This window comes from Pongo abelii, chromosome X (genome assembly GCF_028885655.2).
Source record: "Pongo abelii isolate AG06213 chromosome X, NHGRI_mPonAbe1-v2.0_pri, whole genome shotgun sequence".
Taxonomy (NCBI): Eukaryota; Metazoa; Chordata; class Mammalia; order Primates; family Hominidae; genus Pongo; species Pongo abelii.
In genome coordinates this window covers 99,238,124-99,310,212 of record NC_072008.2, presented here as the reverse complement: position 1 = coordinate 99,310,212, position 72,089 = coordinate 99,238,124, and positions in this window count along the sequence as shown.

The following is a 72,089-nucleotide window of genomic DNA, read 5'->3' as shown; positions in this document are numbered from 1 at the left end:
CTTTTTTTAAATTTTTGTGCATACATAATAGGTATATTAATATATGAGGTACATAAAATGTTTTGATACAGGCATACAGTGTGTAATAATCACATCAGAGTAAATGGGATGTTGATCACCTAAAGCATTTATTCTTTCTTTGTGTTACAAACAATCCAATTATACTCTTTAAATCGTTGTTGACTGCAGTCACCCTGTTGTGCTACCAAATGCTGGATCTTATCCATATTATCTAAACTATATTTTTGTACCCATTAACCATTCCCACTACCTGCCCCACCTCAAAACCCTTCCCTTTTGTTTTACTCTCCATCTCCATGAGTTCTATTGTTCTAATGTTTACCCCCCACAAGTAAGTGAGAACATGCAAAGCTTGTCTTTCTTTGCCTGGCTTATTTCACTTAACATAATGACCTCTAGTTCTCTCTAAGTTGTTGCAAATGACAGGATCTCATTCTTTTTATGGCTGAATAGTACTCCATTGTGCATATGTACCACATTTTCTTTATCCATTCTTCTGCTGATAGACATTTAGGTTGCTTCCAAATCTGGGCTATTGTAAATAGTGCTGTAATAAACGTGAGAGTGCAGATATCTTTTGGATATAGTGATTTCCTTCTTTTGCATACATACCTAGCAGTGGGATTGCCGGATAATATGTTAGCTCTATTTTTAGTTTTTTGAGCAAACTAAAACTATTCTCCATAGTTATTGTACTAAAGTACATTCCCACCAACAGTGTATTAGAGTTTCCTTTTTTCCACATCCTTGCCAGCATTTGTTATATCCTGCCTTTTGGATAATAGCCACATTAGCTGAGATGAGATAATATCTCATTGTAGTTTTGATTTGCATTTCTCTGATATTGAGCACCTTTTCATATATCTGTTTGCCATTTGTACATTCTATTAGTCCATTCTTGAACTGCTATAAAGAATCATCTGAGACTGGGTAATTTATGAAGAAAAGAGGTTTAATTGGCTCATGGTTTCACAAGATGTACAGGAAGCATGATGCTGATATCTGCTTGGCTTCTGGGGAGGCCTCAGGAATCTTACAATTGTGGCAGAAGGTGAAGATAGAGCACATACATCACATGGCCACAGTAGGAGCAAGTTGTGGGGAGGTGCTACACACTTTCAAACAACCAGATCTCATGAGAACTCTATCATGAGAACAACACCAAGGAAATGGTGCTAAGCCATTCATGAAAGATCCACCCCATGATTCAATCACCTGACCCAAGGCCCCACCTTCAATATTGGGGATTACATTTGGACATGAGATTAGGGTGGGGACACAGATCTAAACCTTATGATTTCTCCCATGGACCCTAAAATCTCATGTCCTTTTTAAATTGCAAAATATAATTATCCCTTCTTAATAATCCCCCAAAGTCTTAACTCATTTCAACATTAAATCAAAAGTACAAAGTCCAAAGTCTCATCTGAGACAAGACTAGTCCCTGCTGCCTATGAGCCTGGAAAATCAAAAATGTGTTGCAATGGGGGTACAAGCATTGGGTAATTATTCCCATTCCAAAAGGGAGAGATAAACCCCCCCCACCAAAAAAAGGAGCAACAAGTCCCATTCAAATCCAAAATCCAGCAGGGCAGTAATTAAATCTTAAAGCTTCCAAATAATCTTCTTTGACTCCATGTCTAACATCCTAGCCACAGTGGTTCAGCCCCTGAAGTGGCTCTCATGGGCTGGTGTTCAGTGGCTTCGGCTTTTCCAGGCACACATTGCAAGCCAGTGGATGTAACATTCTGGAGGCTGGAGGAGGGTGGCCCTCTTCCCACAGCTACACTAGGGAGTGCCCCAGTAAGGACTTAAGTAGGTGCTCAAACCCCACGTTTTTCCTTCATATTTCGCCTAGTAGAGTTTCCCCATGAGGGCCCCTTTCCTGAAGCAGGCTCCTGCCTAGACATACAGGATTTTCCTTACATCCTCTGAAATCTAGGCAAAGACATCCAAGCCTCAATTCTTTCACTCTGCACCCGCTGGCTTAACACCACATGGAAGCCACCAAGGCTTATGGCTTTCACTCTCTGAAGCAGCAGCCTGAGATGTACCTGGGCCCCTTTGAGCCATAGCTAGAGCTAGAGCAACTGGGATATGGGGAACAATGTCCCAAGGCTGCACGGGACAATGGTTCCCTGAGCCTGGCTCGTGAAACCATTCTTTCCTTTCAGGCCTCCTGGTCTCTGATGGGAGGGGCTGCTGCAAAGGTCTCTGAAATACCTTCCAGGCCTTTTCCCCATTGTCCTGGCTATTAGCCCTTGCCTCCTTTTTACTTATGCAAATCTCTGCAGCCTTCTTGAATTCCTCCCCTGAAAATTGGTTTTTCCTTTCTATTACATGGCCAGGTTTCAAATATTCTGAATTTTTATGCTCTGCTTCCTTTTTAAATATGTTTCAATTTCAGATCATTTATTTGCTCAAAAATATAGCATAGGCCACTAGAAGCAGCCAAGTTACTTCTTGTGCAGTTTGCGGCTTAGAAATTTCTTCTACCAGATACCCTATATTATCACTTAAAAGTTCAAAATTCCATGGGTCCTTAGAGCAGGGACACAATGCAGTGAATCTCTTTGCTAAGCATTACAAAAGTGACCATTGCTTGAATTCCCAATAGGTTCCTCTTTTCCATCTGAGACCTCCTCAGCCTGACCTTCACTGCACATATCACCATCACCATTTGGGTCGTAATCATTCAACCAGTCTCTAGGAAGTTTCAAACCTTCCCTCATCTTCCTGTCTTTTACTGAGGCCTCCAAACTGTTCTGCCGTCTGCCTGTTACCCACATTTACTGCTTCCACATTTTCCAGTATCTTTATATCAATGCCCCGTTAATTATCTATATTAGTCTGTTCTTCCACTGCTATACAGAAATACCTGAGACTGGGTAATTTATAAAGAAAATGTGTTTAATTGTCTCATGGTTCCACAGAAAGTATAATGCCAGCATCTGCTCAACTTCTGGGGAGGCCTCAGGAAACTTACCATTATGGCAGAAGGGGGAACACAGACATCATATGGCCAGGGTAGGATTAAGGGGGTGGGGGATGTGCTACACACTTTCAAACAGCCAGATCTCATGAGAACTCTATCATAAGAAGAGCACCAAGGAAATGGCGGTAAGCCATTCATGAAAGATCCACCCCCAAGATTCAGTCACCTCCCCTTAGGCCCCATCTCAAATATTGAGGATTACCAATTCACATGAGATTTTTTAGGGACACAGATGCAAACCATATCGTATGTCTTCTTTTGAGAAATGTCTTTTCAGATCTTTTGCCATTTTAAAAATTAGATTATTAGTTTTTTCTATAGTGTTGAATTCCTCATATATTCTTGATATTAATTCCTTGTCAGATGGATCATTTGCAGATATTTTCACCCATTCCCTTGGTTGTCTCTTCACTTTGTTGATTGTTTTCTTTGCTGTGCAGGAGCTTTTTAACTTTATATGATACCATTTGTCCATTTTTGCTTCAATTGCTTGCTTGTGCTGTATTACTCAAAAAATATTTGCCCATTCCAATGACCTGGAGAGTTTCCCAATGTTTTCTTTCAGTAGTTTCATATTTTGAGGCCTTGTATTTAAGTCTTTAGTTCATATTGGTTTGATTTTTGTGTATAGTGATAGGTAGGGGTCTAGTTTCATTTTTCTGCATATGAATATCCATTTTTTCCAGCACCATTTATTGAAGAAACTGGTTTTTTTTTTCCTCAATATATCTTCTTGGCATCTTTGTCAAAAATGAGTTCACTGCAGATGTGTGGTTTTGTTTTTGGGTTCTCTATTCTTTTGCATTGGTCTATGTGTCTGTTTTCATGCTGGCACCATACCGTTTTGGTTACTATAGCTCTGTAGTACAATTTGAAATAATGTAATGCAATTCCTCCAGTTTTTTTCTTTTATCAGGATAGCTATGACTATGACTATCCTGGGTCTTTTGTGGTTCTGTGTTAATTTTAGGTTTGTTTTTCTACTTTTGTGAAAAATGTCTTTGGTGTTTTGATAGAGATTGCGTTAAATTTGTAGATTCCTTTAGGTAGTATGAACATTTTAACAATATTGATTCTTCCAACCCATGAACTTGGAATATCTTTTCATTGTTTTGTGTCCTTCTCAATTTCTTGCATCAGTGTTTTACAGTTTTCTTTGTAGAGATATTTCACTTAATTGAATAATTTAATTCCTAGGTATGTTATTTCCCTTGTAGCTCTTGTATAAGGGATTACTTTCCTGATTTTTTTTAGATTATTTGCCGTTGACATATAGAAATGCAACTGATTTTTTATGTTGATCTTGTGTCCTGCAACTATCCTGAATTTATCAATTTTAAGAGCTTTTTTAATGGCTTTTTAAGACTTATCCAAATATAAGATCACATTGTCTGCAAATAAAAATAATTTCATTTTTTCTTTCCCATTTGGATGCTATTTATTTCTTTCTCTTTTCTCTAGGTAGAACTTCCAATACAATATTGAATAACAGTGGTGAAAGTGGGCATCCATGTTGTGTTGTGGATTTTAGTATGAAGGCTTTCAGTATTTTTTCCCATTCAGTATGATACTAGCTTTGGGTCTGTTGTATATGGCTTATATGATGTTGAGATATGTTCCTTCTATCTCCAGTTTTTTGAAGGATTTTATTACAAAGCGATGTTGAATTTTATCAAATGCTTATGCAACATCAAGCTGAATTCTACCAGAAATACAAAGAGGAGCTGATACATTTCCTTTGAAACTATTCCAAACAATTGAAAAGTAGGGATTTCTCCCTAACTCATTCTATGAGGCCAGCATCATCCTGATACCCAAACCTTGCAGAGATATAACAACAACAAAAAAAGAAAACTTAAGACCAATATCCCTGATGAACATCAGTGCAAAAATTCTCAATAAAATACTGGAAAACCAAATAGAGCAGCACATGAAAAAGCTTATCCACCACGATCAACTTGGCTTCATTCCCAGGATGCAAGGCTGGTTCAACATACACAAATCAATAAATGTAATTCATCACATAAACAGATCTAAAGACAAAAACCACGTAATTTTCTCAATATATGCACAAAAGGCCTTTGATAAAATTCAGCATCTCTTTTTATTAAAATCTCTTAATAAACTAGGTATTAAAGGTACATACATCAAAATAACAGGAGCCATTTATGACAAACCCACAGCCAAAGTCATACTGAATGGGCAAATGCTGTAAGCATTCACCTTGAAACCCAGCACAAGGATACCCTCTCTCACCACTCCTATTCAGCATAGTATTGGAAGTTCTGGCCAGGGCAATCAGGCAAGAGAAATTTAAAAAGGTATTCAAATAGGAAGAGAGGAAGTCAAATTGTCTTTGTTTGCAAATGACATGATCCTATATCTAGAAAACCCCATTATCTCAGCCCAAAAGATTCTTAAACTGATAAGCAACTTCAGCAAAGTCTCAGGATACAAAATCAATGAGCAGAAGTAACAAGCATTCCTATATACCAACAACAGGCAAGCAGAGAGCCAAACCATGAATGAAATTCCATTCACAATTGCTACAAAGAGAAAATACCTAGGAATACAGTTAACAAGGGAAGTAAAGGACCTTTTCAAGGAGTACTACAAACCACTGCTCAAGGGAAACAGAGAGGACACAAACAAATGGAAAAATGTTCAATGCTCATGGATAGGAAGAATCAATATTGTGAAAATGGCCATACTCCCTAAAGTAATTTATATATTCGATGCTATTCCCATTAAACTACCATGGTCATTCTTCACAAAATTAGAAAAAATATTTTAAAATTCATATGGAACCAAAAAAGAGCTCATATAGCCAAGATAATCCTAAGCAAAAAGAACAAACTGGAGGCATCATGCTACCAGACTTCGAACTATACTATAAGGCTACAATAACCAAAACAACATGGTACTGGTACCAGAACAGACACAAAGAGCAATAGAACAGAACAGAGAACTCAGAAATAAGACTGCATATCTGCAACCATCTGATCTTTGACAAACCTGACAAAAACAAGCAAGGGGGAAAGCATTCCCTATTTAACGAATGGTGCTGGGAAAACTGGCTAGCCATATGCAGAAAATTGAAACTGAACCCCTTCCTCACACCTTATGCAAAAATTAACTCAAGATGGATTAAAGATTTAAATGTAAAACCCCGAAGTATAAAAACCCTAGAAGAAAATCTAGGCAACACCGCTCAGGACATAGGCATGGGCAAAGATTTCATGATGAAATTGCCAAAAGCAATTGCCACAAAAGCAAAAATTGACAAATGGGATCTAATTAAACTAATGAACTTCTGCACAGCAAAATAAACTATCAGAGCAAACAGACAACTCACAGAGTAGGGGAAAATTTTTGCAATCTATCCATCTGACAAAGGCTAATATTCAGAATCCCCAAGGAACTGAAACAAATTTATAAGAACAAACAACCCTATTAAAGAGTGGGCAAAGGACATGAACAGACACTTTTCAAAAGAAGACATTCATCCTGCCAACAAACATATGAAAAAAGCTCAATATCACTGATCATTAAAGAAATGCAAGTCAAAAACCACAGTAAGATACCATCTCACACCAGTCAGAATGGCAATTATTAAAAAATCAAGAAACAACAGATGTTGGCGAGCTTGCAGAGAAATAGGAATGCTTTTACACTGTTGGTGAGAATGCAAATTAGCTCAACCATTGTGAAAGACAGTGTGGTGATTCCTCAAAGATCTAGACCCAGAAGTACTATTTGACCTAGCAATCCCATTACTGGGTATATACCCAAAGTAATGTAAATTATTCTATTACAAAGATACATGCATGTGTATGTTCATTGCAGCACTATACACAATAGCAAAGACATGGAATCAACCCAAATGCCGATCAACGATAGACTGGATAAAAAAAAATGTGGTACATATACACTATGAAATAATACGGAGCCATAAAAGGAGTGAGATCATGTCCTTTTTAGGGACATGAATGAATCTGGAAGCCATTATCCTCAGCAAGCTAATGCAGGAACAGAAAACCAAACACTGCATGTTCTCACTTATAAGTGAAAGCTGATCAGTGAGAACACATGGACTCAGGGAGGGGAACAATACACACTGAGCCCTGTTGGGGGTTGTGGTGAGAGGAGGGAGAACAATAAGAAAAATAGCTAATTCATGTTGGGCTTAATATCCAGGTCATGGGTTGATAGGTACAGCAAATCACCATTGTACACATTTATCTATGTAACAAACCTGCACATCCTGCACATGTTCCCCAGAACTAAACATAAAAATTAAAATAAAAAAAAGGAAAATTGAAAAACAAAAGCCAGCATTTCCTTCAGCAGAAACTTCACCCTTGCCACAGGGTATCTAGCCACGATGTTTCAGATGAAACAATTATACTACGTATTTGTCAGTCCGTCTTATTCAGATATACGTAGAGTAAGTGAATTTCCTTCTGTAAACCAAAAAAAGGATTTTGAAATACAGGGCCTAGACTATCTTTACAGCTGCCTCTTTTTATGTCTCTTCCCGTCTCCTTGTTTCAGTGTGTATCTCTCACTTTCTCTAGTGTTCTACTTTCTCCTTGTTTTGTCTACCATCACTCTTCTCTATCTTAATTTTTTTTCACGTTCTTTCTTGCTTTTGACTTTCTGGACAAATTGTGAAGTCAACTTTTGCTTGCTATTGCTTTTCTAGAGCATGTTTTGCAAAGTTAAGTATACTGTAATCTGTAAAATTTAATTGGAAGTCTCAGGCAAGGGGATTGTTTTTACTTCTAAATTGGATAAATTAAGTTTATTAATAAAATTAATCTGGTTTTTAAAATCCAAGCTGAGGAATTGATCATCCAAAAGAGACTGCTATGTCTTTTTAAAGATTCAAAATAAATTAGCAGCAGTACACTCACTACAACGCCCAAAACAATGCAAACATCCCAAGCATAGAAATCAAGGTAGAATAAATTTTGATGTTGAACATAGTTTATAACTTTTTATACATTCTTCACTCTAAGACATCAAGTTCTTTTGTCAGTAATTGGATATATTTTTTATACTTGGTAAATCCCTGAGACAAGGCTATGACTTTATATTTTAAATAATACTAAAGTAAAAGGAATCACCCTTCTCCTCTCTATTTCTCCCTTATTCCTTTCCACAATATCACATATAAAAAAAATCAAGAACTTCTCACCCTTCTCCAACCTCCAAAAGTAATTATTTAATTATTTTGCAATTTGATCCTTCTGAAAATGGTGACTTCTTTGAGAGATAATTAATAAACATTACAGTTTACTTTTAAGTATACGTTCAATGATTTTTAGTATATTTGCAGAGTGGTTCAATGATCACAATCAAAATTTTCATTACCCTATTTAGAAATCCTTTATCCATTAGCAGTCACATCCCATTTTCTCCAAATTCCTTCTCCTTGGCCCCAAACCCTAGACAACCACTTATCTACCTTCTGTTTCTATAGATTTGCCTATTCTGGACATTTCATAGAAATTGAGTCATATAACATATGACCTTTTGTGACTGGCTTCTTTCGTTTAGTATGTTTCCAAGGTTTATCTGTATCATAGCATGTATCAATACTTTACTCCTTTAAATGGCTAAATTATATTCCATTTCATTTATATACCATGACTTGTTTATCCATTCACCAACAAATGATATTTGGGTTGTTTCAATTTTTTGGGTCTTATGAATAATGCTATTATGAACATTCATTCAGACATATTTTTTTTTTCTTGAGTATGAATACACCCAGGAATGGGATTGCTGGGTCACATGATAACTCTATGTTTACCCTTTTGAGGAAGTGTCAGACTGTTTTCCAAAGCAGCTGCACCATTTTACATTTCCACTAGCAACTTATGAAGATTCTAATTTCATGACATTCTTAGTAACACTTGTTATTTTTTGTCTTTTTACAAAGTGTTATTTTATTTTTAATTGACACGTAAGTAATTGTACGTATTTTTGAGGTACAGGGTGATGTTTTGATACATGTATACAATATGTAATGAGTTAGAGAGGATTTTGAGTGTTCAAAGAACATTCATCTACCACTAGGAAATGATAAATGTTTGAGGTAATGGATACGCTAATTACAGTAATTTGACTATTTTCTGTCCTTTTTATTACCGTCATCCTAGTGAATGTAAAGTGGTATCTCATTGTGGTTTTGGTTTGTATGTCCCTGAGGACTAATAATATTAAGCATCTTTTCACATGCTTATAGATAATTTTAATATCTTTGATGAAATATCTATTCAGATTTTTTGCCAACTATTTATTTATTTGTCTTTTTACTGGTGAGTTGTAAGACTTTGTGTATTCTGCATATAAGTCCCTTTATTAGGTATATTATTTGCAAAAATTTTCTGTTTTGTTGGCTGTCTTTTTATTCTCTTTTTTTCCTAAATTTTATTTATTATTTATATACTTATCTTTCTTTTTAAATTTTTATTTATTTATTTTTTAATTTTTGTGGGTACAGAGTAGGGGTATGTATTTATGGGATAAATGAGGTGTTTTGATATGAGCATGTCATGTGAAATAAGCACACTATACGTAATGAGGTATCCATCCTCTCAAGCATTTATCCTTTGAGTTACAATCCAATTATACTTTTAAAGTTATTTTAAATTAAGTACGATTAAGTCACAATTGACTGTAATCATCTTACTATGCTATCAAATAGTAGGTTTTATTTATTCTTTCTATATTTTTGTACCCACTAACCATCCCCACCTCCCCTTGCAGCCCTCCACCACTAACCTTCAAAGCCTCTGATAACCATCCTTCTACTATCTATGTCCATGAGTTTAATTGTTTTGATTTTAAGATCTCACAAACAAGTGAGAACATCTGATGTTTGTTTTTCTGTGTCTTGGTTATTTCACTTAATATAATGATCTCCAATTTTCTGCATGTTGTTGCAAGTTACTGGGTCTCTCTTTTTTTTTATATATATCTGAATAGTACTACATTGAGTATACGTACCACATTTTCTTTATCTGTTCATCAGTTGATGGACATTTAGTTTGCTTCCAAATTTTGGCTATTGTAAATAGTACTGCAACAAACATAGGAGTGCAGATATCCCTTTAATATACTGATTTCCTTTCCTTTGGGTATATACCCAGCAGGAGGATTGTGGAATCATGTGGTAGCTCAATTTTTAGTTTTTTTTTTTTTTTTTTTAGAACCTCCGTTGTACTAACTTACATTCTCACCAACAGCATATATGGGTTTCTTTTTCTCCACATTCTCACCAGCATTTGTTATTCTCTGTCTTTTGGATATAAGTCATTTTAATTGGGGTGAGGTTATATCACATTGTAGTTTTGATTTGCATTTGTCTAATAATCAGTAATGTTGAGCACCTTTTTATATGCCTGTTGCCATTTGTATGTCTTTTTTTGAGAAATGTCCATTAAAACCTTTTGCCCATTTTTGATTGGATTATTAGACTGTTTTCTACAGAGTTGCTTGAGCTTCTTATTAATATATATTTTGGTTATTAATCTCTTGCCAGATGGGCAGTTTTCCATTTCTTTTTTTACTCTTGTTATCTCTTCATTTTGTTATTTACTCTTGTTATCTCTTCATTTTGTTGATTGTATTCTTTGCTGTGCAGAAGCTTTTTAACTTGATGTGATCCCATTTGTCTATTTTTATTATAGTTGCCTGCGCTTGTGGGGTAAAGCTCATGAAATTTCTGCCTAGACCAATGTTCTGGGAATTTTCCCTAATGTTTTTGTCTAGTAATTTTGTAGTTTGATGTCTTAGATTTAAGTTTTTAATCTACCTTTATTTTACTTTTGTATATGGTGATATGTGGGATCTAGTTTCTTTCTTCTGCATAGGGATACTCATTTTTCCCAGCATTATTTATTTAAGAGACCGTCTTATCCCCAGTGTATGTTCTTGGCATCTTTGTCAAAAATGAGTTTACTGTAGGTGTGTGGATTTATTTCTGGGTTTTCTATTCTGTTTCATTGGTCTTTGTGTCTGTTTTCATGTCAGTACCATGCTATTTTGATTACTACAGCTCTGTAATATAATTTGAAGTCAGGTAATGTAATTCCTCCACTTTTGTTCTTTGTGCATAGCATAGCTTTGGCTATTTATTTTGTAGTTCCATATAAGTTTTAGGATTTTTTTTTCTATTTCTGTGAAAACTGTTGGTATTTTCATAGGGATTGCTTTGAAACTGTAAATTGCTTTGGGTATTATTGACATTTTAACCATGTTGATACTTTCAATCCAGGAGCATTGTATATCTTTCCATTTTTTGTGTTATCTGCAATTTATTTTATAACTATTTTATGATTTTTGTTATGGAGACTTTTCACTTTTTTGGGTAAGGTAACCCCTTAGAATTTAATTTTATGTGTGACTACTGTAAATGGGATTTATTTCCTTTTCCAGATTGTTCACTGTCAGCATATAGAAATGATGCTGAGAGGTTCACTGTAGCCCAAACAGCAAAGATGGCATCCCGCTCCTCTCCCTGAGAGCTTTGCACCAGGGAGTACTGAAACCTCTGTCAGCTGGAGAACATGGGCTACAAAGAGCTACCCTTTGTAGATAACCTGGCCTTTCTCTCTAGTTGCCTTTAACATTTTTTTCTTTTATTTAGACTAGACTCTCAACTTCCTTCCATTGATTCATATGTCCTTCTTCATGCTAGTACCACACAGTTTTGATTACTGTAGCTTTGTAGTAAGTTTTGAAGTAATAACTTGGGAGTGCTCCAACTTTCATTCTTATGTTGGCTATTCTGGTTTTCTTTAATTTCACTGTGAATTTTAGGATCTGCATGTCAATTTCTGTAAAAAAAAAAAGCAAAAAGCAACATGGAAATTTGACAGGAATTTCATTGACTTTCCATATCAATATGGGGAGTATTGACATATTAACAATACTAATTTGTCTATTCCATAAACGTGGAATGCTTTTACATTTATCTAGGATTTCTATAATTTTTTAGGAATGTTTTGCAGTTCACCATACATGTATCATACTTCCTTGGTTAAATTTATTCCTAAGTATTTTATTCTTCTTGATAGTATTATAAATTGAATTATTTTCTAATTTTCATTTTCAGCTTGCAATTCTGTTTTAAAAATGAATTGTTTATTTACTTTATTGATGTTTTCGGTCTCTATAGACTTTTTCTCTTTGTATAAAGCTAATTAACTTTTAAAACTAATGGTTCCACTAAAACACTTACACTAAATTACTATTTATATAATGCTGGTTTTCCTTTGTGCATTGGTGTAGCACAGATAAAGATTTACTTGTTCAACCTTTTCCAACACACACACACACACACACACACATATGTATAATGTGAAAATGTATAATTCTGTGAATAAAGTATTCCTTCAATAAATAAATGGCAAGTTTGCTATTTCATTCTTACTCTCTTTTAATAGTTGAATTGCAAAATAATGATAAATGAATGGCTCTTGGTCATATGTTTAACTTAGAATTTGATTGCCTTTCACTTTTCTTGAACTCGATTTTTCTTTTTGTAAAATCTATATTAGTCTGTTTTTGCACTGCTATAAAGAAATACCTGAGACTGGGTAGTTTATTAAAAAAAAAAAAAAGGTTTCACTACCTCACATTTCCATAGGTTGTACAGGAAGCATGATGGCTTCTGGAGAGGCCTCAGGAAACTTTCAATCATGGTGGAATCCAAATGGGATGCAAGCAAATCTTACGTGGCCACAGCAAAAGGAAGAGAGAGAGGAGGGAGGTGCTATACACTTTTAAACAATCAGATCTTATGAGAAACGACTCACCATCACAAGAACAACACCCAAAAGAATGATGTTAAACCATTCATGAGAAACCACCACCATGATTCAATCAACTCCCACCAGGTCCCACCTCCAACAGTGGGGTTTACAATTCAACATGAGATTTGAGTGGGGACACAGAGCCAATCATTCTGTCCCTGGCCCCTTCCAAGCCTCACGTCCTTCTCACATTTCAAAATACAATTTTGCCTTCCCAACAGTTCCCCAAAGTCTAAAATCATTGCAGTATTAACTTAAAAGTGTGAAATCCAATGTTTCATCTGAGAAAAGTCTAGTCCCTTCTACCTATGAGCCTGTAAAATAAAAAATGAGTTAGTTACTTCCAAGATACAATAGAGGTACAGGGCATTGGGTAAATACTCCCATTCCAAAAGGGAGAAATCAGGCAAAAGAAAGGGGCTACAGGCCCTACACAAATCTAAAACCCAGCAGAGTAATCATTAAACCATAAAGCTGCCAAATAATCTCCTTTGACTCCATGTCCCAAATCTGGAACACATTGGTGCAAGAGGTGAGCTCCCAAAGTCTCGAGCAGCTCCTCCCCTGTGAATTTGCAGGGTTCAGCCCCCACAACTGCTTTCATGGGCTAGTGTGGAGTGCCTGCAGCTTTTCCAGGTGCACGGTGTAACTGCTGGTGGATCTACTATTCTGGGGTCTGGAGAATAGTGGCACTGTTCTCACTGCTCCACTAAACAGTGCCCCAGTGGGGACTGTGTGTAGGGGCCCCAACCCCACATATTTATTCTGCACTACCCTAGTAGAGGTTCTCCATGAGGGCTCTGCTCCTGCAACAGGCTTCTGCTTGGAAATCCAGGCTTTTCCTTGCATCCTCTGAAATCTAGGTAGAGGCTCCTAAGCCTCAGCACTCTGTTCACCTTCAGGCTTACCACCACATGGAAGCCACCAAGGCTTGCAGCTTGCACCCCCTGGGACAGCGGCCCAAGCTATGCCTGAGTCTGTTTGAGCCACAGCTCAAACTGGAGCAGCTGTGATGTGAGGAGCAGTGTCCCTCATCTGTGAAACCATTTTTCTTTCCTAGGCCTCTAGGTTTATAATGAGAAGGGCTACCATGATTGTCTCTGAAATGCCTTTGATGCCTTCCCATTGTCCTGGCTAATGACATTTGGCTCCCCTTTACTTATGCAAATTTCTGCAGCTGGCTTGAATTCCTCACCAGGAAATGGGTTTTTCTTTTCTACCACATTTCCAGCTGCAAATTTTCCAAACATTTATGCTCGGCTTCCCTTTTAAATATAATTTCCAGTTTCAGGTCATTTCTTTGCCCACGTATATGAGCATACATTGTTAGAAGCAGCCATGGCACATCTTGAATGCTTTGCTGCTTAGAAATTTCTCCTGCCAGATACCCTAAATCATCACTCTTAAGTTCAAAGTTTCACAGATTCCTATGGCAGGGGCATAATACAGCCAACCTCTTTGACAATGCATAACACAAGTGACCTCTGCTCCAATTGCCAATATGTTTCTCATTTCCATCTGAGACCTCCTCAGCCTGGTCTTCATTGTCCATATCACTATCAGCATTTTGATCACAACATTTTTTTTTTTTTTAGATAGAGTCTCGCTTTGTCACCCAGGTTAGAGTGTAGTGGCGCAGTGGTGCAATCTCGGCTCACTGCAACCTCCGCCTCCTGGGTTCAAGCGATTCTTATGCCTCAGCCTCCCGAGCAGTTGGGATTACAGGCATGCACCACTGCGCCTGGCTAACTTTTGTATTTTTAGCAGAGACCAGGTTTCACCATGTTGGCCAGGCTGGTCTTGAACTCCTGACCTAAAGTGATCCACCTGCCTCAGCCTCCCAAAGTGCTGGGATTACAGGTGTGAGCCACCACGCCTGGCTTGGTCACAACAATTTAACAAGTCTCTAGGAAGTTCCAAACCTTCCCTCATCTTCCTGTCTTCTTGTAAGCTCTCCACACTCTTCCAACCTCTGCTTGTTATCCAGTTCCAAAGCTGCTTCCACATTTTCAGGTATCTTTATAGCAAAGACCCTCTCCTTGGTACCAACTTTCTGCATTAGTTCGTTCTCACATTGCTATAAAGAACTACCTGAGACTGAGTAATTTATAAAGAAAAGGGGTTTAATTAGCTCATGGTTCTGCCAGCCTTACAGCAGCACGATGCTGGCCATCTGTTCAGCTTCTGAGGAAGCCTCAAGAAACTTACAATCATGATGGAAGGCAAAGGTTAAGCCAGAACTTCACATGGCCATAGCAGGAAGAAGAGGTTAGGGGAGGTGCTACACATTTTTAAACAACCAGGTCTTATGAGAACTCACTCACCTTCAGGAGAACAGTACCCAGTGTGATGGTGTTAAACCATTCATTAGAAACTGCACACATGATTCAATCATCTCCCACCAGGCTCCACCTCCAAAATTGGGGATTACAATTCAATGTGAGATTTGGTCAGGGACAGAGATCCAAAACATATCAAAGTCCTTATTTTATTCTATCTTTTGTTTTTTCCACTAATCTCCTATTATTATTAGCCTTTGTTCATTTTATCAGTCTTGTGTAAGGATCTGTGTTTCTTCCTAAAAAAAGGTATTATTTGCATTTTTACTTTATCTTAGAGACCACTAAACAGGAAATTGGGCTAAACATGTAACACTGTAGCTGGTAATACTTCTTTTAATGAGACTTCTCATTTCCTTATAGGCCTTTCCTTCAGAATCATCACAGAAATTTCTAACTTCTATGATATTTTAGGTAATTTTTTTTTCCTGTCAATTGCTTAAGTAGTACTAGGGTGAAGGAGATGGAGGTGGGAGAAAGGCTTTTTCCTGGAAGCAAAACTTAAAGAATATGCTACCTATACTACTCTAGTACACCTACTGCTCAGTTGTTATTATCCATAGCTCTGTTGCTGTAATTCTTTGGGGGAGATATTTAATGTCACAGCCTTAACATCGTGCCATGCTTGAGCCCATTATGTTGAAGTCTATCAGCAACTGTTTCAAATTTCCCACATAACTATGTCCTTCCTGAAACAGAGTGTTGTTTTAAGAGGATTATTTCTAAAAAACATCATTTTAATGAACTCTAATCAGTATAACCAGTGTGTTCATTAATTTTATGTGTCATCTTGACTGACCTATGGGGTGCCCAGACATTCATTCAAATATTACTTTGGGTTTGTCCGTGAGGGTGTTTGGAGGTGCAATTAACATTTGAATCAGTAGACTAAGTAAAGCTGATTGCCCTTCTTAATGTGGGTAGGACTGATTCAATCACCCTAACACCTGAATAGAACAAGAAGCTTGACCCTCCTTCTAATAAGAAGAAACTCTTCCTACCTGACTGCCTTCCAGCTGGAACATTGGGTTTTTTCTGCCTTCAGACTCAAACCCAGTCATTAGCTATTCTGGGATCTTGAGCCTGCCAGACTCAAATTACACTATGTGCTCTTCTAGGTCTCCAGCTTGCTGACTGCAGATCTTGGGACTTTTCAGCCTCCATAATCATGTGAGCCAATTCCTTATAATAAATCTCTCCCTCTTCCTTTCCCTCTCTAATATATCTCCAATGGGTTCTGTTTCTCTGGAGAACCCTGACAAACCAGTATCCTACCTTTTCTTCACAGTAACTCTTCCCACCACCCCATCCCCATCTTTAGAAATCATTTTCTCTCTCATAACTTTTATGCAGTCTGCCACCTACAACTACCCTTCTGAGAGGCTACCCTCAATGACTCTTGAAGGTCTAATATCCCCTACCCTTATAAAGATCTCTCTCTCTCTCTATATATATACATATATATACACACACACACATATATACACACATATGTATATGTATATATGTGTGTGTGTGTTTGTGTATGTGTGTGTGTGTTGAGGCTCTATTCTGTCTACCACTAGATAAGGAGTAGCCCTCTATTCACTGGTTATTTTGTATTTTCCAGGAATTTCCATTTCTTTATCAATATTTGTCCCATCCCCTGGCATCCTACTTGCAAATTAACTCTGACTTACCTGGCAATCTTGCTCACAAAAAAAAGATAAACAAATTGCATCATTGCTATGTTTTCTTCTCTGATAATGCCTCTGCTACACATATATATGAGAAAATTGGTTTAGGAGTCAGACAAACCTAAATTTAATGTCAAGGTATGCGGAGCAACTTAATTTATTTTCTGTAAAGTCAGATTCTTATCAGTAAACGGGAATAATAATGCCATCTGCTTCATAGAGCTGCATGGAATAACTGAGATAATGTACAAAATACTTAGCACTGGTTTTCTGCTATATAGTAAATGATTAATAAGCTGGTGTTATTACTAATATTAGTATTATTATTCAGTAGACTAAGGGGATTAATGAAATACTAGCTCTATTCTTTCCAGCTTGCTGCCTAGCCTCTAAAATATATTTTCTTAGTCCTATATATAAAGTGATTCTCTTGAAAATCTAGCTCATTTTGTTTACCTCTATCTACCGAGAATATACACACAGATCAGTAATATTTATGGTGGGTTTTCAGTAAAGAAGTTAACCTCTTACAGCCTGTGATGAATCTAGGTTGACATCAGGAAGAGTCATTTATGGTGATAGATGAAGCAATGAAATTAATTATTGTAAAGTGCATACCTAAGAGACTTTACATGAATATTCAAATATGAGAGAATTACAAATGTAACTTTCCAAAGTAAACAACTTTATCATTACCTACCATAAACAGTCCCTGTCCTTAAGTTTCTAAGCAAAGAGAAAGTTATTAATAATTTTATATTCCAGCTGCTCAAGTAGATAATAGCTTGTATTTTTTAGGAAAATCAAAATTCATGCATGAATAAGATTAATACTTTTTGCTATACATAAGCACAAGTATATTCTTAGCAAAATGTTAATAGAATTGAAGTATAGACGTTTAAGAATATTTATCCTATTTGAAAAATTTATCTTTGTTACCTTGTTTTATTTGATTTTGATTATTTTCAATTTTTCGTCTTCAAAAATGACAGGCTTAGGTATTCAAATACAGAGAGCACATTTCTCCCAGGAAAAGGAAGAATTCAAATGATCATTAGATTCTCAAGTTGTTCAGGGAGAAAAGTGAAACTATCAAGTTATATATTGGCAAAAGTGTGTGATAACCAGTCCATGCTCTGAATAAAGTAAACAAGGAAAAATACTTTATTTTTAATTATCAAAAAGGTTTAGAGCATTGATGTTGTGTTTTTCCCCCAAATTAATTTTGACTAAGGAAAGAAGTTCTATGTTCAATCCTTGGCCCATTAAAAATGTCCTTTTTTTCTCTCTCTCTCTTTTTTTTTTTTTTTTTGGCCTTTTCTTCTTAATCTCTGGAAGACAACTTGGTGTTCCAGGACGCCCATTGGCCTTGAAGTGACGACACCTAGATTCAAATACTGCTTCTCCAGTTATTAGTTATGGCATCTTGAGCAAGAGAATCACTTTTAAAACTAGGGTATACATAGAGTTAGGAGTCAGGACTCTGTGTCCATAATCTTTATACTATTAATTTTACTTTCGGAGTTAAATTCTGAATACATACATTGAGGAAAATAATTCATGTCATTAAACTGAGTTTAATGACAGTAGGACGCTTTTTAGAAGGCTGGGAATTTACATGTTAACAAAAAGAGCAGAGTATTAAGAATTAGTAGTTCGCATATTTCTAGACACATTTTGGTTCAAGTATATTTCCATTTTTTTAATTGTTTGACAAGCCTAAAACATTATTTTGATCACTTACATGAAAATACAGACATGCTGTGATAAGAGATCTTCCCTAGGCAAGTAACCTACCTGTTGAACAAAACATTTTCATGAAATATGTCATGACAAATATGTTCTTTTCAAAATATATTTTTCTCCTACCTACTATTAACACTGAATAAAGAATGTGGCCAGTGGGTCTTATTTGCTGTGACCCATTAAGACAACTGGGTGTGCGGTAGGTGGCACTGTGCTTTTTATCTGTGGATCCTTGCCATCCTCCGCGTCAGGTTAGGCCATGACAATTCAAGACAACTGAATATTTTACTTCTATCCTATTATGTGCTGTGTATCACTGTGTAGATATAAGTTAATAATTAGTAACAATAACATATCTCCTCTAAATTCTTGAATGCTTCCATGATGCATATATTCTATTTCACAGAAGTATTCCTTTTTATGAGACATACTGGAAGGAAATGAATCTTCTTCTAGAAGCTGATACTGAAGATCTTTTTCAAAGTCTCCATGTACAAATATGCATAGAGACTTGCATGCAAGTTGAAGATTTTCAGATTAGAAGCATGCCAGTAAAACAAGTCTCATCAAATATCACTTTGGCTGTTTTTTGCATTTTTGCCCCTCTGCAAGTGACTGGCTTTCAGGAAGAAGACCAACACTTCAAGTGACAGGCTTTCAGAAAAAAGACACCTATCTGATATTTAGAGAGAAACACTCATGGAGATACCTACTATTCAGAGGAAGAGTGTTCTAGGAAGTAATTATTATCCAACTGAGTGAGACAGTCCTGGCTTCTTTCATAGGACGGACATAACTAAATACTTTTATAAGACTAAACACAGGCATTCTGGTATGGTGCTGCATATGTCAGCCTCTATGAATGTCACAATATTCTTGTAATTTCTCTGTAGTAACATTTCTCCAATCTTATTGGACCTTGGATCTGTATATGTAATTTTTGGAAGAATCACTAGATAATCTTTAATAAGAAAACATAAAGGCACCCTAAAAATCAAGAAGAAATAAAGAATGTCCACCATGATCAAGAAAGTATATTTGTACAAAAAGATTATTCTCCCTACTCCTGCTATGGTTTTCTACTGTTTTATCTATTTCAGCAGCTCTCATGAACTTGAATACCTGGTATCCACAGGAAAGAATACTTGATAGGCAGACACTTGATCTTGCTGTGATTGAGCTTGGCATGATTTTAACCTCCAAGTGCAAGAAATCATCATTTATTAATCTGCTTCTTGTGAGTCTGTTGGGGAGATGAACTTTAGCCAAGAATATTACAGTCATCTAGTACTGTTGATACAAAAAGTCCCAGTATATTTGTGTGAGTAGTAGCATCACATAGGGAAAATAAAGTAATATTATTTAGAGTCTGACTGTCCAAATTTGAATTCTAGCTATGCTACCTTCTAATTGTATAACCTTGGTCAAACACTAAACCTCTCTAAATCTTAGTTTCTTCATCTATGAAATGGAGATAATAATAATGCTTGCTTCAAAAGTGGCTGTGCATCTGTATACCCCACAGAATACAGTCACGTACTTACTCTGCACAAATATATTAAATAAATGTTGACTGCATACCCAAAATTTAATAAACGCATAACTTTAGTGCTGTGACCCTGAGATTACTCAACCGATGTCATTAAAGATTTCACATTTTTATTCAGTCTTAAATGTTGCCCTCGTTTTGTATAATATTCTGAATGGATTGCAATGGCTTGCAATTTGTCTTTTCTTAATTAACAGAGTCAACAGAATAATCACAAGTACAGTTATTTTTATTGTGTACTTACTGAGTGTCCAGTGCAGAGTTAAACGGTATATGGAATATGAAAGAAATAGACACTGCAGTCCCTGAACTTAATGAGTTCAGCATCTAACTAGGGAGGCAGAAAGCAAATGATATACGCATAAAAAGTTAAATAGAAATACAAAAATGTCTGAAAGGATCCAGAAGAAACTGTTAACAGTAATTTCTTGAGTGAGAAGGTAGGGTTTGCTGTTAGTAGTCACTTTTCATTTTACACTTTTCTTTGGTAATATTGCATTTCTGTACTATTTGTTGTAATTATTTTAATAAAAACTGATGTAAACATCTAATTCAATATTAAAATAGGAAACATAAAATATTCTTTGTGGTTTAAATTCTGTTTTTTTATTACGGAATATAAGTGTGTTTCCAAAGAGGGAATTAGCTTCTTTCACTCAGTATGTATACAGAAAACATTTCTGGAGCCCTTCCTCAATGCCATGAATGTGTCTGAGCCTAGCAGATAAAAAGTAGAAAAAGATTCTGTCTTTAGAAAATCCTTTAGTGGAATAAGAAGATAAGCAAACAAATAGTAAAATCTGACAGGCTATAATTAGGGTGTGCACATGTTGTGCAAGAAAACACACATGAGCAGAGATAGAATTTGAGAGTCCTGTTTATTAAATCACTTAGGATTCTGTGCTGGGCTCTGTACTGATAAAAGGGGCGTCTCCAGGAGTCCGTGTAAGAAGAGCAGTGCAGGATGCTTTGATGTAACTTGGAAAGCCTGCATAAGCAAACGTGATGTATTTCATCCTGCCTTAGGTAGTCTACAGTATTATTTGTCTTAAAAAATAATGCTTCAATTTCTAGTGTGCCCAGAATGTTTTGTGTTGATCCAGGTGCTTCTGTCTCTCATTGGCCAGCTCCTCTGATCACCAGAGCACCTTTCATCTAAGTCCTGCAGCTGAATCTCCCCAAAGTCCCCACTGTCAGCTCATTTGCCTGTGGGGTAAATGAAATACATAGATTGATATTACAAATTTTACAGAGAGAAATCAGGCTTGTCTCATGTCCTAGATAATTCTGTTGACAGTTGTCACTGTTAAAGGTTAACTCTTATTCCAGGGCATGTCTTTTAACAACAACAAAAAATGTCTATATGATTTTAAAAAATTAAGTCTTAGCCAAGGACTCATTTATTTTAATCAATATTCAGTACAACAAAATTCTGTTGCAGTCTGTTGACACAAAATTTAAGTTAGATGAATTTCAAGAATTTTTCCATATATTTTCTCCAAATATCTAGACACAGATACTGAAAAAAGTCTGTTTTATCTTAGCTTTATTATTGTATTCATAAACTAGCTTGGGTTAGCCTACTTATTCTAAAAATAAAGAATAACTGAATACTATGGAATAAATACCTGTGAATAAATAATATTCTGAGATTTTCATAACCTAAGCATAATTTCCCTCTGAAAGTATACATTGCACATAATTGCCAGAATATTAAAATTTGAAATAGTAGCACATATACAAGATAATTCAATTACATGTTTCAATACTGAATATGAAGGTTCTAGTGGTTTTATGGTTAAAAAAACTATCACAGAGGATGAAAGTTAAAACTTGAAAGAAATTGATTCAGTTTAATCATCAGCTACAGTAAGGCTGTTGGTGGTGGTGGTTTTCAGCCCTCATTTCTATTTGAGTAAAACCAGCCTGTGAAGGTTTAGTTTGGTAAATAAAATAGATAAGAATTTATCCAAACTGGTTTATGTGTACAATAAATTGCAAATAGAGCATAACGTAAATCTGGCAATTTTCTCTGTACACATAAATTACAGGAAGAAGATTTGTTATTCTGTATATTTTGTGCCCACATTTATAGTTTGTTAAACCTTCATGAGTGTTGTTACCTATGAAAGAGACTAAAAGTTCTAGAGGTAAATTCCAACCTGGGAAGCAAAAACCTTGCTGTAATATAGTAGATCCATGGTACCTACCCTTAAGGATGGGAGAATGCCACATATAAACAGATAGAGAAGAGCAAGTTTTATACAAATCCATTATAGCACTTTTCCATTTAATCAAATTAATCCTTTCAAATATTTTATTTAAAAAATATATGTATTTTCTTTTATATCACAATATATTGGGCATTTCCTCTGTTGTTGCATATTGCTAATATTCATTGTTTTAAAACCCTCTAACCAGCTTCTTTTTGACTTAAAAAGGACCTAATACTGGACCAGAAAGTTTAGAAATCTTTCTGGCAAGAAAGAAAAAAAGTACTGTAACCCAACTATTATGTTCAATTTATCTTAAAATTCTGAAACACAAATATATAGGAAAGAAGAATATGCATACAATAACATCTGTCATCACAGTTTCTAAGAGATGAACACCTCTACAGCTCATATAACACACTAGTCTAAAATAATGTGGACACAGCATAACAGCACAAACATACGTAGTTGCCCCATAATTCTTTTTATGTTGCCGGAATGTAAGTCTGCTGCACACTATATGACATTAAGCTGTTAGCGTTCTTTTACATTTTCTATTAATAGGAAACTCTTAGCAGTGAAATTTGGATTCATTTACATGTCTATTTTTTAAACATGCTAAATTCGACTTGGTCAACTTAAAATGCATATATATATGCATTTTACATATATACATACATATATATACATACATATATATGCATTTTAGGTTGACCAAGTCGAATTTAGCATGTTTAAAAAACAGACATGTAAATGAATCCAAATTTCATTGCTAAGAGTTTCCTATTAATAAAAATCTTTATAATAAGAAATTATGTATTCATACTAGATGTGACATCGAATTTGTGAATTTGGGAAATAAAAACCAGTTTTGAAATTATAATGAAAAGTTGTCCATTGCTTTAAAATTCTGCCTTTAAAATATATAGAATTGTAATATTACACTGAAATAATTTATTTAATTTAAATAATGTAATTTAAATTATATAATGGATATACTAAACAGCTCGTATGAACCATATATTTAGTTCAAAATGAAAGGTATTTTCTATACATCTAATATGCACTCACCTAACGTTTATGGAGCACTTCTTATGTGCCAAGCTCTGTGCTAAGTGCTGCTAAGTGCTTCACATACTGTGTTGTTAACTGAGGATAGACTGTGACATCAAGTGCAGGAAGAAGTTTAGAAGGCATGGATGGACTCAAGTGTGCTGGAAATATCACTTCATTTTCTATAATAATATAATTTCTGCTTCTTAGTCTCCATTTTAGAGGAATGATCGAAATTTAAACTCTCATTTTCAGTGTTCTCTACCCTATAGAATTCATGCTACACTTTTAGGATCTCACACTACACTAATATTTTAGGGGAGAGATTTTGGTCTTCAGTTATCTGACCATGCAGTTACCACAGAGATGACTGTTATCTCAGCCTGAATGAGTCTGTCAGGTATAGGGATACACAGTTGATTTTTGTGCCAAACCTAGATACAGGAATCTTTGCTGAGGCTTAACTTCTTATGTCAAGTGTCTAACTCACACTCCACAGCCATTGCCCTCCAGGACTTGTTACCTCTTTGACAGTGCTTACAGGAAGTAGAGCTCAGAGAACATCAGGCATTTTCCTTTCTCTTCCACCACACCTTGGAAGTTTTTGTTTGTATGTTCTTGTTTCTGCATTTGAATGTGTATGGTCAGACTTCAGAGGAACCCAGGAATCTCATTTATTCAGTACAATATAGTGGCCAGGTGTTCAGGCCCTATTATCAGAGAGATCTCAGTTCAACTTCCCAATTCCACCATTTACTGACCGTATGACTTGGGGAACATTATCTCACCCATCTGAGTCTGTATCCCCATCTTTAAATTGTAAATTTTTAAGATGCCTATCATAGTAATATTGTGAGGATAAAATGAAATAATGCACACATACAAAAAAGCCTGTTAAAGTTAATGTTAAGTAAATGGTAGCTGTTTTAGGAAATATGAAATAACTCACCTCAAAAGATTGGGAGCCTCAAAAATACACTATGTATGATTTTACTAATGACTTTGAAGGACTCTAACAAGTGGAAGTACTACTGAAAATAAGTTGAAGGCCTGAGTCCTTTTTGCATTACTTTAAAATTAGTCTTATTAAAATGGTACAAATAAGTTGATGCTCTTCCTTAGGTGTTATATTCTGCCTTCTGATTAGTCTAGATCTGCCTGGCTGATGAAAAAAAATCTTTAACAAGATTGAAACCCTTCTAGTCTTTTAGAAGGGTTCCAATAGATATATCAGGTTCCTACAATTTTTTCCCCATAAACATGCTTGACATGAAAGACCTGCTTATTAATGGGATTATTTTGAATAGACTATGGAGACCTGTAACAAAAAAATAGATCAAAAGAAAATTTAAACAAAGTGGAATGAATATGAAAAACCTCTTTCTGTTATATTTTTTAAAAGGGGAGAAATAGATTCTATGCATTATGGAAAGATGTGCTTGTGTGATTGTGTGCAAGGGCTAAGGATAGCAGATGGAGTAGGGGCAGGACAAGAAGTTGCTTTTCTTACTACTGAGCAAAAACCAGACCAGGGACTATTTTCTTTTCTGAGAGTTACACTTAAAATTATGTTTCATCCCTCTTTGAACACACATGTTTCTTAATGCATATTCAAAGAAGCCATATGCCTGGAGACGTGTCAATAAGGCTATTAGCCCACCTGTATGTTCTAAATCTAAAACAATTGAATCTCACTAATACAATATTTACATATGAATAGAACACCAGAGTAGAATACCATCCTATTCTACTAGAATTAGAATACCATATCTAAAGGAGAACAAAATATACAAATATTTTAATATAAATATATGCAATATATGTACTCATTTTGTCCTATTTTCACTCCATCCCTTTTCTCTTTGCCATTCTCCTTCTCAAAATCATGTTAGGGAAGTGTTGGGATTCTGAAGCGTTAATGAAAGCCTCTGAAAACACATGAATGACAAAGAAACGATAAGACTCCTCATGCTCTAAAGATCCCTTAATTAACAACAGTTTACCCTATTTTCTCCTCCTTCCCTCACTTTCAGCAGCCAAAACTCAAGACTCTATTAGAATGGGAAGTAATAAATAAATATGGCTATATTTATGACCATATATTTAAAAATGAGTAAATATATTTTATGTATTTATATTTACATATTTGTATATTTTGTTCTCCTTTAGGTATGGTATTCTAATTCTAGTAGAATAGGATGGTATTCTACTCTGGCGTTCTATTCATATGTAAATATTGTATTAGCGAGATTTAATTGTTTTAGGTTTAGAATGTACAGGTTTAGAATGTACAGATTTAGAATGTTTTAGGTTTAGAATGTACCTTATTGACATGGCTCCAGGCATATGGCTTCTTTGAATATGCATTAAGAAACATGTGCATTCAAAGAAGGATGAAACAATTTTATGTGTAATTCTCAGACAAGAAAATAATGCCTGGCCTGGTTTTTGTTCAGTACTAAGAAAGGCAACTGCCTCTTTTAGAATTATGAGAGACTTGAACATTAGGTCATACCGATAATGTGCTTTCCAAAGCCTCCTCTATGCTTTTTAATTAACCACTTCTCATTTATAAGTATTTGTCTGTATCTTTCCAATTAAGAATCCAGGAAGGCTGAGGTGTGTCTTCCTTATTCACTGTGACATACTCAGGTCCTAGAATAGGGTCTAGGGTATAGTAGGTGGTCATAAATGAAACTGAACTTTGGATAAACTAATTAGGAAAGTTTATGGATTAATCACAAAGTCATTCCTCAATTATTGTGTATTAATTCTCCTGATTTTGGAGTTTATAACTAATCCCAGATCAAGCTAGTTCATCAACATAGCATCATAGAAGTCTCTCTCCAGGAATTTTAAAAATAAAAATGGATAATTTAATAAAAACAAAAACAATGGTGAAGCACTTCATATGCATTATCTAATTTGATGCTCATAAAAACTCTGGGAGAGATGTACTTTTAACCCAACTTGACAGATGAGAAAACTAAGACTTGGAGAAGGTAAGCTCCTACAGTTAGATAACAGGGCTACAGAGACTGAGCACCGAATAAGCACATCACCCTGATTCACTTTCTTCCTGTGACAGCTCGTCTTGTGTTTGAAGACCAATGTGCCGGTTTTCCTAACCCCCAAGTCTATATTTCTCTCTCACACGTTTTCTAAGTCTGTTTGCATTTTCTCTTTCTAGACCATGAGCCTTGCTAAGTAACATGTTTTGAATACCACTGAAATACTTGCACAATTTTATAGCAGCTTTATTCTTGATAGCCAAAATATGAAAACAGCGCATGTTCAACAATAAGACAATGGGTAAACAAAGTGTGATATATTCACACAATGAACTACTACTCAGCAGTAAAATGGCATGAACTACTGATAGACACAACATGGATAAATCATAGAAACATTATGTTGCATTTAAAAAAAACCTTACATGAAAGTACTTACTGCATGAATCCATTAATATGAAGTCATAGAAAAGGCAAAAGTAATCAGTTGGGAAAACAAACCAGGACAATGGTTTCCTCTGTGGGTTGGAGGTGGGGATTTATTGGGAACAGACATGAGGAAACCTTCTAGGGTGATGATAATGTTTTGTGTCTTTACAGGGGTTTGGGTTGCACAGGTGTGTGCTTTGACTTAGGGAGGAAGTTGTGGAATAGTACACTTAAGTTTTATGCATTTCATTGTATGTAAATTTTAACTGAATAGAAAAAATCTATAAGCAAATATTAAGCTCTAGTTAATGATATCCATGCTGAAGTATTTGGGGAATAGGTACTAATATCTGCAACTTACTTTGAAATGCGTAAAAATGAGAAGAAGTGGCAGACAGATAGGATGGATAAGTGGACAGATATGGGGTAAGATAAGTATTACAAAATGTTAATTGCAGAACCTAGGAGGTGGCTGTATTGGTGTTCACTGTAAAATTCAACTTTTCAGAAAACACTTTCAATATAAAACTTAAGAACAAAAGAAAACTCCCCAAAGTAATTTTACAACCTGAAACCATAAGCAGTGGTTAAAAATAGGAGGCTGAGAGTCAGGCAGACCTACCTGAATTGAATTCATGCTTCTGTCATTTTTCAAGCTGTATAACTTTGAGAAAGTTACTTGATTTCCCTGAACTTAGGTTTCTTTACTTATAGTACAATGATAATGAGATCAAGGGTCCAATTCTGTTAAATAGTGTAAATAAATCACTTAACGGGGTGCCTGGTATAATCTTACTCTTTAAAGCATGTATTTGATTATGTGAAGTGAAAATATGTACTAATCATTTCTATTGGTAAATGTATAAATATTAAAGGGAGTATACAGGGAACTGTGAATAAACCTGCAATAAATATATCTCTACCAAAAATAGACATAGATGGTAACATAAATGAGAGTTCAGCTGTCTTTTTTTTATTTTTCATTTTATTATTATTATTATTATTATACTTTAGGTTTTATGGTACATGTGTGCAATGTGCAGGTAAGTTACATATGTACACATGTGCCATGCTGGTGCGCTGCACCCACTAACTCGTCATCTAGCATTAGGTATATCTCCCAATGCTATCCCTCCCCCCTCCCCACAACAGTCCCTGAAGTGTGATGTTCCCCTTCCTGTGTCCATGTGTTCTCATTGTTCAATTCCCACCTATGAGTGAGAATATGCGGTGTTTGGGTTTTTGTTCTTGCGATAGTTTGCTGAGAATGAGATGATTTCCAATTTCATCCATGTCCCTACAAAGGACATGAACTCATCATTTTTTATGGCTGCATAGTATTCCATGGTGTATATGTGCCATATTTTCTTAATCCAGTCTATCATTGTTGGACATTTGGGTTGGTTCCAAGTCTTTGCTATTGTGAATAATGCCGCAATAAACATACGTGTGCATGTGTCTTTATAGCAGCATGATTTATAGTCCTTTGGGTGTATACCCAGTAATGGGTTGGCTGGGTCAAATGGAATTTCTAGTTCTAGATCCCTGAGGAATCGCCACACTGACTTCCACAATGGTTGAACTAGTTTACAGTCCCACCAACAGTGTAAAAGTGTTCCTATTTCTCCACATCCTCTCCAGCACCTGTTGTTTCCTGACTTTTTAATGATTGCCATTCTAACTGGTGTGAGATGGTATCTCATTGTGGTTTTGATTTGCATTTCTCTGATGGCCAGTGATGGTGAGCATTTTTTCATGTGTTTTTTGGCTGCATAAATGTCTTCTTTTGAGAAGTGTCTGTTCATGTCCTTGGCCCACGTTTTGATGGGGTTGTTTGTTTTTTTCTTGTAAATCTGTTGGAGTTCATTGTAGATTCTGGATATTAGCCCTTTGTCAGATGAGTAGGTTGTGAAAATTTTCTCCCATTCTGTAGGTTGCCTGTTCACTCTGATGGTAGTTTCCTTTGCTGTGCAGAAGCTCTTTAGGTTAATTAGATCCCATTTGTCAATTTTGGCTTTTGTTGCCATTGCTTTTGGTGTTTTAGACATGAAGTCCTTGCCCATGCCTATGTCCTGAATGGTAATGCCTAGGCTTTCTTCTAGGGTTTTTATGGTTTTAGGTCTAACATTTAAGTCTTTAATCCATCTTGAATTTATTTTTGTATAAGGTGTAAGGAAGGGATCCAGTTTCAGCTTTCTACATATGGCTAGCCAGTTTTCCCAGCACCATTTATTAAATAGGGAATCCTTTCCCCATTTCTTGTTCTTCTCAGGTTTGTCAAAGATCAGATAGTTGTAGATATGTGGCATTATTTCTGAGGGCTCTGTTCTGTTCCATTGATCTATATCTCTGTTTTGGTACCAGTACCATGCTGTTTTGGTTACTGTAGCCTTGTAGTGTAGTTTGAAGTCAGGTAGTGTGATGCCTCCAGCTTTGTTCTTTTGGCTTAGGATTGACTTGGCGATGTGGGCTCTTTTTTGGTTCCATATGAACTTTAAAGAAGTTTTTTCCAATTCTGTGAAGAAAGTCATTGGTAACTTGATGGGGATGGCATTGAATCTGTAAATTACCTTGGGAAGGATGGCCATTTTCATGATATTGATTCTTCCTACCCATGAGCATGGAATGTTCTTCCATTTGTTTGTATCCTCTTTTATTTCCTTGAGCAGTGGTTTGTAGTTCTCCTTGAAGAGGTCCTTCACATCCCTTGTAAGTTGGATTCCTAGGTATTTTATTCTCTTTGAAGCAATTGTGAATGGGAGTTCACTCATGATTTGGCTCTCTGTTTGTCTGTTATTGATGTATAAGAATGCTTGTGATTTTTGTACGTTGATTTTGTATCCTGAGACTTTGCTGAAGTTGCTTATCAGCTTAAGGAGATTTTGGGCTGAGACAATGGGGTTTTCTAGATACACAATCATGTCATCTGCAAACAGGGACAATTTGACTTCCTCTTTTCCTAATTGAATACCCTTGATTTCCTTCTCCTGCCTAATTGCCCTGGCCAGAACTTCCAACACTATGTTGAATAGGAGTGGTGAGAGAGGGCATCCCTGTCTTGTGCCAGTTTTCAAAGGGAATGCTTCCAGTTTTTGCCCATTCAGTATGATATTGGCTGTGGGTTTGTCATAGATAGCTCTTATTATTTTGAGATACGTCCCATCAATACCTAATTTGTTGAGAGTTTTTAGCATGAAGGCTGTTGAATTTTATCAAAGGCCTTTTCTGCATCTATTGAGATAATCTTTTTTTTTTTTTTTTTTTGAGCCAGAGTCCCACTCTGTCATCCAGGCTGGAGTGCAGTGGTGTGATCTCGGCTCACTGCAACCTCTGCCTCCCGGGTTCCAGTGATTCTCCTGCCTCAGCCTCCCAAGTAGCTGAGATTACAGGTGTGTGCCACCATGCCTGGCTAATTTTTGTATTTTTAGTAGAGACGGGGTTTCGCCATGTTGGCCAGGCTGGTTTCGAACTCCTGACCTCAGGTGATCCATCTGCCCTGGTCTCCCAAAATGCTGGGATTACAGGCGTGAGCCACCGTACCTGGCCCAGCTGTATGTCTTAATAAGATTTACTTCTCAAAATTTAAAAAAGAAGAGCTGCCTGAACAGACCTGATCCACTAGGTCTTGGAGATCCTATTATTTAAAGAGACGATTATAAGGAAAAACGAAGTTAATATAAAACTGTTGTGAGACCTTAGTGACCAGGACTTAATGATCACAAGAGATGAACTAGAAGATAAGAAGGTTAAAAAAAAATAACTCTCTAATGTAGTTAAGCCAGACTCCCTGTTATTCCTCTGAGTGTTGGCAATTTGGCAGCTGGTTTGAATGGGTTTTCTGAAAGGCAAAAAAGTGAAACATCAAAATATAAAAGTAACATTTTTTAAAAAATAGGACAAAACAGAAAAGAAAAGCATTTATCATTTCTTTGACATAACCACTGCTATTGTTTCGATCCATTTGTTTATTAAAACTAACATTGGTTGGGTTTCTCCTGTGTATCAGGCCTTCTGTTAGGCATTTTCATATTTTATTTAATTCATCCTTGTAATTCTTGTTGAGCAAATCTCCATCATGAGCAAACTAGCTCCATTCTAGAAATTAATTGTAAATTTTCAAGGAGAGAGGAGGAAACTTATATTTGTTTTCTATGAAGGTAGGCTAAATAGCTGCTAAGTAACAAGTTCTCTCTAGAGAAGGCACAGCCACATTTTCAAAAACAAAACAAACAAACAAAAACTCTCTTCTACTATCCTCATCTTACTTCCCATTAACTCTTCAGTTCATAACAGCCTGGCCTCTTCTACAGTCAGTCTATTAAAGCTGCTCTTGAAAATGTCACTGGTGACCCCAGAAGCACCAAATCTCATAGGCAATTTCCTGTATTTATTATAGTTGACTGCTGCTCTGTAGAGATTGATACCCTCAATCCTTCCCTTCTTGAAAGTCTTGTTTTCCCTTAGTTTAGATGAAAGGAATCACTCCTATTTCTTTTACCACTCTGACAGCTTATTATCAGAATTTGTGTGTGTGTGTGTGTGGTGGGCTTTCTCTTCATCTGGGTTCCTAAACATTAATATTCCTCAAGATTGTTATTAGTTCACTTTCCATCTAATTTACTCTCATATACTATCTCATCCATATACCCAGCTTAATCTGCAGCTTAAATGCTAATGACTCCTATGTCTAGATCCTTCTTCCAAAAGAATATATTTTCATGGATGTTATAAAAATATTTGTTCATTGGAAAAAATTGGAAAGCACACAAAAGGAGAAAGGAGAAAATGCTAATACTCCTATCAGCCAGAAAAATAACTACCATTACTATTATTCACAAATGTTAACATAAGAAATCTCTATAATGTGTGAAATCTCAGCTTACTGGTGCAAAATCAAAGCCTTTGAAATTAAAGCACACATTAACTCATTAAATAATAGAAACTGATAACCTACATAGTCAAGTCACAAACACTTAACACAACGAATTTCTGCATTGAAATATATACAAAATAAATCTAGTATGTGCTTCCATGTCTGACACATTAAAAAGTGACAAATAAATGAATAAGTGAATAAATCAGAGTGAATATGAGACAGTGGGAAGTTAAATGAATGAAATAACTCATGCATTTGCATAAAAGCTTTACACAGGAGTCTGTTGGTCTAGTTCCAATCCTGTCACACAGTAAATTATTCTATGTCTCTGAACCCCTAATACCTTATTTGTGAAATGGAAATAATATGAATATCTTACATACCTTTCAGAATGGTTGTGAGGATAACTAATCATGTAAGTAGAAGTTCCTCAAAACCATGGTAGACTTGCATCTGCATCTACCACCAGAGAAGCTTGCTCAACCAACAGCAGAGTACACAACCAAATCAAGACTCACTGGAGAGATTTGCAAGTGAAACCCTTATTCCCCAGGCCTCATAATATCATAGAAGGGAATAACTTTCCACTCCTTTTCTTCTAAATGGAAATATAGAAAGTACACTCTTTACCTTTTCATTTACTCCTCCCCAGAGGAGGTGGAGTGACTTCCCTGATTGGTGAATTGACAAGAAGAAACAAATACTTGGCTTAATGCTTTCTGGGACCTGGTTTTCCATGGAGGTACTCTCTGGTGTGTGTATGTGTGGAGACCTTTAGTTATCTAGCTGTGACTGTGGCTGGATCAGTTGGTTTATCTTCCTCAGGAATAAAATATTAGAAAGTCTATTATGACTGCTTATATAAGTCAAGTCCTGTGCTCCAGCATTTATCATGAATAGACATGATTGTGGTCTCTTTCTCTCACTTGTTCCTGAACTCAGGTGTCAAAGACAGGGCTGTAAGTTATTTATTCCTTCCTTTCTAAAATCCCCAAAAGGTTCATTCTCAGCCGTCCCTCACAAAGCCAATTATTTGGGAAAATGTAGCAGTGTTTCCCTATTCAATAAATGATGCTAGGATAACTGGCTAGGCATATGCAGAAGATTGACACTGGGCCTCTTCCTTACACTATATACAAAAACAAACAAACAAACAAAAAACTCAAGATAGATTAAAGACGTAAAACCTAAAACTATAAAAACCTTGGAAAACAACCTAGGCAATACCATTCTGGACACAGGAATGAGCAAAGATTTATTGATGAAGATACCAAAAATAATTGCAACAATAGCAAAAATTGACAAATAGGATCTTGTTAAACTAAGGAGCATCTGTACACCAAAAGAAACTATCAACAGGGTGAGTAGATAACCTACAGAATGGGAGAAAAATTTTACAAACTATGAATATGACAAATGTCTAATATCCAGCATTCATAAGAAACTCCAACAAATTTACAAGAAAAAAAACGAACAGACACTTTTGAAAAGAAGATATACATGTGGCCAACAAGCATATGAAAAGAAAAACCTCAACGTCACTGATTATTAGAGAACTGCAAATCAAAACCACAGTGAGATACCATTTCACACCGTTTAGAATGGCTATTATTAAAAGTCAAAAATAATAGTTGCTGGCAAGGTTGTGGAGACAAAGTAATACTTATATACTGTTGTTCAAAGTATAAATTAGTTCAGCCACTGTGGAAGACAGCATGGCAATTCCTCAAAAACCTAAAGACAGAACTACCATTTGACCCAGCAATCCCATTATTGGGCATATACCAAAGGAATATAAATTGTTCTATTATAAATAGACGTGCACGTATATGTTCATTGCAGTACTATGCACTATAGCAAAGACATGGAATCAACCTAAAAGCCCATCAATGGTAAACTGAACAAATAAATGTGGTGGATATACACCATGGAATAGTATGCAGCCATAAAAAAGAACACAATTATGTTCTTTGCAGGAACATGGATGGAGCTGGAAATCATTAAACCAAATATCACATGTTCTCACATATGAGTGGGAGTTAAATGATAAGAACATGTGGACACATAAAGGGGAACAACACACACTGTGACCTGTTTGAGGGTGGAGGGTGGGATGAAGGACAGGATCAGGAAAAATAACTAATGGTTACTAAGCTTAATAACTGGGTGATGAAATAATCTGTACAACAAACCCACATGAAACAAATTTACCTATAAAACAAACCTTCACATATTCCCCTGAACATAAATAAAAGTTAAGTAAAAACAATGAATGCTGCAGTGAACAACCTTGTAAATGTATCTTTGGACACAGTGCAAACATTTCTTCACAAGATAAAATCTCAAGAGCAGAATTGCTGGGCTTAAGGGTATGCCCACTTTTAACTTTAAAGGATACTACCAAATTGCCCTTCAAAATCAAACCCCAACAAGTCCTATGTCGAAATTCCCATTTCTGTACAGCCTAGCCAACTGAAATATTGTTACAGTTTTTACAATTAGAAGGAAAAAAACAAACATATGCTATCTAATTGTAGTTTGCATTTCCTTTGATTGCTAGTAAGATTGAACATATTTTCCTATCTTTAATGGCCAAATGTATTTTTCTTTAGAATGCTTATTTACGTAGTTTGTTCATTTGTTTTTCCTGATGGTTTGTTTTTTTTTCTCATCAATTTGTAGGCACTTACTTATTTTTGAGGATATTAAGCTTTGATGTTTAGCTGTAACATATATGTTGAAAATAGTTTTATCTTATTATTTTTCTTTTCTTTCAACATTTTCAATATTTCATTTCACTCTCTTTTTGCTTGCAGGGTTTTAGATTAGAAGCCTACTGTAATTCTTATCTTTGTTCCTCTGTAGTAAAGGTATCTCCCTCTTCTCTTTCCCCTGGTTTCTTCTTCTTTTTTTTTTTTAGGTTAAATGCATGCTATTTTTATTTGTTTTTAAAACTATTATTGATTTTAGTGTATTAGCAAATAAAAGAAACCATTCTTTTTCTACTGTGAGCTATATTTCAAATACTTCCATGTTGCACATTTTATGGATTAGTCTTGTCAAAAAAAGAAAATTAGACAGATGTCTTAAATCCCAGAGATTTTTTTTTAATTGTTATTTTAGGTTCACAGGTACATGCACATCATTGTTATGTAGGTAAACTCGTGTCATCGAGATTTGGTGTAGAGATTATTTCGTTACTCAGGTGCTAAACTTACTACCCAATAGTTAATTTTTCTGATTGTCTTCCTTCCCCCACCCTCCACCCTCAAGTAGGCCCCAGTGTCTGTTGTCCCCCTTTTTGTGTCTATGTTTTCTCATCATTTGGCTCCCACATATAAGTGAGAACATGTGGTATTTGATTTTCTATTCCTGCATTACTTTGCTAAGGTTAATGGCTTCCAGCTCCATCCATGTTGCTACAAAGAACATGATCTCGTTCTTCTTATGGTCATGTAATATTCCATGGTGTACATGTACATATTTTCTTTATCCAGTCTACCACTGATGGAAATTTAGATTGTTTCCATATCTTTGCTGTAGTGAATAGTGCTGCAGTGAACATATGCATACATGTATCTTTATAGTAGAATGCTTTATATGCCTTTGGTTATATACCCAGTAATTGGATAGCTGGGTGGAATGGTAGTTCTGTTTTTAGGTTTTGGAGAAATCACCATACTGCTTTCCAGAATGGTTGGACTAAGTTACACTCCCACCAACAGTGTATAATATCATAAATAATCTACCAGTTTTATATATTCAAGTCATTTATCCCTTTACTTTACAGTTTCTGGGATCTATTGTCTAGTTTAATAAAATCTTCCCCATCTCAGGATTATCCCAGGATTATAAAAAATGTTATCCTATATTTTCTTTTAACGTTTCGTTATATTTGCTTTTCAAAAGTGTGTGTGTGTGTGCATGCACGTGTAAGTGCATGAACATTGGGGTATCTCTGTGTGAAATACATCTCTATAAGCTAAAGAATATAATGAAAAAAATGGCGATGTACTTGACACTCAGGTTCAGAAATGGAATGTTACCAGTACTCTGGAAGGCCCTTGTGGGCTTATGTCTGATTATATCCTCCTGCTTTCCCCCAAGAGGTACCCACTGCCGTGAATTTGGTTTTAATTATTCCCTTGTTTTTGTTTATAGTATTGCCACTTGTGTATATATCCCAAAATAATATACTGTTTATTTTTCTTATTTTGAGACTTTGTATAAATGGAATCATATTACATTTTATTTGTCCAGGTTTTGCAGAAAAACAGGACCAAAAGGATATGAATTTATATAGGAAGTAATTTATTATAAGAAATTGACTCACACAATTATGGAGGCTGGTAATCCCAAACTCTGCAGGGTGGGCCAGCAACTGGAAATCCCAGAGAGCCATTGCTTCAGTTTCAGTCCAAATATCAGCAGACTGGAGACTCAGGAGCGCGGATGCTCCAGCTTGAGTCTGAATGCCATCTGCTACAGAACCAGAAAGAACTGATGATGCTGCAGATGAAGTCTGAAGGCAGTCTGCTCTGCTGGAGAATTTTCTCTTACTTGGAAGAGGGCAGCCTTTTTGTTCTATTTATACATTCAACTGATTGGATGAGGCCAATTCACACTATGGAAAGCATTCTGGTTTACTCAAAATCTACCTATTTAAATGTTAATCATGTCCAAAAGCACCCTCATAGAAACACCTGAATAATGTTTGACCAAATATTTGATCACCTTGTGGCCCAGCCAATTTGACACATAATATTAAATATCACTTCTATTTATTCCTCTGTGGTTTATTTTTTTGACTAATATTATGTTATTGCAATTCATCCATATTAATACATACAGAGGTAATTCATTTTCGCTATCATATTCAGCTTTTTTAATATACCACAATTTATGTGTTTCACTGTTGAAGGATATTTGGATTGTCTCATGTATTTATTATCTGAGCAAAGCTATACACATTTTTCTATATCACTCTTGATGTACAGGTGAAGTACATTTCTTGTAGGCAACAGATCATTGGGTCTTGTTTTTTCATCCATCATTCAGCCACTCTATGTCCTTTGATTGTAGAGTTTAATCCATTTACATTCAATGTTATTATCGATAAGTAGGGACTTACTCTTGTGATTTTATTAATTTGTTTACTGTGTTTTATTATTTGCAGTCTTCTTTCTTCCTCTTTTAGTGAAGTGATTTTTTATGTTTTAATTTCTTTCTTTTTATTTTTTGTGTATCCAGTTTATGTTTTTTGATGTGGGGTTACCCTGAGGCTTGAAAATATTTCATAACCCATTATTTTAAACTGATGACAACTTAACACTGATTGCACAAATAAACAAGCAAACATACAAAAAGAAAACTAATAAAAACTACACTTTTACTTTGTCCCTTGCTTTTAATTTTTTTGTTAGTTGTGTCTTATTGTACTGTCTATGTCTTGAAAAGTTGATGTAGTTATTACTTTTATTGGTTCATCACTTAGTGTTTGTACTTAAGAGTAGTTTACACACCACAATTTCAGCGTTATTATATTCCATGTTTTTCTGCGTGCTTACTATTACCAGTGAGTTTTTTATTTTCAGATGATTTCTTCTTTCTCATTAATGTACTTTCCTTTTAGATTACAAAACTCTCTTTAACATTTCTTGTAAGACAGTTCTGGTGCTGACAAAATCTCCGTTACTTGTTTGTCTGTGAATATCTTAATTGCTCCTTCTTGCTTAAAGGATATTTTTGTATGGATATACAATTCCAGAGTAAAAATGTTTTTTCAAAACTTTAAATATGTCATGCCACTCTCTCCTGGCCTATAAGGTTTCTACTGAGAAGTCTGCTGCCATACATATTGGAGCTCCATTGTATGCTATTTATTTCTTTTCCCTTGCTGCTTTTAGGGTATTTTTATTATCATCAGCTTTTGGAAGTTTGATTATTAAATGCCTTGAGGTAGTCTTTGAGTTAAATCTGCTTGGTGTTGTACAACCTTCTTGCACTTGAATGTTGGTATACTTCTCTAGGTTTGGAATGTTCTCTGAGATTTTCCCATTGAATAAACATTCTGCCTATACCTGTTTCTCTACTTCCTTTTTAAGACCAATAACTTAGATTTGCTCTTTTGAAGCTATTTTCTAGATCTTGTAGGCTTGCTTCATTGTTCTTTATTCTTTTTTCTTACGTCTCCTCTGACTGTATTTTCAAATAGCTTGTCTTCAAGCTCATTAATTCTTTCTTATGCTTGATCATTTCTGCTATTAAGAGACTCTGATGCATTCTTCAGTATGTCTGTTCAATTGTTCAGCTCCAGAATTTCTGCTTGATTCTTCTTAATTATTTTCTTCTCTGTTAAATATATCTGATAATATTTTGAATTCCTTCTCTGTGTTATCTTAGAGTTGAGTTTCCGCAATACAGCTATTTTGAATTTTCTGTCTGAAAGATCACATATCTCTGTTTCTTCAAGATTGGCTGCTGCTTCTTTGTTTAGTTCATTTGTTGGAGTTATGTTTTCCTATATGGTGTTGATACCTATAGATGTTCCTTGGTGTCTGGGCATTAAAGGGTTAGGTATTTATTATAGTCTTTACAGTCTGGGCTTGTTTGTGCCTGTCCTTCTTGGGAAGACTTTTCAGGTATTCACAGGGACTTGGGCCCCAAGCCCAATTTTTGCAGACTCATAGAGGTACCTCCATCTTGATGGCCTTGGATAAGATCTCAAAGAATTCTCTGACTTACCAGGCAGAGGATCTTATTCTTTTCCCTTCTTTCTCCACCCAGAAAATAGAGCCTGTTTTTCTGCTGAGCCACTGGACTTGGTGGTAGGGTGATGCAAGCATTTCTGTGGCCACCGCAACTGGGACTGTGCTGGGTCAGACCTGAAGCCAGCACAGCACTGGGCCTTAGCCAAGACCCTTCTCTTCAGGCTGGTGAGCCCCCCCAGGCCCTGGGCCTGTCCAAAAATATTTCTGAGAACCAGGGATTGGAGTCTAAAATCTTAGTAATTTACCACATATTCATTGTGGCTAAACTGGCACTCAAACCACAATACAAAGTTTTTCCCATTCTTCCTTCTGGTTTCTGCAGGCCTCTCCCTATGGCCACCACCACCACCTGTCCACAGGGTGTTCTACCAGGCCACCACTGACGCTTGATTATAGACCAAGAGTTCTTCCATCAGCTTATGTTGAATGCTTGCAGGACTGGGACTCACGCTTTAGGGGAGTGGACTCCCCTCTGGCTCAAGGCAGGTCTAGAAATGCTGTCCAAGAGCCAAGACCTGGACTCGGGGACTTTAAGAGCCTATTTGTTTTCCTACCTCACTGTGCCCGAGGTGGTACCTAAGGCGCAAGACAGAGTCTTCTTTACTTTTCTCTTTGCTTTTCTCAAACAGAAGGAGCTTGCACCATAGCCACCACAGCCTGGAACATGCCAGGTACCCCCCGAAGCCAACATGTCTCAGAGCCCAAGGCCCATTGCATACTCCCTGGGGCTGCTGGTTATTCAGGACTCAAGGGCTCTTTACTCAGCAGGTAACCATTCCTGCCAGGAATGGGTTCTTCCCTTCAAGGCAGTGGGTTCCCTTTCTGCTCAGGGTGTGTCTAAAAATGTTTTTCAGGAGTTAGGGCCTAAAATGAGGTCCTCACAACTTTTCCCAGTGCCCAATCCTATTGTGGCTGAGCTGGTATCCAAGATGTAAGTCAAAGTCCTCTTTACTCTTTTCACTCCTCTCCTTAAGCAGAAGAAAGGATTCACTTTTCTTGTTGTGAGCTGTACTTCCTGGGATTGGCAGAGGGATGGCAAAGCCCTCCCTTAGCCATGCCAGCTGGCATCTCCCTAGATCACATGCCATCCGAGTTCACTGGTTCTAAGCCCAACCTAGTACTAGGAGTTGCATAAGAATTGCAATCCTCGTGTTCTAGACTGCCTTTCAAGTTTACCTAGAACCCCCAGAGCACTTCAGCTTGTGGTGGCAAGACTTTCCTAGAAACTAGTTCCTACCACTGCAATCGTGATTCCTCTCTGACTAAGCCTGTTCCAAATGCTCCCTCCATGCCTGGGTGCTAGCTGAGCCCAACATTGCTTAGCTTATTCTTCACTGTGACAGAGCAGCACTGAGTTCAATGTAAAGTTCCCCATTCACTGTGCTCTGCCTCCCAAAAGCGCACAGATTCTCTTTATGTGCCACATAGCTCCTGACAGGGGTTGGAAAGGGGTGGCATCAGTGATAATCCAAGACTGTCTCTCCAGCTCTCCTCAATGCATATTTCCATGATATGAAATGAAAACCAAGTACTTTGATTTCTCACCTGATTTTCAGATCTTGTGATGGTACTTTTCTTTGTGCATATAATTGTTAAAATTTGGTGTACTAGTAGGAGTGACAAATGGTGTAGGCATATATTCTGCCATCTTGCTCCACCCTTCTGATTTTTCAAATAATGTGTGGAACTCTTACATGTTGGTCTTAAAAATTTGACTGTTTTATTTTTTATAATTTTCTTTTTATATGTCAAAATAATGAGATAATACTAACAGTAGCTAATGCTAATATACATTATTCCCAGGCACTCTTCCAAGTACTTTGCATGTAATAACTCATCTAATCCTCACAACCTCATGAAATAGGTACTATTGTTATGCTCATCTTCAGAATAAGGAAGCTAAGGCAGAGATATGTTAAGTCGGCCCAAATTCTTTAAGTTCCAACTCAGAATTGAGGCTGATGTTTTTTGCAGGAGGTTCTTTACAGAATTATTAATTAGAAATGTGAAATTTTTATTGTTCCCAATAAATTAAAAAAAACAGGTTTGAAAAAGAGGTATCTTAACCTGCTGAATAAGAATTTTGATTCGATTATTTCAATGTATGGGTTTATGGAGATGATCCCAAAGCAAATTTGCATACCTATTGTCAGTATTATGCTCCTTATTCCCTTTGCCTTTGAACACTACTGATTCTTATGCTTCATGTATGTAAGTATTGGCCAATGTAAGTTCAAATTTTTGAAAACAATGTGGCTAAGAATAAAAAAACATTAAAAATAAAACAATATCCAAAACCACTGCCAAAGCAAGAATTGTTCAAATGTATGTTAAACTATTTGATAATCTGGGTTTTGGACATGATGAATATGCTTATGTGTTCTCCTCTAACTGCCACATATGCTTACTCTGTATTGACATGGAGTCTTCAGCTGTTCAATTTTTAAGGGCAATATTTTAATGACATTTTATTTTTAAAATTAACAATAATTAAATGAACCTCCTCAAATACCACTAGTTATGAAATGTTGCTGTTGTATAATATGTGTGAACCTATAAATGTGTATATATGGAATTGCTGCATTGTTTGGTATGTGAATTTTAAACTTACAAGGTAATATTGATCTTTTTCTACATGTATACTTATTTATACTCTCTTGAGCAATGTATAAGAAATGTTTGAGGTTAAAAGACCAAGTTCTTTACTCATATTTTCTGCTAAAAGTTTTAAAATTTTGCTTTTGATAATGACATATGAAATACATTTGGAATTTATTTTTATTTATAGAATGAGGATGCAATTTCATTTTTTCCACATGGATAAGTCTTTTTCAGGTCCATTTATTGAATGGTTTCTTTTTCCCCACTGATCTTCTATGCAACTGTTTAAAAAAATTAATTGGGAGATGACTATGCCGAGGTGGCTCCAGTACTCTTGGTTTATATGTAAGGAAATAAGTGTTCATCTCAGCGTAGGTGGTCATAGCCTAAGACAAGAAAACTTAAGCTTAACCAATCATAAACTAACCTCTCACTTGGGATTTTAAGGCTACTGTCTCACTTTAAATAATCAAATATATATATTTTAAAATCTTATTTTGTAGACTACCTTATGAAAGTTTTTTCCTTGTACCTCTTTGGTGGAGCCCCAACTGCTTGTGGTCTGGTGCTGCCCAATTCATGAATCTCTGTCTGCTCAAATAAACTCTTTAGCATTTAAACGTGCCCAAATTTATCTTTTTGTTTGTTTGTTTTGTTTTTTTGTTTTGAGATGGAGTCTCACTTTGTCACCAGGCTGGAGTACAGTGGCGTGATCTTGGCTCACTGCAACCTCTGCCTCCTGGGTTCAAGTGATCCTCCTGCCTCAGCATCCTGAGTAGGTGGGACTACAGGCACACTCCACCATGCCCAGATAATTTTTGTATTTTTAGTAGAGATGGGGTTTCACCATGTTGGCCAGGATGGTCTTGATCTCTTGACCTTGTGATCCACCCATCTCGGCCTCCCAAAGTGCTGGGATTACAGGCCTGAGCCACCATGTTTGGCCACGTAAATTTATCTTTAAACACTACCTGTGTCATAAATCACCATTCCATGTATGCATGGGTCTGTTTTTGGATCTCTATTATATTCCTTTGGAAAATTTTCTTTTCCAGTGGTAATACCACAGTGTCCTGATTATTATAACATCATAATTATACCTAACATCTGGTATGGTATTATCTCTATTCTTACTCTTTCTATTTGTATTTAAATTTTAGTAAGCTTATTAAGTTCTACAGGAAAACCCTGCTGGGGTTTTGAATGAAGTTGCATTAAAATTCAATTATAGATAAATTTGGAGAGAACAGACATACCTACAAGGATGTCTTCTAATTAATGAACATGTGATATTTCTCCATTTATCTGTCTTATGTAATATATTTCAATGCTTTTTAATACTTTTGTTTATTTAGGCCATGCACATATTTTGTGAGATTTACTGGCAAGTACTTTATAGTTTATGTTGCTATTGTAAGTATTGCTTTTTAAGAAAATTGTACTTTCTAGTTGTTTGTGCATGTATACAAACGTAGAATTAACATTTGTAAATTCACCCTTTTTTTCAGTCAGGGTTATGGAGGCATAAATGACACCGATTAAAATCCACCCTTATGAAAAATATATGATTTTATGAGTTTTCGAAAACACTACCAAAATTAAGATATAAGAGAGTTCAATCACCCTCCAAAATTCCCTTATATGCCCCTTTACAATCAACTCTTGTGTCTGGCAACCAGAAGCCTTATCATTTTGCATTTTAAAAATATGATTTAAATGAAATCATATAGCAGCCTTTTAAGTCAGGTTTCTTTCCCTTAGCAACATGCATCTGAGGTCTGTTTACATTGTTGTGTGCATCGGTAGTGCGTTCATTTTTCTTGCTGAGTAGTATTCCATTGTTTGGATGTACCATGCATCATACTCATTCATTTACCAATTGTTTCTAGTGTTGGGCTAGAATAAAGCCATTAAAATATTCACATGCAGGTTTTTTAAATAAAAATATGTTTTATATCTCTTTGGTAAATACTTAGGAGTAGGATTGCAGGGTTGTATGGTAAGTGTATATTTCACTTTTTTAAAGACAGGGTCTTATTCTGTTGCCCAGGTTGGAGTGCAGCAGCATAATGACAGCTCGCTGTAGCCTAGATCTCTGAGGCTCAAGCTATCCTTCCACCTCAGCCTCTTGAGTAGCTGGGATTACAAGCATGCACCACCATGCCCGACTAATAGTGCATGTTTCAACTTTATAAAAGAAAGTGTTAAACTGTTTTCCAAAGAGACTGTATTTTGCATTAACTCAGGGCACATGATTTCATCCAAACTTCTGCACTAAGTGATGACCAGCTTTCCAGCATGTCTTTTAGCAGTGCAAAGTTGTGTCCTTAAGATGACCCCAGCCCCACAATAAAATTCCTGCCTGAGAAAGCTCAGAATTTTCTGGTTTTTTTAGCCAACAGTTGATGATATGCCCTTGACCTCCCTTTCTTAGAGCATTTACTAAGAAGGACTTAAAATTATGAATCCTTTCTCTGTCCCTTTGAGATGTACATGTATCTCCTAAGACTCTAGAAGGTCTTTATCAAGGATCTGAAAGCCATTCGTTTGAAATGTAATCATCAGGAAAGATGGAGCTTCTCTCTCTCAGTTTCTATGGGAGAATAGAATCCTGACTTCCATAATTGCCAGTTAGCAGACACAGCTGGCCAAATCACATTTACACAGAAAAAACCCTGGATATTTTTCACATCAACCCTGATCTCCCTCCCATCCCTACTGCCTCGTTGTTCCTTTAAAAGGCCAGTCACCTCTGGAAAAATTTAGAGAGGTCAATTCTTTCCCCCAGTCTCCAGTAGTTGCTGAATAAAACCTAGTTTCAATGCTTTATCTTTGACAGAATTCCAGATGCTCTAAATACTTACTAGCACTTGCTTTTTTTTTTTTTTCAGATGGAGTCTCGCTCTGTCTCCCAGGCTGGAGTGCAGTGGCGCTATCTCGGCTCACTGCAAGCTCCGCCTCCTGGGCTCATGCCATTCTCCTGCCTCAGCCTGCCGAGTAGCTGGGACTACAGTTGCCCGCCACCACGCCCAGCTAATTTTTTGTATTTTTGGTAGAGACGGGGTTTCACCGTGTTAGCCAGGATGGTCCCGATCTCCTGATCTCGTGATTCGCGTGCCTCGGCCTCTCAAAGTGCTGGGATTATAGGCGTGAGCCACCACGCCCAGCCTAATTTGCTTTTTTCTAACGACTAACAGTTTTGAACTTTTTTTTTTCATGTCTGTCTTAGTCCTATTTGTGTTATTATAAAGGAATACCTAAGGTTGGGTAATTTAAAAAGAAAAAATATATATTTGGCTCATAGTTCTTTAGACTGTATAAAATCATGGCACCAGCATATGCATCTGCTGAGAGCCTCAGGCTGCTTCCACTCATGGCAGAAGAGGAAGAGGAGCCCACATGTGCAGAGATCACATCCAAGAGAAAATAAGAGAGAGAGGGAAGGGAGATATCAGGCTCTTTTTATCAACTAGCTCTTGAGGGAACTAGTAGAGTGGAAACTCATTACCTAAAGGACTGAACAAAGCCATTAATGAGAGATCTGCCCCCATGACCAAAACAGCTTCCATTAGTCTCCACCTCCAACATCAGAGATCAAATTATAGCATGAGATTTGGAGAGGTAAAACCAAAGTAAAGCAATATGCTTATTTGATGTTTATTTATCTTCTTTGCCGAAGTATCTGTTCAAATATTTTGCCCACTTTTCATTCATCTTTATATTTTATAATTTTTAAAATCCTTTATATATTTTAGGTATCAGTCATGTATCAGTTATGTGTTCTTCAAATTTGCTGTCCTAGTCTGTATTATCTTTTCATTCTGTTTCAAAGAGTGGAAGTTTTAAAATCTTTTACTTATTTGTTTTTCTGTTTGTTTGTTTATTTATTTATTATTTTTACCTCAATACAGGAAAAAAGTTCAAATATTGATGAAATCCAGTGTATCCATTACTTTTATAGATTTTGCTTTTTGTGTCATATGTAAGAAATCTTTGCCTAACTCGAGATCATGAAGAATTTCCCTTACATTTTCGGCTAAATGTTTTATAATTTAGGTTTTATATTTAGGTCTGTTATCTATTTAGACTTAAATTTTGTATGTTGTGGGATGTATGAATCAAGGGTCATTGTTTGGGATATGGCTTTCCAATAATTCAAACACTATTTGTTGCACCTTGGTCAAAAATTAATTGGATATTTATCTGTGAATCTATTTCTGGAATCTTTATTATGCTCCATTAATCTATATATTTTTCCTTTCATCAACACCATGCTGTCTTGATTACTTTAGTTTATGGTAGTCTTGAAATAAGACAGTTAAAGTTTTCCAACTTAATGAATTTCAATTTTTTTTGGCTATTCTAATTCCTTTGCTATTCAATGTCAATTTTAGAATAAGTTTGTTGATTTCTATAAATTTTTTTTCTGATAATTTTATTAGAATCGCATTGCGATTACAGATCATTTTTAGGGAACTTACATCTGGAAAATATTGAATGTTCCAACATATGAACAATTTTAAGGTATTTTTGATTGTTTCATCAGTGTTTTGTGTTTTTTAACATGTAGCTATTGCACGTATTTTGTTAGACTTTTATCTAACTATTGCATATTTTTGTGCTATTGGAAACTACTGTTTATCATCTAATTATTACATATAATATTATATATTATCTTGTTTGGTCATGGTGTGTTTTCTTTTTCATACACTGTAAGATTTAGTTATCTTTTTGTTTAGGATTATAGCATCTGTAGTCATAATTGAAATCACCTGTTATTGTGTTTTCTCTTCCTATCCTTCTTTGAATTTATTGTCATGATTATACCAGCCTCACATAATAAGTTGTGTAATATTTCTTCTTATTCTATTTTTTGGAAGAGTTTGCATAATATTGAAAAGTTCCTTGAAAGTCTTGCTTCTAAATTTTATCTGGGTCTGGTGCTTAATTTGTGTGAAGTTTTTAAGTAACTGCTTTAATTTCTGTCATACTTATTTAAATCTTCACATACTTTTATTTCTTCTTGAGTCAGTTTTGGTAATTTATATATTTCCAGGAAGTTTTTCATTTCATCCAACTTTTCAAGTTTACTGACATAAGGTTTTTGAAAAACCTTTCTAATATCTTCTTTAACTGTGTCCATATTTCATTTTTTATTTATAATTATACCACCTATCTTTTTTAAGAAAAATCTTGCTATAGGCTTTTTTTATTAATGTTTCTATATCTGAATCCTGTTTTTGTTATTCACAGATCTCAATGACATGCTTGATACATCCAATATCCGCTAAGCTTTAGTAATAACTAGAGGCTATCAGATTTCATCCAGAAAAAAAATGTGTTCATTTGTACTGGGGTTAGAACATTTAATAAAAGTGTTGGAGGTCATAATTTTTAGGCATTTTCTTGAAATCTTATTGAAATTTCTCCTCCCTTGTCTCTTTATCTTTTAGCTATCAAGTGTGAAAAATAATAGGGCATTTCACTTCAGCTACAGTAAAATAAAAAGAACTATTAGTGAAATTAAAAGTGGATGATTAAAACTATTTGTGTACTCTAATCTTGTTGAGCTGCTTAGATTTCAATGTACAGTGTGCATAGCAGCATTTTCACTTATGATATTAACACAAAATATATAAACCCCTTTTCTTCCTCTTTCTTAAGCTTGCTATATGACAACCAAGATACCTAAAATATACAATTTTGACAAGTCGAGAAGTTGGCAGCTATTAGTTGTTCTTGCAAAACAAACCAAAAAACAACTTGTAACTTGGAAACTCACACATGAACAGAAACGGTGCATTACTTTGAGGGCAAAGTAGGAATGAGATAGGTACCGTTTCTTCTTCAGAAAACTTGCATCTAATAGGTTATTATTCTTTATAACACATTACAGAATCTTCTTTGAAATTCCACTACAGTGGACTTCACAATACCACTTACTGACTCTTAAAAATTGTTTCCTTAGAGACAGGGTCTTGCTATTTTGCCCAGGATAGCCTGGAACCCTTGGGCTCAAGGGATACTCCTACCACAGGCTCCTGAGTAGCTGGGACTAAAGGTATGCACCACCATGTTCAGTTACCACTTATTGTTTTATATTGCAGATCATATATCATTCATTTGCATACTGTTGTGCAGCTATCTCTTGCACTAAGGCAGAGTTGTTATGCATGTGGGCTCTGAATTCAAGCTATTTTGGTTTAAATTCTGGCTCCACAACTTCCTAGCCATCTGGCTGCTGGCAAGTTGTTTAAACTCTGATTCCTCATTTGTTAAATGAGGATACTACTTACCTTACATGACTGTTGAAAAGATTAAATGAATTAATCTGTGAAAAACTTTGGCATGGTGCTTGCTACATAGTAAAATCTAATTAGCTGTTTTAATACATGACAGAGAAGTTTTTAAAAATTTTTTTACTGATATTTAAATTAGTTCCAGGTTCTGTCTATATTTGGGTATTGATTTATAAAACCTTAGCCATAGCCAAAGTGTTAGAGTATAAAAGTAAAGGAGATATGAACTATCTAAACTACAGAAAGTAGAAATTACATCAGAAATTTAGGAGGAGAATATTTTGAAACAATGGTCTTGAAAATAAGAAGCGGTTTTTACATGTTCTCTAATTTATTTATTTAAAATTAATTTTTAATTGACAAATAATACTTTTATATATTTATGGTACATGAATACATTGTGGAAAGATCAAATCAGGCTAATTAACATATTCATCACATCACATACTGATTATTTCTTTGTGGTGAGAATATTTAAAATTCATTAAATTTTGAAATACAAGATACATAATTTTTTTTTTTTTTTTTTTTTTTTTTTTGAGACAGAGTCTTGGTTTGTTGCCCAGGCTGGAGTGTGCAGTGGCACAATCTCGGTTCACTGCAACCTCTGCCTCCTGGATTCCAGCGATTCTCCTGCCTCAGCCTCCCAAGTACCTGTGATTACAGGCATAATCCTGGCTACTTTTTGTATTTTTAGTAGAGATGGGGTTTCATCATGTTGGCCAGGCTTGTCTTGACCTCCTGACCTCAGGTGATCCGCCCATCTTGGCCTCCCAAAGTGTTAGGATTACAAGCGCGAGCCACTGCTCCTGGACGGTACATTATTTTTAACTGTAGTCACCATGCTGTGCAATAGATCCCCAGAACTTATTCCCCTGTTTAAAATGGAAACTTTGTTCCCTATGATCAATGTCTTTCGTTGCCCCAATCACCCCTACATCCCTCAGTCTCTGGTAACCACCACATTCTACTCCCTACTTCTATGAGTTCAGCTTTTTAGTATTCCACGTATCTTTTTAAGTAAAGGCCTATAGCCGGGCGTGGAGGTTCATGCCTGTAATCACAGCTACTCGGGAGGCTGAGGCAGGAGAATCACTTGAACCCAGGAGGCAGAGGCTGCAGTGAGCAGTGATTGCGCCATTGCACTCCAGCCTGGGCAACAAGAGCGAAACTGCATCTCCAAAAAAAAAAAAAGTAAAGGGCTAAAGTGATGATGTAGTTTTATGAGTACAGTCATGAAAAGATGTCTCAAGTCTATTGTTAATTTGAAAAAAAAGTTAAAATATGTATATTTATGGAATAAATGCATTCTTTTAAACTCTCTGTGAATGTATTTTTACATGTATATGTGTCTTTAAAAAATATGGAAGGTAAATGACTAAGATGTTACCAGCGTTTATCTTTGAGTGTTCTGAGTGGCATATTCTAAGTTATTTACTCTTATTTCTTAAAATTTATGCAATATTTTAAAATTCAGAGTATACAGATAAACCTCTGTATTCTTCTTAAATAAGAAAACCATTGATACTTTGGGAAAAAAGGAAAGCCTAATTCAAGAATCAGAGAAGAGAGTAAATGTTCACCACTTGTCTAAAGTAAACTGGAGTAATCCTTTATGAAAAATTATATCTGCCACTTTTGTTAGTCAAAGCATCACATTCTTATGATATACTTCTTCATCCAGAATGCCTTTACCAGGGATCAACTTTGTAAATAACATAGCAGTGTATGTTGACCTAACAAATAAAGGGGTTTATATTTGGATATATTAAATAATAGGCAAATGGTTTGTAAAATATCCAGTGTGCATTTGGGAGTTTAGGGAAGAGGACTGGGAAGTGTTGGCTTTATTTTACTTACAGTTGGTGTTGTTTACCCTGAATTGGAAATGGACAAATATAATCTATACAATAGTGTTTTGGCTATGCTTGGCTTCCAGAGCACAGAAATGAATTTTGTGTTTGATAATTTTTATTGTTTCTTAAATACAGAGCTTATTTTAAAGACATTTTGTTCCTTGAGAATCAGAGTATAAATATAATCAAAATGTCTAGCATAGACATATCTTATTTTCACCTATAAGTCACTCTTCTGTAATAGACTTTATGAAGTCAGATTGCTATGCCTCTAAAATGGTCAGATTTTAGGAGCTATTTTAGGTTGAAAAAAGCCACTGGCCTTGTGATGCTTAAAGATGATCAAACCAACTGTTTTTAGGTCAGTTACACCAAAGGTGGAGTGTTTAAGGCAGAGGTGAAAGGTAGATTTAATTAAGAAATTAATTAAATTCCAACCTATACTAGTAGTTACAGCTTTTAGAGAACATACTAAGTGCCAGGCATTGTGCTAAAAGTTTTACATGTATTTTCTGTTTTAGTTTTCACAATAATTCTGAGGTAAGGAAACTTATTACCATTAGCCTGTTAAAAATGGGGAAACTGAGGCATAGACATGCCCATGATTAAATATTATTAAGGTTTCAAAGTTTGCTCGACTCTAGAGCATGACTACATTACAAAATCATGTCTTAGTATCTGTAGGCGATTAATTCTAGGCCTCCGCTTTGGTTACCAAAATCCACAAATACTCAAGTCCCTTAGTCTCTTATATACAATAGTGGAGTATTTGCATATAACCTATGTGCATCCTCCCATATACTTTAAATCATCTCTAGGTTACGTGTAATACCTAATATAATTCCTACACATCACTTCATTTGCATGAATTCAACATAGTACTTGGTGTGCAGCAAATTCAAGTTTTGCTTTTTGGAACTTTGTGGATTTTTTTTTTTTTACAGTATTTTCCATCCATGGTTTGTTGAATACAAAGATGCTGAACCCATGGATAAGGAGGGTTATCCTTCCCTATAAGCACTGCCAAAAAACAACCTTTATTTTATTTTCTGGCTTACCCAACCAAAGTTTATTTCTTGCTCTCATTACATATCTAGCACGGGTCAGAATAACTTCTAATACTTCAAAAACAGTACATGAATCTAAAGAGGTAGAGAAGTTCAGTGACCTAAGGATAAAATATGCTTAATTGAACAAGAATATTTGCACTTGGAACTGTGCAGCATTCCTTGAAGATGGCCTGTGCCTAATCTAAATACAGGAATGTTAAATGATATCCAAGAGAAAACTGCAGCTTAGGAACTAAGGCCAGTAAACAGCTGTGACCTCAGTCAAGCAGGCAGTGTTTTCATTCCGCAAGCTGTGCCTCATGCTTCTTTGGCTAGAGCTATGTATATTTAATTAGTGTCCTCTCACCTTCACAGTACATGTTTTTCCACTTGACAGTTTTTGATACCAAAAGAATGTCCTTGAGAAAAATGTAGTGCCTATTGGATACTCAGCATATTATTTTACTTGGTATTCAAGCATTCTAATGAAAGAATTGGGAATAATGAAAGACAGTGGGGCATACAGCCACTTTAACTGACACTGTCAGGTTGGTCAAAGCTATTGAACAGTTTCTATTAAATTAGCTTAGCTTCATCTAGGCTAGTTAAAGCTGAAATGCTGACAAATTAGTTTATGTCTGTTCAGAAAAAGAGTAAAGAAGAGCATATTTACATTTGGAGGCTTAGTGACAGTCACATTACAAGGTCAACAAGAATATATCCATCACAGAACTGTTTGTCTCCTGTCGATACATTGGATGATCAGCTTCAAAGTATTTAGCCCTTCTCTAGGTGAGTGTGTTTCTCCTAATGAATGTTATTTTGTTATTTATTTTAAATAATTTAGCAGATGATTATAGTTTTGTTGTTTGTTGGAAATCCAAATGTAAATTTTAATACAGCAGTTCTACTTATATAGATGTGGCATAAGATACTGCCACCACCCCAGTAAAAATGTAGTAAATTAAGATGCTCATTTTCTTACCAATATGAGTTTATTCCTTGGCTTAGAATAAAGTTGAATATATGATTAAAAATGGAGACAAAATTGGTCCTATCTGATTTTTTTTTCATCCTATGAATCAGATTGCAAGCCATATGGAGTTTAGAATCTTTACAAACATAAGGGAAAAATAACTGTCATAGAGAGAATCTTAGCCCCTTCTAGGAATTCTTTTGTATGTGGATCAAGAGCTCTTAACTCAAACTAGTTTTAAAAACTGACTCTTACACAAACCAATGTCATGAATGCATAAAATAGCTCACGTCTTTATGTTGCTCATAATCAAAGGAAAACTTATTCTGGAGACGTTAGAAAATGGGGTATATCAAAAAGACCTTCTGTAGTGCATACACACAGTGAAAAAAGTGTCTCTACCATCACTTGGTGCTCTCTCCCTTCATCCCCCGTTTAGCTGATTCCCCTTTTGTTGCCCAAACTTTTCAATGACATCATTCATCCAGGCCAAATCTCTTCATGCTTCCAAATTCTCTCTTCCTCTCTCCACTCTATCTTCATACTGAGTCACATTTTAGAGCTCATTTTACTATTTAATCAGATCACTCCTTCCAAGAGGTTAAATAGATGATAGCTCCCCCAGAGGAAGTTTATATTTTAAAAGACAGCAAATGAATTAATATCTACTTGTTAGAATTTAAAAACTGTCTCAAAATAAATTATTCTTCAAGAAGATTTCAAAGGCAAAGGCTTCTACCTGGCACTTCTAAATTGCCCTACCTACTTTTTTTCCTGACTACTCCACTCCATTTTTTCTTATTTCCTCAGTCTCCTTCCCATGGATAAAATCAATAGGTCTTAGTATCCAATTGAAGTTCCTCTATTTACCATTTCCCACAGACTGTGAGAGATGGTCCTCGGGTTTCACACCTGCTCTATTAGTTATAACATTGCATAACAAGTTACCTCAAAATTTAGTGGCTGAAAACAATAATAAACATTTTTATTTAACAACTTTGGTAAGTGAAGAATTTGGGAGAGGCTTAGCTGAGTGGTTCTGGCACAGGGTCTTTTGCAAGTCTTCAATCAAGGTGTGAACTGGCGCTGCAGTTACCTAAAGGCTTGACTGGGAGATGATCCACTTTCAGGCTCACTCATGTGGCTGTTGGCTGAAGATATCGGCTCCATTGGGTTGCTCACAAATGGCTCTTTAATTCAGAGAGAGAGAAAAGAAAAGGAAGAGAGAAGAGAGAATGGAAGAACCCAAGCTAGAATTTTTATTTTATTTTTATATAACCTAATCTTGGAAGTGAAATCCCATTATTTCTTTTCCTTGGAAGCATCTCAGTGTAGGCCCACCCCACAGTCAAGGGGACATAATGACACAGTGCCAGAATACTATGAGGTGGAGAATATTGGGGTTCATCATAGAGGCTTTCTACCACATTTGTGTACACAAAAATGAAGGGATGAGAAGGTTAAAATATCATTCTTAGAATGTTTGTTATTTGAAGTTGTATACAGATTTTAAGCTTGCTTATATCTATAGATATCCATGTAACCTAAACCAGTTACTCTTAGATGACATACTTTTTGAGAGTGCATGCTTATATGATGACCATGTGTCAGGCATCATACAATATACTGTTGACATAAATGTGAGTAGAACAATCTCTGCCCCTGCAGGTCCTTCTGGTCTAGTGGAGGTGACTAAAAGGTAAAAGAAGCCTACTACAAAAAGCACATCCTAGCATAGGAGATTAACTAAATATTGTAGATAATGAAGTGCATAACTTTGCCTGGATATCTGGGAAAGGAATTGTAACTTGACCTAAGTCTTGAAGTAAGAGTGATATGTGTGGAGGGGGCAGAATAAGGGAGTGAATTACATGCAACAGCAAGGACAACATGAACAAAGGTGTGGAGTCAAGAAGGCATAGGCACATTAAGGAACCCAATGTGTTCAGCAAGAGGAGTTCTGATTGTGTGATATAGGGAGATAAATCAGAGGAGGCTTGACATGTAGGCAGGGAATGGGTAATATCAGGCCTTGAGTGCTATGTTAAGGGCTTTGGATTTTACACTGAGGTTAATGTTGCACTTCTGGAAACGTCTAAGCAAAGAGTTAAGAAGGCTGGTAGTTTAGAAACATCACTCCAGCTACAGTGTGGATTGCAAGGCAAGGCGGAGGGGGAGTTGGGATTACGGGGCTGTAACATAGTGTTAAAGAGCATGTGTTTTGGCTTTGGATAATTGCTGCTCCACAGTTTACATAGAGTAACTAAATCTCTTTCAAATCTTCAGATTCCTCACTGGTCAAATGCTGATGGGTATAGCATCAATCTTATAGGATTGTGATGGAGATTATAGAAGCTGATAAATACAAAGCACTTAGAAGAGTTTCTGACTCATAGCAATTGCTCCATAAATGATAGCTCTTCTTATTCAGCCTATTTCAAAAGAGACCAATTAAGAAGTTTTTACAACAATTCTGGTAAGAGAGGAGGGTGACCTGGATTATAGTGTTGGCATTACTGACGGACAGATGTGGATGCCATAGAGAGATTTCCAGGAGGTAAAATCAATAGGTCTTAATATCCAGTTGGAGTTCCTCTATTTACCATTTCCAAGGAATCTATTAGTAACCACATAAGACTGCAGCTTTTGTTTGACTGGACAAAAGAACTAGTGATAGGCTGAACTATATGACATCAATACAGACCCCTAGTTGCTTGATGCTGATATAAAACTTGCACTTTAATCCTGCTTTGAGAATTAAGGTTGACTGAAAGTGTTCCTTTCTCTCACTCTTTTCCTTTATATTAATATTAGAAATTATATAAAGAGTACTTGTTTAATTAAGGAAAAAAGTATTTAAAAACCTAGGAAATAAAAATCACTTATATTATTCTTGATAGGTCTGGATAGATAACTAGGCCTTTTGTTTAATTGTTGTCAAAAACAAATGGCTGAATAAGGAGTTCTCCAAAACAAACAAATAAAAGCATTTTCTTTCCTTTTGAAGATGGCCTCTAATAATTAAATGGCTTATATATAAGGTGATAAATTAAATTACTAAGGGTATATTTAGAAGATGCAGTAGGCAGAATAGTGTCCACATTTTTTGGTGGAGGGGGGAGGGTAGAGGGCACTATTCTTTGAATCCCAGAAATCTGTGAATTTGTTATCCTACATGGTAAAAGGAACTTTGGATAAGGGATTAGGTTAATGATGTTGAGATGGGAGATGATCTAGGATTATCTGGAGGTGGGGGGTGGCTAATGTTAATTCATTCACAAGATGCCTTTAAAAATATAAGAGGGAGGCAAGAGTCACAGAAGGAGATGTGATTATAGAAGTAGAGGTCAAGATGATGAGATTGCTGGCTTTAAAGGTGGAGGAAGACGCCATAAGCCAAGGAATACAGACAGTTTCTGGAAGCTGGAAAAGACAAGGATATTGATTTTCTCCTGAAGAATCCAAAAGGAACAGAGCCCTGTCGTTAACTTGATTTTAGCCCAGGGATACACATATCTGACTTGTGACATTCAGAAATGCAGGATAATAAATTTGTGATGTATTATGGCACTAAATTTGTGGTACAATTTTGTGGCAGCAGCAAAAGGAAACTAATACAGATGTCTTCAAATCAGGACTTACTGGTTTTTTTTTTAATTTAAATTTAATTTTTAACAAATTTATTGAGATACAATTTACATACCATACGATTTACTCATTTAAAGTGTACATTTCAAGTTGGGTTTGGTATATCCACAGATATGTACAGCTATTACCAAAGTGAATTTTAGAACATTTTTATCACCTCACAAAGAAACCACATACCCTTTTTCTAGCACCCTCCATCTTACTTTTCCTTCGCCAACCCTAAGCAATTACTAATCTTTCCTGTCTCTATTCATTTCCCTATCATAGATTTTTATGTGTAAGGAATTACTATAGTTTGCATATTTGGCTCTCCAAACCTTATGTTAGAATTTGATCCTCAGTGTTGGAGAGGGAGCTTAGTGAGAGGTGTTTAGGTCATGGGGGTGGATCCCTCATGAATGGCTTGATGCTATCATCCTTGTACTTGTGATAAAAAGCAAGTTCTCATTCTATTAGCTCCCATGAGATCATACTCCTACCCTCCCTACTCCCCACCCATTCTCCCCAGCCCAGAGCGGCTTGAGAAAAAGAGCCTTGCACCTTTCCCCTCTCTTGCTTCTTCTATCACCATGCAATCTCTGTATGTTAGAAGTCAGGTATGTATCTCGCTGCCAGGAGTAGAAGCAACCTGAGGTACTCACCAGAAGCCAAGGAAATCAGGCTGATGTGGATGATCCTTGCACATCAGTTCGAAGGATTATCTCTAGTATTTCCTGTAAGTCTGATATGCTAACAACATCTTAATTTCACCTTCATTTTTGAACGAGATTTTATAAAGGAGATTTTCTAGGAGGAGATTTTCTATATTTCTGGAGAGATAGTCATTTTCTTTCAATTCTTTGAAGATATCACCCCGCAATAGTCTTATGTTGTTCAAGATTTCTAATGAGAAGTCAGCTGCCAATCTTATTGAAAAAACTTGTTTCTGTTGAATTATTGTCCTTTGCTGCCTTCAAGATTTTTCTCCCTGTCTTTGACTTTTTCAGTTTGACTGTGGTATGTCTTGATGTGGTTCTCTTTCAGTTTATACTATTTTGAATTTCCTGGGCTATTTGGACCAGTAGATTAGTGTTTTTCATCAGACTTAGCAAGATTTCAGCCATTATTTCTTCAAATACTTAATCGGCCCGTTTTCTTTATTTTCTCCTTCTGTGTGTCCTTTATGCATATGTTGTTATGCTTGATGGTGTCCCACTGGTTTCTGATGTGCTGTTTTTTTTCTTTACTCTTTTTCTTTTTGTTCATCAGGTAGGTTTGCTGATTCTTTCTTTTGTCACTCAAATATGTTGTTGAGCTCCTCTAGTCCATTTTTAATTTCAGTTATTGTATTTCCCAGCTCTGGAATCTTTATTTGATTGTATTAAAATAATTTCTCTCTATTGATATTCTCTGAGGAGACATTTTGTCATACTTTCCTTTAATTCTGTAAACATGATTTCCTGAAGTCTTTGAAGATAGTTACATTAGCTGATCGAAAGCCTTTGTCTAAGTCCAAAATCTAGTTATGCCTTAGTGCTATTTTCTAGTGTCTTTTTCTACCCATTAGTATGTGATATATTTTTGTTTCTTTCCCTGTCTTGTAATTTTTTATTCAGAAATGAAAAATTTGAGTATATATTTTGTCAACTCTGGTATCTTATTCCTATGTCCCCAAGATTTGTGATTGTTGGCTTTGCTCTTGTGGTTGTGTTATTGTTTTTTGTTCATGCTTATTTGTTTAGCACTCTCCTGGACTATTTCTCTAAATTATATATTCTCTGTAGTGTATGGCCTCTGGGATTTCTGCCAGATTTTTTATAAGTACTAATTTTTATTTCAAGCCTGGATTCCTAGTGATCACACCTGGGTCATTGTAAATTTAGTGATCAGCCAGTGATTGGCCAGATTTCCCTAAATGCCTTTCCCAAATGACTTCTACCCTTTGTCAAGAGAATCTGTGTTAGAAAGTATGTCTTCACACTTTAGGGAGCTTTCAAAAAGGCTTTAGCTTTCACTTCCTGCTTTTACAGGATGGCAAGGTCAGTCAGAGTTGAGTGACTTGTGTTTTGCCCTCTTCTGGGCATGTCCATATTGTCATACATACATGCATCATTTTAAATCCCTTGGAATCTTTTGGAGCTTTTTCTATGGTCATTTAATTCTCCAGGATTTGCTTTTCAATTCTCATTCAGGTACTTATTTGCCTCAATCGATATCACAGCCTTAGATAGCTGAGATGTTGCCAGCAGTTTATGAATTTGTTTTTTTGTAATGTCCTAGGTTAGGCATAGCATTTTTTTTCTCTCTAAGCTGAGCTGTGAGTCAAATACCCACCCTACTCTGAGAACAGAGATTTCTAAGGGAGCTGTAAGTTCAAATAAATTATTGACTGTTCTCTGGGGATTGTGCACTAACAGAACTCCAAAAGTAGTTAGAGCTCTCCATTGTCGGAAATACCATTCAGTTTTGACTCCTGCACCACTGAACTGGAGGGGGAGGGTGGAAATAACCTCAAGTAAAAATGTTACGGCCTCTGTTGTGTTATTGCGGTTCAATAGTTTCTCTTTTATAGACAATTTTTTGGGTTGTTCTGTGGATTTGATTAATTTTTAGAGTACTGAAATGGTTTATTTTCATTGGTTTTGCAATAAAAATAGTTGTTTATTAGGTTGCTTTAGTTGTACAGTCTTGTACTGCATAATGATGTTTTGGTCAACAACAGATCACATATACAACAGTGGTCACATAACATTATAATGAAGCTCAAAAATCCCTATTGCTCAGTGACATTGTAAGCCCTCCTAATATTATAGTGCAATGCATTACTCAGGTGTTTGTGGTGATGCTAGTGTAAACAAACCTACTGTGCAGCCAGTCATATTAAAATGATAGCACATACTATTACGTGCAGTACATAATACTTAATAATAATAAAAACAATTAGTTACTGGTTTATGTATTTAATATACTTTTACTGTTATTTTAGAGTGTACTTCTTTTACTTATTAAAAGAGTATACCGTAAAGCAGTATGCTGTGCTATGCAGGCAGCAACCTCTTACATCTTGTGTTTACTGAGTCTCTTAATTTCATCATTTTCTATTGTGCTTGATTTAAATCTCTCGTTATTTTGTTCATCATGGCCCTTAAGTGTCGAAAATCCACTGCTAATGTTGCCAGTAAGAGCCATGGTTGACAACTTGACCTGGAAGCAAAATTAAAAGTGATTAAGGGCCAGGCGCAGTGGCTCACGCCTGTAATCCCAGCACTTCGGGAGGCCGAGGTGGGTGGAACAACTGAGGTCAGGAGTTCGAGACCAGCCTGGTCAACATGGTGAAACCCCGTCTCTACTAAAAATACAAAATTAGCCAGGCATGGTGGCGCACACCGGTAATCCTAGCTACTCAGGAGGCTGAGGCAGGAGAATCGCTTGAATCCAGGAGGCAGAGGTTGCAGTGAGCTAAATTCGCTCCATTGAACTCCAGCCTGGGCGACAAGAGCAAAACTCCATCTCAAAAATAAATAAATAAATAAATAAAAGTGATTAAGAGCTCCAAAGATGAAAACTCAGTGATAGTTATTGCCAGTCACACATATCCCATTCCACCATGATCTATGATCTTGAAGAACAAGAAGAAACTGATGGAAGCTATTAAAGGATCTGCTTCATTGAAAGCAATCATACAAAAATGATGAAGAACCCCCAAGAAAATTGGCAGTGAAGGGTTTAGCAGAAGCCTTTGAAGACCTCAGCAAGATTTTTTAAAAGGATATATGGACCCCCAACAGCAAAAGATTTTCATTAATAGAGAGGAATGCTTATGGTGCATTAAGCAAATCTGTGATGTAACAATGAAATAAACCAAACAACTAACCATGGGCATATTTCTGACAATAGTGATATATCCTGAAGAAGAACGCTCAGGCATGTCCTTCACAAGGTATTTCAGAAGAAGGCATTGTTATCGTAGGAGATGACAGCTCTATGCATGTTATTGCCCCCTGAAGACCTTCCAGGGGGACAAGATGTAGAGTTGGAAGACAATGACACTGATGATCCTGACCTTGTGTAGGCCTAGCCTCATGTGTGTGTTTGTGGCTTAGTTTTTACACAAAAAGTTTTAAAAGTAAGTAAATAAACAAATTTAAAATAGAAAGCTAAGTATGGTGGCATGCACCTGTAGTCCCAGCTATTTGGGAGGCTGAGGCTGGAAGGTATCTTGAGCCCAGGAGTTTGAGGCCAGCCTAGGCAATATAGTGAAACCCTGGCTCTTAAAATAAACAAACAAACAAATAAATAAAAATAGATGAAAGCTTACAGAATAAGGATATAAAAAAGAAAATATTTTTGTGCAGCCGTGCAATGTGTTTATAAGTGTTATTTAAAAACAAAGGTTAAAAAAATTTAAAAGTTTATAAAGTAAAAACATTAGAGAAAGTTAAATTTAATTGATCATTGAAGAAAGAAACATATTTTTAAAATAAATTTAATGTAGCCTAAGTGTACAGTGTTTTTAAAGTCCACAGTAGTATACAGTAATATCCTGGGCCTTCACATTAACTCATGAGTAATTCACTGACTCACCCTGTGATGGTTAATAATGAGTGTCAACTTGATTGGATTGAGAGATACAAAGTAGTAATCCCGGGTGTGTCTGTGTGGGTGTTGCCAAAAGAGATTAACATTTGAGTCAGTGGGCTGGGGAAGACAGATCCACCCTTAATGTGGTGGGCAGAATCTAATCAGCTGCCATAGAATATAAAGTGGGCAGAAAAATGAGAAAAGGGGAGACTGGCCTAGCCTCCCAGCCTACATCTTTCTCCCATGCTGGATGCTTTCTGTCCTCGAACATCGGACTCCAAGTTCTTCAGTTTTGGGGCTGGAACTGGCTCTCCTTGCTCCTCAGCTTGCATACAGCCTATTGTGGGATCTTGTGACCCTGCAAGTTAATACTTAATAAATTCCCATATATATGATATATCATATATTACAGATACAGCTATATATCATATCTATATATATCTATATATCGATATCATATCATATATAGATATATGTGACATATATATCATATACAGATATATATGACATACATATCATATACAGATATATATGACATACATATCATATACAGATATATATGACATATATATCATATACAGATATATATGACATATATATCATATCATATCTATCTATCCTATCCTGTTAGTTCTGTCCCTCTAAGAGAGACCTGACTAATACATACCCCAAGGGACTTTCAGTCCTGCAAACTCCATTGATGGTATGTGCAACCTGCAGGTGTTACATTTTTAAATTTTTCATGCCACATTTTTACTGCACCTTTTCTGAGTATAGATATATTTAGATACACAAATACTTACTCCTGTTTTACAATTGCCTGCAGTATTCAGGACAGTAACATGTATACAGATTTTGTAGCCTAGGAGCAATTGGCTATACAATATACCCTAGGTGTGTAGTAGGCTATACCACCTAGGTTCCTGTAAGTACACTCTATGATGTATCCCTGTCACTAAGTGATGCATGACTATATTGTGTTTACAGTGTTTTAGAGGGAGAGCAAGTTAACCAAGTTTCTCATTCTACCAGGCCTGAGATTCTACCCCTTACCGTTTTATTGTGTTTTATAATATTTCTTGTAATTTAATTTAAGGCCCACCTAGATAATCTAGAATAATCTCTCCACATCAAGATCCTTCACCTAATCACATATGCAAAGACTCTTGCCAACTAAGGTAACAAGTCACAAATTCTCAATATATTTCTTCTGTTCCTCCTTCTGATATTTCTCTTTTCTTAATCGAATACTTTTAAAATTGTATCTTGATTTACTTACGGTACCTTTCTATATATTACTTTGTTTATCTTAGTAGTTGTTCTAAGTATGACAATATACCTCTATAACTTAGTATGGTCTACTGGTATTGTCTCTACCTCTTATTCTGGAACTTTGATGTTAGATCTTTTGCTATTGCACCACAGGACTCTAAGGCTAATTTCATTTTTTTCCAGTCTATTTTTTTATCTCTTGTTGATAATGGATAAATTCTATTATTCTTTCTTCAAGTTTCTTGATTCTTTTCTCTTTTCTTTTTAATCTACTGTTGAGCTAATGTAGTGAATTTTTATCTCAGTTAATTTACTTTTTAATTCTGTAAATTATATTTGGCTCTATTTTATTTCTTTCGCTCCTTTGCCAAGATTATATATTTTTTCCATTAGTTCCAACAATATTTATAATTGACCATTGGAGCATTTTTATAAATTCTGCTTCATAATATTTGCCAGATCATTGCAGTATCTAAATAATTTGCATTTTGACCTCTGTTGTTTTTTCAGGTTGTAATTTTCCATTTTTTGGGGTATGATGAGTAATTTTCTATTGTATCCTAGGCATATGAGACTTCAGATTCTATTTAAATCTTCTGTTTTACTAGGGATTCATCTTATTTTAGTGTGCAAGTCTGGCATCCTCTTTTGAGCTGTGTTTCCAATAACAATTTACTATCCACAGCCCTTGCAGTGCTATTTTGGTTTACTTTGTGCAGCACTTGTGAGGCAATCTGAAACAGTGTGATTTTCTACACTGTAGTTTAGTTCTCAAACCTTTCTGTGTGTTGATACTAGTCACATTAAGGTGTGAGTCATTCCAGGGTCTTTTCAGTACTTCCTATGCAGATATAAAGAATCCCTGTCTCCAACTTCCTTCTCTTTGATATCCTTTCTTTATCCTTTATTTGGGAGGGAGATGGGCACCTTTTGATAGAACTTGGAAATGGGTGCAAGTCTAGACTCACTACTTGGTCTTTTGTTATGATGCACCAACATGGAAGTGGAATTTTAGGTCATCTGACATGGCTTGTTGGGGAATATCAGTAAAGACTTTCACTCGGCCCTCACTGATGCTGCCAGTGGGGGAGACAATTACCTCTTAAGGGTACTCAATGCCATCTTATTTGGCTGTTTTATTTATTCTACTGGCTTTTGCTCATAAATTATTTTATTCTATGTAATTTTGCATTTTTTTCATATAGTGTTCATATTTATTGGTGCTTTAAATATAAGAATTATTTGATAATTATAATTAAGAGTTTTAGAATTTGACTTAAATATTTCTTAATTCCTTCTTGCTCCTTTAATAAATAAAATATATATTTTTAAAGAAATTATCTATCACTTTCTCTTGTTCTCACTGGGAAGGTTGGTTAATGTACTGAGAATGCCATATAGCTGATAATTGAGTCTTGTTTTTATTAAAAAACAGACTAAGTTAGAGTCTGCTCAGGAAATTTACTGGAATTTAACTTGCCTTTTGTTCAGAGAACAAAATCTAGAGTTGGTAAATATCTTGCTTTGCTTCTTAAAATCATTAGTCTCTCAAGATTAATTGAATCCAATAACTCCCCTCTTGATTTATATTGTTTTGTGTAGCTGTTAATTGTCAGATTATGTAGAAGGCAGAATAGCAATCCTCCAAAGATATCAACATCCTAATCCTGAGAATTTGTGACTAGTTACCTTACTTGTCAAAAGAGATTTTGCATATGTGATTAGGTTAAGGATCTTGATGTGGAGAGATTATTCTATATTATCTAGGTGGGCCTTAAATCCAATTACAAGGAGTCTTGAAAGATAAAAGAGGGAGGCAGAAGAGTCAAAGAAGGAGATACTATGATGGAAATATAGATCAGAATGCAATTGCTAGCTTTGGAGATGGCGGAAGAGAGCATGAGCCAAGGACTACAGGTGGACCCTAGAAGCAGGAAAAGGCAAGAAAATAGATTATTTCTTCGAGACTGCAGAAAGTGACGCAGCCCTGTTAACACCTTGACTTTAACTCAGGCCTGGTTTCTGACCTCTGGAACTGTGTGATAAGAAATTTCTGCTATTTTAAGGTACTAAGTTTATGTTCATTTTTTACTGCAGTCATAGGAAACTAGCATTGAGGAGTAATTATTGCTTGAAATTGTGTTTAAAGTGTGATGACTTAGAGAGTTTTCTATAACTCTCTTAAATGACTGAAAATACCTGTTTTGATAAAATGTACAAGTCAAAAGTATTGCATTCTCACTACGATATAAACCTCTTGGGTCTTAATTGCCCTTTTATCTTGGTAATATTTATAACTTAAAAAACAAAACTAAAAGTAAAACAAACAAAAAACTCAAAACTCTACTACAGTTCACAACTACCTTTTTCTCAACCCAGTTGCAGCGGTAGGTTAAATCATTCACTCAAACATAGATTTTGGTTAGGGGCCTTAACATTAATAGAATATCAATTCTAACTTCTAATTATTAAGCAGTAGTTAAGAGCATGGGTTCTGCAGTCAGAGTATCTGATGTTTTCTCAAATACACCTTTGGAATTAAGTGGAAATGTTACAGTAGGTAGTTAGTCAGGCATGAGGACTGCAGGAGAGGGCCCTCCCTACACCCCCACCAGGAAAGTCAGGTGACCATCTGGTGATGGTCAGGCGGTTTTTAACTGACTCTCTAAAATAATAATTGGTCGCAACCAGCTCCAGGGGAAGGCAGCCTCCCTATAGACAGGAAACATCTGTAACTGGTAATTGGCACCTTTCAGGAGTTGGGCGAGTAAGCTCAAGCATGCACACTAAAAGACAAAATGGCAGAGTATGACCTTCTGGGGCCATTCTACCAGAAAAGAAAAGAAAGCCTCAGGTGGGCATGCATACAACTTCTTAAACACACGCCCCACGTGAGCAACTTGAAGGGTAAGTGTAGTGTTTGACCTTTTGACTTGAGGTTTTATATGTTGGCATACTTTCAGGGTCTTTTGTCCAGGCTTCCACACATGCAGTTTGCCCACCCTAAGGGAAGAATTATGGAAAAAGAGACACGAGACCCCGGAAGTATGCCAACATATAAAATCCCAAGTCGAAAGGTCAAACACCACGATTGTCCTCCAAGTCAATCACTTGGGTCTCTTCCAAATATACTTTCCTTTCTTGCTTGCTCTAAAGTTTTTAATAAGCTTCTGCTACTGTTCTGAAACTTGCCTCCATCTCTTTTTCTGCCTTATGACCCCTCAGTTGAATTCTTTCTTCTGAGGAGGCAAGAATTGAGATTGCTACAGATCCGTACAAATTTGCCACTGGTCATGTGGATATTCTCCACCACTAACATATTGGCACCATGTAACTTGGATACCTTCTACCCTTAACATATCTGATGCTGTTCGGCTTGGATTGTTCCCTAGTGGTAAGAGATCTCTATGCCTCACCTTTGTCAGCTGGAGGCATTTGACTCCCGTGTGTTGTTTTCTTCTCCCCTTTCTCTCTCTCCTGCTTACTAACCATCTCCCAGAACAATTCCTCTTGGCCATAAGTAACTCTGTTCCCTGCAGCTAATTTCTCAGCTCACCATGATGGGTTGCTTGTGGAGGTAGGAAGGACCTTAGGGTCCATACCAAGTAGATCTGAGGCACTGATGACCCTTCTGGAAAGGAGGCTCAGAAGAGTGGTGAGGCTAAGGTCTAAAAACATGCAATGTCTTGGTGTTTCCTCTGTTTTTTGACTAAAATTAGCTCTTTTCCAAAACCCTGCATGGCCCAATGGCCCATTCTCCCATTTTCTCTATGTGTGTTCTGAAATAGCGTTGTGCACCTGCCAGACCATCTGCCTCAGGGGCAAGTCCACCTCTTTGCTTTCACTTTGCATGCCACATGACTTCTTAAACACACACTCCCTATGACTCTCTGCGTTTCTGTGGCAGCAAAGACATGGGCTCTCTTATAGATATCCCCTGAGATTTTTACTTGTTTTTACCAGCTCAGATAGCCTCCAACTCTTCTTCTGTCTGCTGGCGTATGGCCAGGAAAGACACTAATTGGAACTCTAGCTCTGCCAGCTCCTTATAACTTACCATATGCTTTTCATTTCTGTTATGTCCTGGGGCCAAGTTTTTGGTGGCTTTTAAAAGCAATTTGTTCACCTGCATAGGGCTTCACTCTGAACCTTTAAGGATCCCTCTTACTTTCTTTTTGTTTTTTTCAGTAAGCACTACTTTGGAAGAAGGGGGAATTTTTCCTTTATTTGCAAGTTCTTATGCCAGCCCCAGGCCTTCCAGAGGTTGCCATTTTCTGTCCAGAGGGTGAATAAACACTGCCCTTTTGCATCCAAGGGCCACTATTTTCATGAGCATATGAAGGCTTTCCATGCGTATTCCTCTTGTTTCCTTCCACTTCCTCCTATAGCCTCCATTTCTCTAATTACCTCCACACCCTTCTCAAGATGCATCAAGGCCTTCAAAGTAGTATTCTAAGGGAGGGAGAGGGAAGTCCACCCCCTTGCAGTAATTAGCTGAAAAGCAGAGTTATAAGAAAAGAGATAATCATTTTATTACTAAAATGCTTCGAGTGACGGTCACTATAAGGTCATGGAAACAAGGATATAGGCTAGCCCAAGGCAGAAGACACAAGAGATCCATAGGACAGAGACAGAGGGTTGTCCCAGGCTAACAGATTACCATTGAAACAGAAATGAAAGGTTATGGGGTACAAGGTAATGTTACAGGGTCTTTGGGGTGTTACTTTTCTGGCCAGAAATCTCCGTGGCTGGTGGCGCCTTTGCCCAAGTTTTGCTCGCGCCCACTGGGCTCATTCTGACTACTTGATCTGGCAGGCTGCACTCATTTCATGCTACCAGCCTGGATCCCACACTTTCAAGGGAGACTGAGTCAGGTGTGGAGCAGCGAGGAGTGTGTGAACAAGTAAGGGGTCCAGCCACTGCCCAGTCAGACACTCCGGCTACTGCTGCAGGGTGGGCAGCTCCAGGTACCGACACAAGTGTTGGCTGTCTGCGAGGCTGTGGCTGGACCAGGTGCACCACACACAGCTTCCTAGGCTGGCACCAGGGAATGCTGTGGTGCCCAGAAACTTGGAGACACCAGGAGCTGCAGGGACCCAAAGAGGGAGTCACAGCCCTGGCTTGGGGAGCTCCCAGGTCTGGGCTCCCCAAAGGGCCACAACTTTTCTCTTCTCTTCTCTCGCAATGTGGTGAGCAAGGGCATGTGTCAGCCCTGTTTGTGTTACTGCTCTTTTAGCCTCATCATTCAGCGGGTCCTGAGTTCTTGTCCTGTGACCAGGAAGAATGAGGTTTGCAGACAAGTGGAAGGTGAGCAAGACGAAAAGGGGCTTTATTGAACGGTAGAACAGCTCAGAGGAGACCTGCAGTAGATAGCTCCTTTCTACAGCCAGGGTGTCCCGATGAGTGTTCAGCTCCTAGTGGAGAGGAGACCCTAGAGTAGGAAGCTCCTCTCTGCAGACAGGTCATCTCATTGAGTGTTCAACTCCCTGGAGTGGAAAGCTCCTTTCTGCAGGCAGGTCATCCTGCTATCTCCCCATTGTCTTGCCATCTTCTCTTCAAGCGTGGCTGAGTCTGAGGCCTCCCATGGGCAGGCTTTAGGTCATCTTTGGTTTGAAGGTGGGGCTTCAGCAGGGACCCACCCCCTTCTGCCCAAAAGCCTGTCTGCCTCATGCCACTATTCAATGTGCCCAGGCTGTTCATTCCAAGGGGCACCTGCAGGCCAGCACTGGTCAGTCCTCAGCACCCCCTCAGCCTCCCTCCCATGCCTGTTGACACTCAATGTCTGGAGGGGACCGAGGTGGCAGGGGTTTGGCATGTCAGCGCTTCCTCAAGCGTGTGCACACCCAGCGAGGCTGCAACAGCACTCTGGCTCAGCCCCGACCTTGTTCCAAGATTGGAGCAGATGTTGACAGCAGGGAAAAGCCAGGCAGTGGCAGCAGGCATCCTCAATCCTGTGGGGGGCAGAGGGGCCTTCCCAGGTTTCCGAGAGTGCAGAGATGCTTGGGTCCACAGCCATGGCAGGGTGGCTGCAGCTGCACTCAGGGAGCTCTTGCCCCACCAACTTGGAATGGCGGGGCTCTCACTTGTCCCTAGCTCCTGCTGGTTCTTTGGAGCCTGCAGCCCTGGTCATGCCCCTTCACAGCTTGGGACAGGGGCTCCAGGTCATTAGTGGGCCCAGGCTGGCATCCGGGGCAGGGGTAATGTCACCGTGAGCTCCTACCATGTCCCCAGCATTCAGGAGTGGCTTGGGGCTTCCCCTCATCTGGCTCATGGTTCTGCCCAGGGAGTGCCTCTAGAAGCGAATCGCAGGCCCTGGTCCCAGCGGTCAGGTGTGTCAGGATCAGTGGTCACCCTGATGCAGGGCAGTCCCTGGGGATGTGGCCCTGGGCAGCCCCATGCAGAGCCTCCTCAAGAAGCACAGGAACCCAGCGCCCTCAGTGGGGTGAATGTTGTGGCTGTGCCACTGACCAGGTCCCCGAAGTGGGCACTGCTCCCAGTTCCCACCCTGGGCCCCTGAAACATGGCCCCAGCTCCACACCCCAGGCCTGGCCCCCATGCTCCATGTGCAAATGCGTCCCTGCCCCCGGACCAGCTCCATTTTGGGGTCCCTCTCTTCCCGACCGCACTGCTCCCCGGCTAGCAGGTGATTCGGCCTGGCCCCATTATGGTGGCCCCATTATGGTGTCCCCCAGGGTGAGGGACTCCAAGAGGTTCCTAAGAGTGGGCTCCAGAGACTGTCTACCTCCTCTCCATGCCCTATCCACAGCAGCAGCGGGAGAGTGGCAACACGGGGACAGGGTCTGGAGTGGCAGAGGCTCTGGGCCTGGGAGTGGGTCCCACCCAGCAACACAAGAATGGGGGTCATGCAGTTGGGTTCCTCAGGGCACAGGAGACACGTGGCATAGGAGTTTTACCACTGCCTTTGCTGCTCCCACAGCCACTCCTGCTACCACTGCACCCAGCATGATGTCAGTGGCCATCACTGCCATCAGCAAGACGGGTTATTTCAAAACCTCAAGGATGGACAGGGGCCCAGGGTTCACTTCAATATCTCCTCTGTTCTCAAGTAGGTAATTGTGATTATATGGGACCAAAGATACACAGTAAGACTGGTTCATTCTGGAATCCAGGAAAATGTGGGACTCCCCATTCGGGATAATAGGAACAAAAGGGGGATAACTTCTTTTTCTTTTGCCTTTTTTTCTCTTCTGATTTCTCTTTGCAGATGGGTAATTGCATCTCCATACCACGGGACATGCCCCTCGGGTGGATCCTCCTAAACTGGGAAAAGTTTCATTTCCCTGAAACTTAAAAAAAAACTAGTTTTCTCTCCTGTAATATTGTTTGACTTAAAATGAACTGGGAGAAAATTACAAATGTCAGCCTTGGGACCCTGTGCTGCTGTGCAGGAGGTCCTCAGATTAGCCTCTTCAGTCTTTTATAACAAAAGGTAGAATAAGGAGGACAGGGCTAAGAAAAGGGAGAAATGCAAGGACAAGAGGCAGGCTCAACTATTGGCTGCTTTAAAAGATGGCTAGCCCCTTCCAGGTTGCCTTAAAGACACTCCTACAGTACAAAGCTGAGGGTAACTCTGGAGGAGGAAAGTAAAATGATAAATTTCCCTTTTAGGTTCAAGAGCAGCCTACTCTGTGCTAATCTCCTTCTCTGAGCAATTCTCCTCCAAATTCTGTTGGGTGGGGCAAATGGCATCCCCTCCCTCCAAAAGAAAAGATTCACACCCTTTTATATTACTTGAGGGGCCAGTTACCATTCTCCCACTGGTCCCTGGTAATTATTCCCCCACACCTATTTGGGACAAAATTATAATTTCCAAGATCGGTGCTCACTTACTATTTTACCCAGCCTCAGAATTCATCTTTCTCTCTAATAGCCCTAATTTCCCGAGGAAAGCTACCAAAATTGTTAACCAGTAACTTCAACCTAGGCAGTCCTCCCCCAGGGGTCTAGAAATAGCCCACACTTAATTGGAAAAGCCCTAGCAAAAATCTAACTGAGCAATCTCTTGAGGAGGGATAACTTCTAAAGTATTCAGATAAGCACTTTATCTGCTCCCCCTTTACAGGAATTACACAGCCTTCTATGAAATGGAAAATGATTTTTCCATTGTGTTGCTTCTTGGCCACAAATGCTATGGAGTGGCAAGCAGGATCACTAGAACTGCTCAGGGAAAGTGTACCCAGAAGCCTGGCATGCTGGCAAAAGGATAAAAATTTCTTGCCATACTTCTGGCTTCTCTCTCTGTACAAAGTAGTTATAAGAATGCTATAAACCACGGTATCCTCTTACCCTCCACGAACAACTTCTGACTTCCCTTCTTGAATTTTTCTCTTAGCCACCTTTGTAGACTCAAAATCTTATAAAAACTGTTTACCACCTCTTTGAAAATACCTTGTACATTCATGGTTAAGTCATAACCTTAGTCAAGGCTTATTGGTTTCACCTGTGAGGTTACTTTTGGTAAAGTTCAAAGGCCAGAAATATTGGCCATTTGGCCTGGCTAAAGTTGGGTAATAAGAGATTTAAAATGACTTCTTTTTTAAGAGCTCTATGGTTAAAAGTCAGCTTGATTAAAAGTAGATATACAAGCTATACATATAGTTAAAAGGCCTTTGTGTTTTTCTCTTCTTGAATCTTACTTTTCTGAATAAAAGGTTTTTTTTCTTCTCAGTTGACTTATTTTTTTTTCCATTTTGTCTTATTGCCACTCTTGGTGCACACAGGAGAGGACCCAAAATAATTTCTAACAGCTTGGGACTCCTTGGGAAAGACAGAGGAGGTACCACAGATCCAGTTCAGGGAAAAACCTCTGTTTCCCTCATGGAACCCCAGAAATTAAAAGTGGATAGATTCTTCTCAAAATCTATGGCTCTGTTCTGTTTTGCATTGTGTTGACTGATGTTTTTGACTTTTGGGAGTATCAGAAATTACTTAGCATTATGACAGAAATTTGGTAATAACTAAGTAGGAAATATGCTTTTATGGATGACTAATGGCAGTTAATGGGGGATACTCAGTTCTTTGGCATTTGGATTAGAAAAGCATGCTCTTGGCCACCTGGAAGATGTAGAAACATCCCCACCTCCCAATGAGAGATAAGAATCCCATACAAAATGTGCGGATTCCCTTTTTGGGGATCTAGGATCTTGTATAAAAATGGAAACCTTAATTTTTGGAGATCTGTTTTGTCTTCCAGCTGTGTTTATCAGGCCCTGGAAACTGCATGCTTTCCCAGCCCTGTTTCTCAAAGGGCTCCAGCCTAAAGCCAGTAATACAATTAAGAAACTTAAAAACTGCCAAATGAAAAATCTACAACTATTGAATCTTTTGTCTGTCTATGTATTTATATGTGTTGTGTGTGTGTTGTTTATATAAAGGAGCTCTAATTAATCGGTTTACAAAATAATAAGCACTTAAATCAAATATTGTTAGAAAAATAAGAACTGTAATGCCTTTAGTTCACATAACTTTAGTTCATGTAAAATTTATAGCTTTTCACAATTGAGGTTTGGGGAATAAAGACAGTTTTAAAAATTATTGGTAAAAAGAAACATCTTCAACATTTAGACAGTTGGTATAAATCAGGTCAAATATTAGGTTTGCTAAATGCTGTAATGTTATAAACGGCTTCTTTAACTTGACAATTGCTCAACTTACCTGCTTTAGAGCCATTAGATTCTAGGTAAAGCCTAGGACATGTGGAGTTAGCCACAGCCCCTGGCTATGCTGGAAAGAGTCAGACCTTATCTACATTTCTGTCTGGTGTCCTAGGTTCCATGGGTGGTACATAATTAAAATCGTTTACTTACCATGTTTTTCACTGAAAATAAAGGTTGCTGAGTTGACATTGTAACATGTAATTGAGACTACTGAAGAAACAGTTTTACACGCAAGGTGTGTAAGAAAATTAAAATGTGTTTTTGGTAAAGATAATGAGAAGTCATGGGAATGTGGATTGTTTTGCCTAGATTAAAAGGGTTAAGATTGTTTCAAGTTAGATAGGATAAACCTGAAGGGTTGAACATGTTATGGAAGGTTTATAAGAAAAAAATTAGTCATATAAAAGAAATTCTGTTTGGAAACATATTGGCTAAAGGTAAAGGGGTAATATTCAGTTTATTTGTATAGTAAATATCAGAATAAACACACAACACAGTTTTCTTAAAACTCTGTCCTACTCTTTAACAAAATATTGTAAAGGGGCATAAAAGGTTTATAAGAATCTTATCTTATGGTTAAACTGCTTAAAAGGGAATAGATTTGCCTACAAGGTTTTATTAAAAATTGAGTTTTACATCAAGAGTATACTAATGCAAATGTAAAATTTGACTTTCTCTCTTGATCAAGACTTTCATGTAACATTAAGAAATAATGGAAGACTTTTGTTTGCCTTTTGAATAAACTATAGGAAAAAGAAGGGGAAAAAAGAGACAGATTGTTTGGAAAGCTGGCTTCCCTTTTAATGAGTATAGGATTTTGCCTTTTAAAAAATTTTAAGTTATTATTTTGGCTAAGTAAATGACTTATGGTAACCTGGGATTTGATTTTATAATATCAAGGTTTTTAAACCTTTGATATTTGATAAACTTTCCAAAACAGAATTACAAATTATATATTTTTTCTAACTTAATTAATCTTTTAGATATTGTATCCTCTAGAGTCCAAAAATTACATATTTGGTTTATTTTGTATAAAAATCATACAGGAAGCATTGTCAAATATGAAATGGTGTTTGGCTTTCTTTGGGCTATATTTGTGTAAATGTTATTGGTATGTGTTCCAAAAGTATGAAATCCTGATATCACTTAATTTTATGTTATTCATAATTACAATTGTTGTGTGCCACAGAGGTAACAAATTTTCTTGTCAATTGTGTCTTTAATTGTGGCTGCCCTAAGATTTTTTATCATCCACTGACAATTGTTGCCTTGTTTTAATCCTCTTTAAAAGATGGTTTATAATCAGCTATAGGACTTTGACAGGTGCTTTTGAATGCAAGTTGCTGATAACTTTGGATATTATGACATTAAAATAAATGAAACTTTCAGGATTCATTTATTTTATCATGGAGAGCTAAAATGTTAGTGAATATCAAGAAGAACTGGGGTTAACTGAATGGACTAAACTAATAGGTGACTAAAGTAATCTTTTTTTGACTTTTTGCTTAAAATGTTGCTGATTTTTTTTTTTTTTTCAGAGCAAAGAAAACTTTTCCTTTGAACTATTTACAGCTTTTAACAATTGAGTATAGTATACTACTGTGGACAAAATTTGGAGCACATATGTTTCTCTCTACCTGATTTCT